The sequence below is a fragment of the Phaseolus vulgaris genome, chromosome 7 (genome assembly GCF_000499845.2).
Source record: "Phaseolus vulgaris cultivar G19833 chromosome 7, P. vulgaris v2.0, whole genome shotgun sequence".
Lineage (NCBI taxonomy): Eukaryota > Viridiplantae > Streptophyta > Magnoliopsida > Fabales > Fabaceae > Phaseolus > Phaseolus vulgaris.
This window is the reverse complement of record NC_023753.2, coordinates 12,148,593-12,204,760: the sequence shown is the minus strand read 5'-3', so window position 1 is coordinate 12,204,760 and position 56,168 is coordinate 12,148,593. Positions and strand designations below refer to the sequence as shown.

At 36.4% G+C, this 56,168-nt stretch overlaps 4 protein-coding genes across 7 annotated transcripts; 1 reads left to right on the top strand and 3 right to left on the bottom strand.

The window, feature by feature from the left end:
* Nucleotides 1-23,449: 23,449 nt before the first annotated feature.
* LOC137828121 (putative RING-H2 finger protein ATL50) lies at nucleotides 23,450-26,660 on the bottom strand. Its single transcript, XM_068634568.1, has 3 exons — nucleotides 25,990-26,660; nucleotides 25,389-25,486; nucleotides 23,450-24,313 (listed from the first exon to the last, which is right to left on the bottom strand). The coding sequence occupies exons 1-3, from the start codon at nucleotides 26,146-26,148 to the stop codon at nucleotides 23,887-23,889; spliced, it is 684 nt and encodes a 227-aa protein (XP_068490669.1). The 5' UTR covers nucleotides 26,149-26,660; the 3' UTR covers nucleotides 23,450-23,886.
* Nucleotides 26,661-29,720: 3,060 nt separating this feature from the next.
* LOC137827904 (uncharacterized) lies at nucleotides 29,721-37,862 on the bottom strand. 2 transcript variants are annotated; one of them, XM_068634278.1, is made up of 6 exons: nucleotides 37,553-37,831; nucleotides 35,223-35,340; nucleotides 34,141-34,261; nucleotides 33,475-33,911; nucleotides 32,640-32,958; nucleotides 29,721-30,947 (listed from the first exon to the last, which is right to left on the bottom strand). In XM_068634278.1, the coding sequence occupies exons 3-6, from the start codon at nucleotides 34,228-34,230 to the stop codon at nucleotides 29,901-29,903; spliced, it is 1,893 nt and encodes a 630-aa protein (XP_068490379.1). In that variant the 5' UTR covers nucleotides 34,231-34,261; nucleotides 35,223-35,340; nucleotides 37,553-37,831; the 3' UTR covers nucleotides 29,721-29,900. The 2 variants fall into 2 exon arrangements, with proteins under 2 accessions (XP_068490379.1, XP_068490378.1); XM_068634277.1 differs by lacking the exon at nucleotides 35,223-35,340 and having other exon boundaries at nucleotides 37,553-37,862.
* Nucleotides 37,863-40,753: 2,891 nt separating this feature from the next.
* LOC137827849 (protein GLUTELIN PRECURSOR ACCUMULATION 3) lies at nucleotides 40,754-52,182 on the top strand. Of its 2 annotated transcripts, none has more exons than XR_011083783.1 (16): nucleotides 40,754-40,992; nucleotides 41,083-41,180; nucleotides 41,384-41,522; nucleotides 41,601-41,629; nucleotides 41,744-41,840; nucleotides 41,936-41,991; nucleotides 42,073-42,180; nucleotides 42,892-42,948; nucleotides 44,377-44,468; nucleotides 45,368-45,452; nucleotides 47,797-47,949; nucleotides 48,304-48,401; nucleotides 50,154-50,292; nucleotides 50,413-50,525; nucleotides 51,501-51,582; nucleotides 52,013-52,182. XR_011083783.1 is itself a non-coding variant. In XM_068634203.1 (16 exons), the coding sequence occupies exons 1-16, from the start codon at nucleotides 40,931-40,933 to the stop codon at nucleotides 52,067-52,069; spliced, it is 1,491 nt and encodes a 496-aa protein (XP_068490304.1). In that variant the 5' UTR covers nucleotides 40,754-40,930; the 3' UTR covers nucleotides 52,070-52,182. The 2 variants fall into 2 exon arrangements, 1 of the variants encoding a protein (XP_068490304.1); XM_068634203.1 differs by having other exon boundaries at nucleotides 50,154-50,318.
* A 493-nt stretch (nucleotides 52,183-52,675) lies between these two features.
* LOC137827847 (uncharacterized) lies at nucleotides 52,676-54,553 on the bottom strand. Of its 2 annotated transcripts, XM_068634201.1 has the most exons (4): nucleotides 54,017-54,553; nucleotides 53,494-53,604; nucleotides 53,134-53,214; nucleotides 52,676-52,965 (listed from the first exon to the last, which is right to left on the bottom strand). In XM_068634201.1, exons 1-4 carry the CDS (start codon nucleotides 54,257-54,259, stop codon nucleotides 52,882-52,884), a joined length of 519 nt encoding a protein of 172 aa, XP_068490302.1. In that variant the 5' UTR covers nucleotides 54,260-54,553; the 3' UTR covers nucleotides 52,676-52,881. The 2 variants fall into 2 exon arrangements, with proteins under 2 accessions (XP_068490302.1, XP_068490303.1); XM_068634202.1 differs by lacking the exon at nucleotides 53,134-53,214.
* Between the last annotated feature and the right edge of the window lie 1,615 nt (nucleotides 54,554-56,168).

The following is a 56,168-nucleotide window of genomic DNA, read 5'->3' as shown; positions in this document are numbered from 1 at the left end:
AAATTGTTTCGAACTAGCTTCAAGTTTAAAGGTGAATTTTCAGAAGAGTAACATGGGGGGGAGGGGGGAAGTAGCCTAAATTTGTTACAATAATGTGACTATCTTGAATTGTGATATGATGAAGATGTCATTCAAGTATTTGTGGATGCTAGTAGGGGGTGTCACAAAAGAAGCAAGTTTTGGGAAGGGATGGTGGATAGAGTGAGGAACAGGTTAGGTAGATGGAAAGACAAGTTTATTTCAATGATTGGAAGACTCTGTTTGATAAAATTTGTGTTATCCTCTCTTCCCCTGTTCTATCTTTCTATGTATAAAATGTTGGTTATAGTGGTGAAGGAAGTAGTGAAGATATAGAGGAATTTCTTGTGGGGTTGGGGCTCAAATGGGAGGAAAATAGTGTGGGCTTCGTGGAAAAAGGTATGTGAGTCGAAGGAAGTGGGAGGGTTGGGAATGATAGAGATTAGGTGGTTCAATGTTGTTTTGCTGGGAAAGTGGATATGACGGTTGGGGTATGAGAAGAAGGGCATGTGGAAAGAAGTGTTGGATTCAAAATATGGAGGATGGAGGGACCTTAGGGATCAAAAGAAAAGTAACTTAGATTTTCTTTAATGGAGGGATTTGAAGGACGTGTAGGCGATTGAGAGTTGGAAAGGCAAGTTTGAGGATAATTGCATGTGGGAGGTTGGGATTGGGAGGCAAGTTTGAGGTTATGAACCTCAAGACCAAATTTCTGAGGCTTTTTTCAATCTTCTTGGATAAGGAATCTTTCCTTTGGCAAGGAGGGGAGTTGAACGAAAATCTAGAGTGGGTTTGGAAGATTGATTGGAGGAGGAATATGTTTGAGTGGGAGAAGAATCAGGAACAAGATTTGTTGCATCTTTTGGGAGAGAAGAGCGTAAACATGGATAACGAGGATACTTGGGTTTGGAAAGATGGCGAGACAATGGTGTTCACAATCAAATCTGCATATAAAATCCTTAAAGAAGATGTCCAAGGGGAAAAGGGGGAGTTATACGTGAGTTTTTGGAAGATTAAGGCTCAACCATCAGCTCTTGTTACTGCTTGGAGGGTTCTAGAAGACAAGATTTCGACTAGAGAGAATTTGGTAAGAAGAGGGATCAGGAAGGATAGTTGCATTTGTTTTCTGTGTGGGGAGGAAGAGGAAACTACGTCTCACCTCTTTTGCACGTGCAGAGTTGCCTAGCTAGTATGGTCCAAGTGTTATGAATGGATATGGGTGACTTCGACAGATCATTGGGAGTCAAAAATGCATTTTTTGAATTTCAGGATTAGTGGGGCGAATAAAAGTGTTAACCAAATATGGGGTTGTGTGTGGGTAGTTGTGGTAGTTGTGTTGTGGAATCGTAGAAATAGGAAGATCTTTAAAAGCGGCACGATAGACCATATTGAAATTTTCACAATGGTGCAACTTAAGGTATGGTCATTGATCCTGCCTGTTGACCAAAACGATGGAGCTTTGCCTCGTCAAACTTGGATCGACATATGCGCCGTGTTTGCCTCCGTCCTTCGCCGCGATCCACCTCAAGAACCTGCAAAAGAACAGAACGGCGCCGCTGCGGCCGATCGCACTCCAACGCCCAAGTCAACGACTGAACCACCAAATACTAAGAGTAACACTCAAGAACTCTCGAGGAACCGTGAACCAGTTCTCTCTCAGTATACTCTAGAACTCGCAAGCGTAAAGAAGACAATCTGAACGTGCGTACCTCAGAAGTTCGTTGGGAAACTCTTATATACCTGGACACTTTCTCTCTCCTGGCAGTTACACATCTGGACACGTGGCTCGCATCCAGCTGTACACGTGCCATCATCTGGAGCCTCCTTGACTTGGGCGCTGCTTCTGACTCTCTTTTGGCTAAGTTACTTATGCATGATACTACTCAGTGCATAGTTGCCTTGGAGCGCGATCTCTTCTGGATTGGCGAGTTCGGGTGCCTTCGTACACACCTTCCCTGTGGTCTCGCTGGCCGCCTTCATGATCTGCACCACCTGTTCCACCGTGTGTGATCGAGCAAGCTGTCCCCCGACCTCATCCTCTAGCCAGCTGGGAAATGTCTATCTGCCTTCATCTCCGGCGATGTGCTTGTCTCGGCGATCTCTAGTCACTTGGTCGCCTGGGTTTACATCTGGCGACCTCATCTTCAACCCGGTGACCACCGGTTCTGGTGTGCTGGAGATCGGAGCACGCCAACTTAACATCTGGCGACTACACGAGCCCCCCGACTTCCTTCCCTTCTGCCAGCCAGGCGTCCCATCAACACGCCTATACAATAGCTTGATGCCACGTCATCACTTCCGACTACCAGGGCGATACACAAGCCCCCCAGTCTTAAGCGAAGACTTGTCCAGCGAAAAGACTAAAGGAGTCACGTCAATACCGATCTACGTGGCGCTGGCGCAGAATTCCAAGCGGTTGTACTTTCTGCTTTCCTGACGCTCCACCAAACACTCCTCTAATCGCTCGACACGTGGCTTCATCAACGGTTACCTTTAATTGCCGTTTGCGTTTCCAAAACCCATTCGAAAAACCCTTAAACCCATTTCTCTTCTACTGTTCCATCACTTCTTCGTATTCTCAAACGCTTCAAGTTTCTTCTGCAAAAGCTCACGACGTTCTTCAACCCCTTGAATCATCAACTTCCTTCATCGTTCTTCCGATCATAAAAGGTACTTCCTTTACCTCTTCTGATGATTTTTCCTGCATTTTAACCGATTCGCATCATCCATTAACTGTCTGGTGCATACGCTGTGGGCTGTTTCTTCTATTTCTCCTTTCTCGTAACTTAGGGCTTCGTCTTCGTTACAACGAACCTTTGTTCGTTCGTTTTTCACCCTTCTTTCACGATCGAGCTAGCCTCTGCAAACCCTGATCACCTTTTCTTTTCTTCTTCCTTTGCAGTTTTCGCGATGGCTCGCTCAAAGATCACCCCAAATCCTCCTCCCTCGTCACGAAACCCTTCATCTCAAGCACACAACCCACCGCGAGCACCTGGTGCTTCTTCTTCCCAGGCTGAGAGGCCTGCACCCTCTCGTCCTAACTTGGCTCAGGCTACTCCACCTGTCGCCGGAGGAGCCTCTGTTCCTTCCCCAGACTTCAAAAAATTATACCCCTGGGCCACCCCGACCTTGCTGAAGGAAACCTCCTCAGTAAACTCTGCTGGGGCAGTTCTTCGATTGAAGAAAGGGGACGAGCCTCACCTGTCGTTCCACAAGGAGCACGACGACAAGATGATGGTGCTACCTTGCCTCCCCGACATGCCAGTGTGCGCCGACGACAAAGGGAACAATGGCGGGTTGTTTTGCTTCGTATACACCACTCTGTTCAAGAAGGTGAAACTTAGGTTTCCCTTCACTCGTTTTGAAAGAGAGCTACTTACCGAGCTCGACATCGCCGCCGCCCAGCTCCATCCCAACAGTTGGGCGTTCGTGCGGGCGTTCCAGATTATGTGCGACCACCTGGGGCTGCCAGCGTCAGTGGACGTCTTTCTCTTTCTTTTTGAAGCCAAGCACCCAGGAGATCGCCTGTGGGTGAGTCTTAACGGGATTGCTGGGAGGTCAATCCTCTCTATCTTCGAGCAATCTTACAAAGACTGGAAGGGCAAGTTTGTCCAGGTGCGCCCAAACGACAAGGACGCCTCACTGCTCGACGGCTTCCCCTTGTATTGGGTAAAGAAGGGGAATAAAGAGTCCAAAGGAAGCTTCAGGAGGCCAAGGAGTCCTGACAGCATGGGTGTTTTGGACAAGGATCTGTGCTTCTTCTGGAAAAGCGTGGCAGACGCCAATATTACCTTCCTCACCACCACGCTCATCTCCTTTGAGTTCTTCGAAGATCAACTCGAAGTTCGCATAGGTTAGAACTCACCTCAACGTCTAAGTCATTACACTTGTCGTTACTTCTGCTAACTGTTTCTGGGCGTCTTGTGTGTTGTGCACAAGACTTTGGTTTTATTTTCCGCACCACTTATCTGCTTTTGCTGCATACTTGACTTATGCATTTATCTTTCTCTCTGAGCTAACCCATGTATCTTTGCATTATGCAGATCGCATGTTGGGCCAAGGAAAACTTGCTGAACTGAGGGCGCTCGCCCGAGCCCACGGGTTGGCGTCGGGCTCTCAGACCGTGCCAAACTTAGTGGTGGAGATCGCCGCTGCACAGGGCAGGTCGCCACCCAAAGGCCCAACTCCTCCCAAGGCCCAGCCCGCCAATCAGCGCAAAAAGCTCGTCCTTAGGAAACCAAAGAGGAAAACCCCTCAAGTGGTTCATGAGGACGAAGTAGAAGACGACGAGGCGACTGAAGATGGCCTCATCACCAAGAGGAAGAGGGTGGCGCCTTCTTCACCATCTGCTCCACCTCCTCCTCCAACATCAACACCACCTTCCACACCAGCCCCACCTCCAACATTGCTTCCTGCACCAGCTCCCACTTCGCCAGTCCAAGCGGTTCCTCTGGCATCCGCACTTCCTGTGGTTGAGGCCGCCGAGCCCAACTTCATGGAGAACCCCCCGAGCGCCTCCACGCCTTATGTATCAGCTGGAGGGGGTCCTCCTTCAAACACCTCAACCGCAAATGCTGCACCAGTCGGGGATGAGGGTGCTCACAACTCACCTATCATCATCACCGAATCCCCGACGTCGCCACCACGCCAAGAAGCACTCATTGAACAACCAACTCAAGAAGGTGGCGGCGAGAACCAACAACAAGCCCCCCCGGTGCCTCCACAAGCAAACCTCTCTCTTGAGGTCAAAAGGGTGTGGGAGCCCTTCTCAGCAAAATTGAAGATGATGGCGGAGGATTTCCCCTCCATCATATCCAAAGCTGTGGAGAGTTCCACCAAGAAGCTCCAAGATGACATCTTCACACTCCGAGCGGAGAATCGCAGCATAAGGATCGAGGCGGAGAGGTTATCCTGCAACCTAACACTCGCCGAAATCAAACACTCCCGAGTGGAAGATGCTATGAGCACGGAGCTCCGGGTGGCACGCAAGGAGGCCACCGATCTACGCCATAAGGTCCAGCTCTTGGCTCAAGAGAAGATTGAGCTGGAGAGCAAGCTGGTACCATATCGCGTCAAAGTGGCTGACCTGGAGGAGTTGATCAAAGCAGACGCCGCCAGGGTAAAGAACCTCGAGAAAAGGTCAGCCGATCGGGAAGTCTTCTTGGGGAAGGTGGAAAAGGAGAGAGACGACACCGTGGCCAAGCTCGCCGAAGCCAACGAAGAAAACGGGAAGATCGCCACACAAAATGCCTAAGTGCAGGCAGAATCCAAGAAGGTTACTGAAGACCTTCTTCAAGCTCGGGAAACAATTGAAGAACTTAAGAAACAAGCTGAAGAGCTGAAGCAGCAGAACGAGGGGCTAAAGAAACAGATTGAAGAACTTGAGCTGAGCTCTGCCCAGATTCTTGCTGCTGGATTCGAGGCCGCCCGGGAACAGTTCGCCTGCCTGTACCCCGACTTGGATCTTACCATGGTGTCTCTCAACAACGAGGAGGTGGACGGGAAGGTTGTTCCTTCTAAAGATTGATTGCTTCCCTCCATCCACAATTCTTATGCTCTCTCCTTACACATAATTGTAATAGACTTTCCCCTTTTCTGTATATGTACCTTGAACTGATGTTTACTTTATGATAAAGCCTTTGTATTTCTTCTCACAACTTCTCTGTCTGCTTTATCTCTTCTCGCATAATTCACTTCAACGAAATTAACTTAGTAACTTCGTAAGCGCAATCATATACTTAACTGCTTCGAACCACCGATTTTCGAACAAAAACTCTCTAACAACTTGTAACCTCAAGGTAATGAACCTTAGCGTGAAATCACTCTTCAAATAACGAACTTTAACTTAACTAATGGCTTAAGACACCGCTCATCCGATCTGCCTTATCAAAACGGGCCTTGACTTTCTCGCTATTGCTTGAATCTTTTCTGGCCGCCAAAGACTCTTGGTGATATCAGCTTCCTCCTGCCTTCATAACTTGGCCATTGTTCCTTTATCTGGGGGTAGAGGCGCCTTTCGGATCCTTCTCTACCTCCCTGAGCTTCAGAACAAAAGACCGGGTGGCTAGGCGTTCTCTTCGAACCTACCCTAGCCACCCTCCAAACTTCTTCCACCCTTCACACTATACCTGAACTCGTTCAAGACGAGAAGGATTTTCTCTTGCCTGAACTCGCTCGTCGGCGAGAAGGTCTTTAACTCGCCTGAACTCGCTCATCGGCGAGAAGGTCTTTAACTCGCCTGAACTCGTTCGTCGGCGAGAAGGTCTTTAACTCGTGCCTCTACATTGCCCTAGGGGGTACATCTTCTCTCCCCCAGAAACACTGAGGACTTTTGCTGGTGCCTCTACATTGCCCCAGGGGTTACATCTCCTCTCCCCCAGAAACACTGAGGACTTTTCACTGGTGCCTCTACATTGCCCCAGGGGTTACATCTCCTCTCCCCTAGAAACACTGAGGACTTTTTACTCTTTCTCGCCGGCACTCGCTCGACGGCGAGGAGGTCTTTATCTTGCCTCAGGACGCGCGAGGGCGTTGAGGTCTTTTAACTGGTGCCTCCGATCGCCGAAAGACGATGAGGACTTTAACTTTAACTGATGCCGCCAATCGCCGAAAGACGATGGGGACTTAGAAACTTTTCAGAAAGCATGCAATATATCTTTAACTTGCCTTAAATCACATATAAGTGACAAGGTCTTTCTTCAAAACTTCCGAAAAACAACAAGCATGCAATCTAAAACAACTTTAAGCTTCGAAAACTCTTCTTTATTGGGTGGCCTCATTAAAAACCCTCCTTAGGGAAAAAAGAGTGCCCCCTTCAAACTGTTTTAACAGAAACATTGTAATATAACTTCGTGTTTGTCTTTACTTACAAAGTTCTTAACTGTAATATAACTTGAGGTGCGTGGCGTTCCAAGTGCGAGGAATCGCCCCTCCTTCCAATGTCTCTAAGCGGTAGGCGCCGTTCCCGAGCGCCTCGGTTATTCTGAATGGTCCCGTCCACTTAGGCGATAGCTTATTCTCCATCTCATACTGGTGGGCTTTCCTCATCACCAGGTCGCCCTCTCTTAACTGTCTTGGCATCACCTTCGAGTTATATCTTCGTTCAATCCTTCTCTTCACCGCCTCAGCTTTCAATCTCGCCTCTTCCCTGACTTCATCCAATAGGTCCAGGTTCAACCTTCTCTCCTCATTCGAGTCTTCCTCCACGAAGTTCTGGAATCTCGGCGAGCTCTCCTGGATCTCCACTGGAATCATTGCGTCGCACCCATAGACCAAGCTGAACGGGGTCTCATGGGTTCCTGACTGCTCGGTGGTGTGGTATGCCCAGACTACACGGGGTACCTCCTCAGCCCAACTTCCTTTGGCTTTCTCTAGCCTTCTCTTCAAACCTCTTAGCAACACCCGATTGGCTGACTCTACTTAGCCATTCGTCTGAGGGTGCTCGACGGATGCAAACACTTGTTGAATTCCCACCCCTTCGCATAGCTTCTTCAACAGGTGACTTGCAAACTGAGTCCCATTGTCCGACACCAGGCGCTTGGGCACACCAAACCGGCACACAATGTTCTTCAACAAGAAACCTTCGATTTTGTGTGCGGTGATCTGGGCCACTGGTTCTGCTTCGATCCACTTGGTGAAATATTCAATCGCCACCACCAAGTACCTCATCTGCCTGATCGCCAGCGGGAATGGTCCCAGGATGTCGATTCCCCATGTATGAAACGGCCAAGGGCTGTAAATCGACTTCAACTCCTCGGGAGGCGCCTTATGCCAATCGGCGTGCTGCTGGCATTGTTTGCAGCACTGTGCATACTTCTTGCAATCCTCTCTCATCGTTGGCCAGTAGTAACCTGCACGGAGAGTCCTCGCGGCCAGAGCTCGACCCCCGACGTGGCTTCCGCATATCCCTTCATGGAGTTCTGCCATAATTCTCGTACATTTCTCGCCATGCACACATTCCAGGAGTGGGTGAGTGAACCCAAACCTGTACAGCTCGCCATCAGTCATTGTGAACTTGCTAGAATTCTTCTTTATCTTTCTAGCTTCTGTCGGGTCCAGCGGGAGAAGGCCATCCGCCAAGCATCGTTTGTACTGCGTCACCCAGGTGTCTGGCTCATGGGTCGCGCAGATCTGCGTCATGTTCACCCTCTCCCCCCGACACGCTCTTATTCTCGGCGATCTCAAGGTTTCTTGAGTCAAAGACCTGTGACTCCTCGCCGCTTTTTCTGTCAACTTGCTTATCTGAAGAACCAGGTGATCTTCCACAAATGCTCTCGGTGTCTTCAGAGTTTCTTGAATCACCGTCCTCTGCCTACCCCCCTTGCCTGAACTGGCGAGCTTAGCTAGCAAGTCAGCTCGGGCATTCTGCTCTCTGGGCACATGCACCACTTCAAAGGAGGCAAAGGAACTCTTCAATTCCTGTACATACTCCAGGTAAGCCGCCATTTGTGGATCTTTAGCCTGGAACTCGCCTGTTACTTGCCCCGTGACTAGCAGCGAGTCACTCTTTGCCATCAGCACCCTAGCTCCCATCTCTTTGGCCAGCAAGATCCCGGTGATCAGCGCCTCATATTCTGCTTGATTATTGCTGGCCTTGAAGGCAAACCTCAAAGATTGTTCGATCAGCACGCCGTTGGGCCCCTCCAAGATGACTCCAGCACCGCTACCTTGCTGGTTCGACGATCCGTCCACTGAAAGCACCCAACGGAAATCATCCCCTTCAACTCGCGTCGCTTCAGACGAGAGCTCGACCACGAAGTCTGCAAAGATCTGCCCCTTGATCGGACCTCGGGGCTCGTACTTAATATCAAACTCCGACAGCTCCACTGCCCACTTTACCATCCTTCCCGCAACGTCGGGCTTCTTCAAGACCTTCTGGATGGGCAGGTCGGTCATTACCAGTATCGTGAAGCTATGGAAATAGTGGCGTAACCTCCTCGCCGAAAAGACTACTGCCAGTGCAGCCTTCTCTAGGGCCTGATACCTCGTTTCGGGCCCCTGCAGCACCTTACTAACAAAATAAATAGGCTTTTGAGCCTGATCTTGGTCTTGGGCGAGCACCGCACTCACCGCCCTCTCAGTTACAGCAAAATACAACCTGAGAGGGGTTCCTACCAGCGGTTTGCACAAAACCGGCGGGCTCGCCAGATATTCTTTCAGCTTGACGAAGGCTTCTTCACATTCCTTCGTCCAGGCAAACTTGTTATTCCGCCTTAAGCACTGAAAATAGGGATGGCCCTTCTCTCCGCTAGCCGACACGAAGCGAGACAGGGCGGCCATCCGACCTGTAAGCTGTTGTACTTCCTTCACGGTGGCGGGGCTCCTCATCGCCAAGATGGCGGCACACTTATCAAGGTTGGCTTCTATTCCTCTCTCAGTTAAGAGGAAACCCAAGAACTTTCCAGCCTCCACGCCAAAGATGCACTTCTCAGGATTCAGCTTCAACCTAAACTTGGCGATCGTAGTGAACAACTCCTCCAAGTCCGCAACGTGCTTGCTTTTCTCTGGCGAGGTCACGACCATGTCATCCACTTACGCTTGCACATTCCTTCCCAGCATAGGTGCAAGTACTCGATCCATCAACCTCTGGTACGTGGCCCCCGCGTTCTTCAGCCCAAAAGGCATCCCCTTGTAGCAGTAGCACGATCTCTCGGTCATGAAGGCAGTCTTCTCCTCATCCATGGGATGCATCTTGATCTGGTTATACCCCGAGAAGGCATCCAGGAAACTCAACAACTTACACCCTGCAGCACTATCCACCAGGGCGTCTATGCTTGGCAAAGGATACGAATCCTTTGGGCAAGCCTTATTCAGATCATTGAAATCGACGCACATGCGCCATTTTCCATTACTCTTCTTCACCAGCACGACATTTGCCAGCCATTCAGGGTACTGGACTTCCCTGATGTGGCCTGCAGCGAGGAGCTTCTGGGTTTCGTCCCTGATCGCCTGCCTCCTCTCTTCATTGAACTTCCTTCTCCTCTGTCGTACTGGTCTCACCAAGTTGTCCATCGCCAAATGATGGCACAAGAAGTCGGGATCGATCCCGGGCATGTCCGAAGCGGACCATGCAAACGCATCCAGATGCCGCTCTATCACCTTGGCGATCTGGTTCTGGAGTTCGACCTCCAGAGATCTTCCCAGCTTGAAGATCTTTCCTCCGATCTCTCTCTCGAGCCACTGCTCGACGGGTTTTGGCCTGGTTTCTCTGGCGATCACCGCCCTGGTGATTCCCAGCTCCCTCGCTTCCTCAGGGCGATTCCTCGCCTCTTCTTCCTCCAGACCGGCGTTCCCCTCCCCCAGCTCAGCGTCCACCATCACCACGTCTCTTCCGGCGGTCTCTTCTATCATCGTCGATCTGGGCTTCACACCAGTAGGCGGGGTGGTTGTCACGTAACTCACCGACCTCTTGTTTTTCAGGCTATTCTCATAGCACTTCTTCGCTTCTTTCTGGTCGGACTTGATGGTGATCACCACCCCCTCCATAGACGGCAACTTCACCTTCATGTGTCGGGTCGACGGTGTAGCGCCTATTCTGTTGAGCGTGGGTCTTCCCAGCAGAATGTTGCATGCTGAAGGAGCGTTCACGACAAGGTATTTGATTTTCTCTGTTCTCGAACCCGCCTCATCTGTAAACGTAGTCCTCAACTCTATGTACCCCCTGACCTCTACCTGGTCACCAGCAAAACCATACAAACACCCTCCATAGGGCCTCAGCTGGTCAAGGGGTAACTCCAACTACGTGAAAGTCGGCCAGAACATCACGTCTGCCGAGCTTCCTTGGTCCACCAGAACCCTGTGGACCTTCCTTCCTGCTGTGATCAACGAGATGACTATGGGATCGTTGTCATGAGGCACAACGTCCCGAAGATCTTGCTTGGTGAACGTAATGTCCACATCCGGCGAGTGGTCTTCAAACATATCCACCGTCATCACAGACCTCGCGTACCTCTTCCTCTGTGATGCGGTGCATCCACCACCCGAGAAACCTCCTGCAATGGTGTGGATTTCCCCGTGTGTAGGCATCTCGTGCTGCTGAGCCTCCCCACCTGCTGGTTGGGAGCTCGACGCGCCCCCTGTCCTTCTGTCCAGCAAGTAGTCGTTTAGGAACCCGCTCTTGACCAGATCGTCGAGCTGGTATCCTAAAGCCAAGCACGAATCCACGGTGTGGCCAAAGGCCTGGTGGAACTCACACCAGGCGTCTGGCTTTGGTCCCAGCACCTTGTCGCCCACCTTCTCGGGCGCTTTCAACTTAGCTGATATATTGGGAATGGCGATCAGGTCCGCCAATCCCATGACAAACTTGTGCTTAGGCGGGCAATTGTACTCCCGGCGTGCTGGTTGAGGGCGCCCTTGGCCCCTGCCCTTGTTCTTCCTCGGATCATAAGGATGGCGAGTCCTCTGATCCCTTCTAGCCGCCGCTGTATCCAGCACCTTCTGTGGCTGGATCCTGGTCTGGGCACGTGGCCTGGCGGGAGTCACGCTGCCCCTCTTCTCGGCGACTTCACTCTCATCGGCGATGTGGGCCACCGCAAGTCGCCTAACCTCAGCAAACGTGGCAGGGTGAGCCCTGATCAATGCCTCGCAGAATGGTCCCGGCAGCACGCCCTTCTTGAATGCGTAGACCAACATCTCTTCATCTTTGGCTGGCGAGCGGACCATCTGCGCCCCAAAACGATTCAGGTAGTCCCTGAGGGACTCTCCCTGATACTGCCTTATATCGAACAAATCATAAGACACCCTGGGCGGTGCCTTGTTCACGATGTACTGCTCGACGAAGATCTTTGAAAACTGCTGGAAATTGGTTATGTGACCTGTAGGCAGGCTCACAAACCATTCCAGCGCCGTTCCCTAGAGTGTGCTCACGAACATCTTGCAGTACACGGCGTCTGATCCTCCTGACAGCATCATCTGCGTATGGAACGTGGTGAGATGAGCTTCAGGATCCTCCACGCCGGTAAAAACAGCCTTCACAAGTACCACACTCGCAGGGATAGGCGTGTTGGTAATCGCTTGAGCGAAAGGCATAGGAAAAACGCGAGGCGGCGTTGACGGCGCGACCTCTTCAACGACTGGACGCCCTCGCTGCTCCTGAAGAACTTGACGCAGTTCTTCAGTCACTCTGCTAAGCTCATCATTCCTGGCCCGAGAGGCGACCAGGTCCTCGTGCATTCTCGCCTGCTCTATGCGCGAGGCTTCCACATTCGCCAGCAGCGAACGCATGATTTCCACCATCTGCGCCATAGTCATGGCGCCTTCAGCAGCAACGGGCGCAACTGGACTTGAACGGTTGCTTCTCATTTTTCTCATGAAAACTTGGCAAATCACAGAGTGCAATGAACAACACCTCCTTCAGCGACGATCGATTCAGCGATCAATCGGTCAGAACTTCGCGAAACTTCGAAAGAAACCTCAAGAACACAGAAAACCTCCACAGAAACTCACAACTCCACCGAAAACCAGCACTTCTTCCACGAAAATCCAAACAAGCCAAAGAACTCAAATCTCACCGAACAAATCTCGCGTAAGCAGCAGAAAACGTCACCTCACCGAAAGAAAACCCAAACGAACGGTGGAAAACGTGAAATTACCGAACAAATCCTAGATGAACAGCGGACAATGGTTGCACCAGCACATAACCACACAGGAAACTGCAAAAACCTCCAAGAACTCACACTGTGGATGGGAACAGGTTTTACACGTCCCCACGGTGGGCGCCTGATGATCCTGCCTGTTGACCAAAACGATGGAGCTTTGCCTCGTCAAACTTGGATCGACGTATGCGCCGTGTTTGCCTCCGTCCTTCGCCGCGATCCACCTCAAGAACCTGCAAAAGAACAGAACGGCGTCGCTGCGGCCGATCGCACTCCAACGCCCAAGTCAGTGACTGAACCACCAAATACTAAGAGTAACACTCAAGAACTCTCGAGGAACCGTGAACCAGTTCTCTCTCAGTATACTCTAGAACTCGCAAGCGTAAAGAAGACAATCTGAACGTGCGTACCTCAGAAGTTCGTTGGGAAACTCTTATATACCTGGACACTTTCTCTCTCCTGGCAGTTACACATCTGGACACGTGGCTCGCATCCAGCTGTACACGTGCCATCATCTGGAGCCTCCTTGACTTGGGCGCTGCTTCTGACTCTCTTTTGGCTAAGTTACTTATGCATGATACTACTCAGTGCATAGTTGCCTTGGAGCGCGATCTCTTCTGGATTGGCGAGTTCGGGTGCCTTCGTACACACCTTCCCTGTGGTCTCGCCGGCCGCCTTCATGATCTGCACCACCTGTTCCACCGTGTGTGATCGAGCAAGCTGTCCCCCGACCTCATCCTCTGGCCAGCTGGGAAATGTCTATCTGCCTTCATCTCCGGCGATGTGCTTGTCTCGGCGATCTCTAGTCACTTGGTCGCCTGGGTTTACATCTGGCGACCTCATCTTCAACCCGGTGACCGCCGGTTCTGGTGTGCTGGAGATCGGAGCACGCCAACTTAACATATGGCGACTACATGAGCCCCCCGACTTCCTTCCCTTCTGCCAGCCAGGCGTCCCATCAACACGCCTATACAATAGCTTGATGCCACGTCATCACTTCCGACTACCAGGGCGGTACAGTCATGGATGCTATCCAAAATTCGCAATGTAGGTTTTTCGTATTCCGATTGGTGTCTTAAGCCTCTGGTAAGCATGAGATCTATCATGAATGGCTAGGTGGTGTTTTTTACAGGGTGGGTTATATAAGGGGTTTGTTACGGGGTCAATTTTTATTGACTAGGTTGTATGTTTCTATTTGGGCATGGAGCTAAGACGTAAGATGTTTGTATAAGGGTTTAGGTATCCCTGAAATACCTCCATTTAATTAATTTATTTTTTAGTGATAAAAAAAAGGCTAGAATAGAAGAGATGGGTGAATTGAAGGAAGGGTCATGGAAGTGGAAATTAGAATGGAGAAAACAATGGTTCGAATGGGAGAAATGTCAATTAGCTACATTAATGGATGAGATGGAAAATTACACCCTATAAATAGGAAATGATAATGATTCGGATTGGAAGGATAGTGTCACTAACTCATATTCTTTGAAATCAACATATAATAAAATTAGAAATGCAAGAATGAGGAAAGATGATGATGTATTCGATGAACTTTAGAGCATTATAGCTTTACCATCTGCCTTACACTTTATATCGAAAGTGATGTTAAACAAAGTAACAACACAAGACAACTTAGTCTAAAGAGGGGTGGACATGATAAGTCGAGGGTGAGTCATGTATGTAAGAGGTGAGGAGTTCGCTTAATAATTTTTTTTAAAGCAAAACAACATGGAACATTTGGAGGTTATGTTATAAATGGGTTGGCATTATCACAACTCAACATAATAATGCAAAAAAAAAAAAAAAAACATGTTTCTTCAGTTTAGTTTGACATGGATATCTAAACAGGACAATAAAGTGTGGACATGTATGTGAGTTGCTATAATATGGTCTATTTGGACACATAGAAATACTATCATTTTTAGCAGTAAGGTAGAAGATTTTGACGAGGTTTTAACTTAGCTCAAGTAAATACTTGAATTTGGATTACAAATAAGGTTCTCAAGCGATGTTCACATATTCTAATTGGTGTATGGCCAATTTTATGTATAAAATCCCTTAGATGATAGAAAATTGAACTAGCAAAATGTAAGTACCTAGTCCAAGGAGAAGGGGGATCTTGAGGTAGGGTAGGCAAAAGAGTGAGGTGTACTATTGATACATGGGTTCAAACACCTTTATCAAGTACATTAAACAATGTGATTGTTTGAGGGGTACAAAGTTTAAGGGTTAGTTATAGAGGGTTCAAAGTGAATGAGAAGTCTAACAGGACTAAGATAAAAGTTTATTAATGTTTGATGGTCCGATGAGCTTAATGTAGGCAGTGTTAATTGACATGGGAGTCTGATTTTGTCTTGCTCATTTCTTGGGCATGCCTTTTGATCTTTTTATGCGAATTTATATTTAGTGTCTTCTTTGTACACATAAGCAATTCTCACATGTGTAGTTATGAAAACATGTAATCAATGATGCGTTTTATGATGAAAGGTAAGAAGATATAATGGAAATCATTGTGTTAGGATGGATTATTGTTCTTTTTAATATTTATTTTATTTCCAAGTATTTTGTCAACATAGACATGTAGCTCGAGATTAGTCTACAAGGTTAATCACATCAGAGGTTTCTTACTAACAAGTTTTTTCTTAGTTGGTTATATGATGACATAATTGTGTTTTTGCTTGTATAAGCCTGGATTGTAGACAATTAATTTTGTTAAGAGTATAAGTGGTCAAATATTCATACGGATAAAATACCATAATTAAAAGGAAAGTGAATGTGTGTTGTAAGAGATTTGTGCATTGGAAACAAATTAATTATTTTATTATTATTTTTGTTTTTATTTTATCTATAAGGGTTATAACAACCTAGTTACCTCATTATTTATAAAATTTGTTATTTATGATTAAAAAAAGACATCAAAGATTAAGTAATGTTACTTAATAAAAATTATTATTGTAATATACAAAAATGATTTGTTTTACCTGATAATGATTGCTTATATAAGCAGCTGTTATATTGTTTTTGTAATTAAATATATTAATTAAAAAAAATTAAGTATTAATACATCGATGTTAAAAAAATAAATTAAACACCTACATTATTAATATCAATATAAAGATAATTTTTTTACCGATAATTAAATAAATTGATAACATAAACTTCACACAAAAATTAGATGGTATTAGAAATTTAATATGTATGACTTGTTTGTAATTCAATTACATTAAACATAACTGAAATATAAACATGCGCCCTTAGTAGATGCGGAAGAGTTATCACCAAATCCTTATCATTAGTGTTGTTGGAAGAGCTATCAAGAGATTCCTTCAAACCAAAAAAACATAGTAAAGTAACAATTAAATTGAATAAAACTATTACAATATGTAATTATAACTTAGTAATTTTATTTAACAATAAACTTTTTAAACTTAACTCAACTTTATCAAATTGATTTATGAGATAAAAATGATATCCACTATTATTACCGTCAATAAAGATGAATATTTCTTGTTTGATGTGGTGTTTCAATGGATCGCACATAATCGCAATGGAAAAAGGGAAGTTCTGATGAACTCTAATTTTAAATGAAAAAAAGACAATGACTGTAAAATAGAGAAAAGCAGAGAAACGAAAATACAAAGAAAATTCTTATTTACTTGTCTTAGAGAGCAAAATACATGATGTATATATAAGAAAAAGACTAAGACCTACCTGAAACATAAAAAAAAAAGTTGAATTAAACAAACAAAACCTAATAACTTGAAAAAAAAAATTAAATATGTTAATAACTATAAAATATTAATTATTGAAAGAAAAACTTAAAACATAAAAACTAAATATGTTAACACTACTATAAAATGTTTTATATTTAGTTATTGAAAGGGAGTGAGTGACATAGGAGAGTCTTATGAAACTTAATTTATGAACAGTAAAGTTAGAAGTAAGGTTGAAAAAGGAAGTTGAGGTAGTGAATTTGGTGTATGAGTGTGGAAAGTGATGGGCATGTAGCAGAAGAATACCAAAATAGTGATACGATTTGGACATAGAAATAATAGGGAAAGCAATGGTTGAAGAAGACAACTAACTGCCATGTTAAACATTTTGCACTGAGATCTTATGTACCACTCACCTCATACCTACACATACTTAAAGCATATGTTTTCTGGTTGCAATTTATTAACCCATATTTTTCTTATTCAACCTTTTTAGCTCACTTTTTTATTTACAGCTTTTCGTTTTTAATATCATTCTAGCTAGTAAGAATGGAAAGAGAAACAAAATCAAACGAGTTGTTTGAAAAATACTCTTATATATATATATATATATATATATATATAATTGATAGGGTTGTTTGAAATTTAATTATTAATATGAATATAATCAATTTAAACGAGTAAAAAAGTGGTAATTATTATTATTATTAATATTAATAGTACACCTTAACATCATTATTTTATCATAATTTATTCAAAATAATTTACGAGTTCAACAGAAAAATTTGTAATTGAAATTACAAATAGGTAGATGAACTCAATTGATTATATTCATATTAATAGGTAACCAAATAAATTTTTCATATTGTATAACCTAAATACCTAATCTTTTTGGACTATGATATTTTGATACCCAATAAGTTTTTTACATTCAATATTTTATTATTTATCTTTTCTTTACAATACAAAAAAAAATTAATAATCATATTAACCTTAAAATGAGTTGTGAAGTGGTTAATGAAGTATTAAAAAAAATCTGAATTTTTTTCTCATCCTTCCAAATTAGTGAAAATACCTAATCCTAATCCAAGAATATGCGTATTCTTTAAAAATAGTAGTTCAGCTGATATAGACAGCATTAATCTCTGCAACTAAACTTTAAAATAAAAAAGTGGAAAGAATAGATGATTATATTACATTCCGAAAGTTTTGTGTAGTGAACAAACATACGAATGAATAATGAATGAATCCTTTAACCTTGTGGGGGTTAGAATGGTCCACACTCTCTTCCTACCATTCTAATTTTAGAGGTTGAGAACTAAGGACACAAGATCCACACCGTCCAACAAATTCCCAACCATTATCACACTCCTCCCTCAACCTAAGCATATCATATTCAACCAATTCTCATCCACTTTTATAATTTCAAATTTCATTATAATTTTAAATTTCAAATGAGTGCCCCAGTTTGTGGAGGTTACCATTAGACCCTTAAAGGTTCTAACCAAGTAGCACGCAAATCCCAAAAACGCATAGTTTCTCTGTCAAAAATAACTTCGTCAGTCGGGGAACGCATTAGATATTTACCTAAACTTGTAGGTTCTTGAGCATATCCTACATTAGCCCCAAGATGTTGGTCTCTAACTAAAAAAGTAAATGCTTGAGCTTGAGAAGCTTTTGGACCAGAACTCGTACCTGAAATTACATATTTATAAATGGTTTGATAACAGTCCGACAACAAGTGATATAATAAACTTAACAAATTTTTACTAGAATAGGCTTTTAAACGGTTCTAATACCATATATTAAGAAATTGACTTTAAGTCTAATTCAACCTTATAAAACCGGTTAATAAGGTGAGATTTGCATTCACTTATATACTATGAGATGTTCTAATTTATAATTTTTAGCTTATGTAGTATATCCAATAGATGTGATAAGAGTAACAAACTCTTATTAAGATGAACTCTGATACCATAAGAAATAAACTTAAAACTTAATCCAATCTTATAAAATTGACTTAAAAATTTACACTCATTTATATATTATAAAATATACTTTATATTATTCATAATAAATTTCCAACCATTTATAAGAAAAAATAAATTAAAACTTTGGAATCACATGTCCATCTCAATTGTAACTGAATACTTTCCTATATAACTTTTTAGGTGACTACTGATATAGATAATTTTTTTAATGAATTTATGTTTAATTAGATTTTACAACAAATTTATAAAATGTGTTATTAATATTTAATTTTGTTATTCTTATTACTAGTTATAGTTAAATATCATGGACAACTTTTTCTATTAAATACTATGGATTTTGTTATAACCTTAAAATAAATGATCACCATAAAAGTTTACTCTGATCAAATAAAAAATTATGTAAGATACATCTAATTAATGGTCAGAAAGTCGTGTCTTGATAGCGATTGATATTTCTAAACTAATTTTACATGAAAACTCTAATTCATTTATTTAATACATGTCGAAATGTTTTGATAAAGTCTACGAAACTCATAAATAACCCTCATGACATCACATGCTACAAGTGAATATATATATATATATATATATATATATATATATATATATATATATATAATAAAGAGGTCTATAGAATTATTGGATTGACTTTAAATCCTTAAAAAGTGTATTGTGAGAGTTGCATAAAAGCTGTTAAAAAATTGTTGAAGAGTAGCATAATTGCATCATTAAAAATGGTGAAAGTAATAGCAATAGTGTGGGTTGAGGAAGAAAGTGTTGTTGGTTGGAGTAGAAAAGGAAGTGTGAGGCATTTAGCAGTGATGAAATAAAGAAACTGTTGAGTGTGGACCACACTCTCCTAACTTTCCCGCCATTAACTCAAGCTGCTTTCTGCTTTCCACACTCATAAATACAAACTACTTTGCCATTTCTAATACACACCATAATATATTTCTATATAATAAATAACTTTCAAATACAAAATTTAAATTATAATTTAATTAGTATGGTGATTGTAATTTGTTATTGTTTAGATTGGTGTTCCTATTATTGTGATGGTAATTATTCCTGTTAGGGAGATGAGACCTAGAGAACTGTTGGTTGATTTTGTTGGTTGATTTCGTCTCCACCTCTTTTGTCGGGCAGTTGACTTGTTCCTGAGTCTCGTTCCTCCTCCTCTTCTCGTATTGCTTCTTCAGGTCTCTGGTGAATGCCGAATAGGGGTACCTGCAGAAGGTACTCCGACGTCCAAGTCAGCAAAAGGGGGTGTTCAGCACTTGAGAGTGTACAGTAATTAATGACGTACCTGCTTCTTGGAATATGTGCTATTTATATTACTGTAATTGACCAGGTTAAGGAGTAGGTATGTATTTAGGATTGTATTACCTAATTGCTAACCACATATTAGGTTTGTTGAGTCTGTTTAGGTGTGGTAAGGTTTATACCATCAGTCGGCCCACCGAGACTAGATCCTGGGTCGATTGGTTTGCTGGTAGGCTGAGACTCTGATTAGTCGCTCGGTCCATACCGATACAGTAATCAATAAATAAATGAATGTTTAAGTTAGTATTTTTAACATGGGTGGTGATACTTAGCACCATATACAATAAAACACATCAATTTCACACTCCAATAAATTATTATTTTAATTATATTATTTTATTTTTTAATTTAAATATTATTATATTATTATAATTAGTTCTCAAAAGTATGTTATTTACTATTTGGTGTTAAAAGAAACTTTTCCCTTTAAGTGATATATAAAGATTAACATTAATCAGTATACATGTTAGTTTGGCCCAATCTTCAACCTTTACTCATAATGGGTAAGGTGAGGCAAGAAAGTACACATAAAAAAGTTCACATAGTAAAAAAAAATACATAAGAAAATGTTTGATTGGTAATAGTGAACCATGACTTTGAAACAACTCATGAATCATGCTTTAAAGTAAAAAATCCTGTTTAAAAAAGAAAAGAAAAATTATTTAAAAGAATATGTATACACATACAACTTATTTACTTAATCCAAATTCAGGTTAATATTAGTCAAGTTGAGTTTAAGTCAAGTTAGATCATACTAAAATCATATTAAGTTGGTTGAGATAGACCCATGATAGGTCAAGTTGGATCGAGCCTAAGGCACACTAAGTCTAGTTTAGCTGAGTTATGTTAAATTCAAGTTGAGACAAGTTAAGTTAGGTTGAGACGGGTTCAGCTAAAGTCGAACTAGGTCAAGTCAGTTTTTAGTCAAATCTAGTCGGATCCAATTCAAGTAAGATTGAGTTGGATCAAGTCAAGTTAGGTTGTGTAGGGACGATATCAAGTTGGATCCATGTTGGACTGAACCAAAGTCAAGACGAGTCAAGGTCACGATGAGTCATGTTGAACCAAGGTTAGCACGAATCATCTTGGACTCATGTCAAGTTAGGTCCAAGTCATAAATGATCTAATTTGATTAGGTCCAAGTCAAACATGAGTTGAGTTTAGCCCACTCATTTGATAAATGGATCAATAAAAAAAAGATTTATTTTATGAGTAGACAATTTCTTCCTGCACCTTACCAATTGTGACATGCAGCTAATCCACTTTTAAAATTTCCAAAATTAGTCTTCATTTTGAATTTGAAAATTCATAATTCAAAAAATACTTTCCAAAATAAATTAATGTGTCCTGAAAATAAAATTTCATAATAAAAATCAAAAATCAAAATCTCATTATAGAAAAGCAAACCTAAAATGCAGAAAGTATGTTCCAGAAAAAAAAATTAAAAAACAAAATCTGAAAATACATTCCAAATAAGAATTTTCGAAATTCAAAAAAAAATCAAATCTAGAAACGTGTTCTAAAAAAAAGGTTTTGGAAATATTTTTGATCCACACTCACTCTTTTATTTGAGAGCATCTTTGTCATTTAACATATAAATTGGGTGTACGTTCAAAATTGAAAAGGTGCAGCAAGTAATTGCCTATGAGTAAGTTAGGGTTGATTCATAATTTATAGGTCAAATAGATAGCTCTACCAAAGATATATGATCAAACTCATAAAATTACCGTAGTATTTTTTTCCATCTTTAACTCAAAACCCTAAAATAATTATTTAATTTTTTTTCTATATATATTATTCAACTTTTCAATTTCTAATCAATCTTCACACACTTAAATTCCTAAGAAACTTAAACATCTATTTAATCTCATTATACATTTCCTCAAACTTATAGAGATTTAGACAAATATCTTTTTTAATCTAAAATTAACTTCTCTTAATTATTTATGCAACACACTCCTTATTAATGATTTTAAAAAAATTACCCTATATCTTTATAAAGAATGATAATATAAACATTAAAAAGATAAGAGATTGTACGCATTTAGAAAACACACACATAAGAGATACTAGTGTAATTACTCGTCTGTTAATAATAATAATAAGAACAACTATTATAATAATAATAATTAATAATAATAATAATAATAATAATAATAATAGTAGTAGTAGGTATAAAAAGTATCTCAACCCTCCAAAATGGAAAGCTTTCATGGTATCAAAGGAAGGATTGTTTTTTCATGCACCTCCATGCTTTCTTGTGGCACCCCATAAGTTTATGTATTTCAAAAATATCATTCTTTAATATTATATTCTTTATTATGTAATTCAGAAGTCTTATGTAATTAGCTTCTGAATTATGTGATTCAGAAGCTTTTTCTGATTAACTTTCAGATTACATAATTTGGAAGTCTTTTCTATGCATGAGATTAACTTCTAAATTGTGTAATCCGAAAGTCTTTTTTTTTAGATGCTTGATTAGTTTCCGAATTAGCTTCTAGATTATGTAATTCAGAAGCCTTTTGTGATTAACTTTCGGATTACATAATCTGGAAGTCTTTTCTATACATGAGATTAACCTCTAGATTATGTAATCCGAAAGTCTTTTTTTTAGATGCTTGATTAGCTTCCAAATTACATAATCCGAAATTCTTTTCTAGATTGAGATTAGTTTCCAAATTATGTAATTTAGAAGTCTTTTTTCAAATGCGTGATTAACTTCCGGATTACATAATCCATAGGCTTATCTCAAATTTAAAAAGGAATTCTAGATTTCATAAAACTAAAAAACACTTTTGGATAAAAAAAATCTTTTGAATTATATATGGGAATGACACAAAAGGAATATTGTTTTGAATATTGTTTTGAATTATATATTATATATGGGGGAAAAACACTTTCGGATAAAAAAAAACATCTTTTGAATTATATATTATATATGGAGATGACACAAAAAGAATATTGTTTTGAATTATATATTATTTTGAATTATATATTATATATGGAGATGACAAAAAAGGAATAAAAATTTGATATGGGGATGGCACAAGAAGGAAGGTGGGTGCAGGAAGAAGCAGTCCAATGGAAGACTTAAATTTCTCATCTGAGTTGTACAAAAGTGAAACAATAAAGGATCCAAAAAATAGGGTGAAAATTCTTGTAGGCTATTAACACTTATATTAAATCAGGTAAAAAAATTTATACTTGGGTTACAACTTTTATAAAAATCTACCTAGTTAAAAAAAAGTTTTAGACCATTTAAAAATATTTTTTTGGACATAACAAACTTCTCTGTGTAAATAAATATAAATATTAATTTGTTGGAATTATTGTATACATAGGAAGTGAAATCTATAAACTTGTTAAAATATAAATAAACATCCTATTTAAAAAATATTATTATAAATACACTTGGTTAGAGTTTAAACAAAAACTTTTGGACTAATTCTCCATGCACCATATCAATTCAAATCCATATTTAAAAAAAAATATTTTTCAAATATTCATATTCGTAAATCAAATCATAAAACTAATGTGTCCGATAACTAAAATGAAATACGAAATCTAGAGTATATAACAATCCCTTCCAAAATTCTACATCCAGAAGCAAAAATGAAATTGTCTTTTAAATTTTATGTTGGTGCATGTCTTAGATGATATGGTGCAGGAAGAAATTGCCAAACTTTTGCACCCGTACCTAAAAAAAAAAGTGAAGAGGGCCACAAAAAAGGTTTGTCATTCCTCCCTTAAAAACCGTCCCTCTAGATTGACCCTTTTGCCCAATCACAATTCACAAATACACAACTACCAAATATTTTTCACAAGAAACTAAGGACCATACTCATTGCATCTTCCTTCAAATATAAAGGTATCACCAAATGTTGAACATAAAGCCAAGATACATTAATTGAACAGTATGGCTTGCATTGATACAAAGGTTTGCTGGGGAAGAACACAGCCAAAGCTCCACCTGATCTTCAACTAATTCTAGCCTTAGGAAGGGAAAAGAGAGAGAGAGAGAATTCAAATGCTGTTTAGTATCGAGGATCAACAAAATAACAGAGGAGAAAACAGTAAAGGCCAGCCCGGGAGAGGGGGTGTTCTCTGCTATATATACAGTAAAAGATATTAACCATCCTTTCAGACTGCTAATGCCTTTCACATTTTCACTCCAGTTTTGAGACATTAACTTTTGTACTAAATGTATGATTTGAAAGTATCATATTGAAGCTTTGATTTCCATGAAAACGATCAATTCTGGAAGTTTGATGGACTCTCTACATGCTTCTTCGCCTCATCTTTAATGAAGTCACCCTCACTTAAACATGTGATATTGTCCATAGAAACTGCTCCCCCACCCTCAGCTGGAAAATTATCTTCTTCTATAGGATTCACCCCATGGTTGTCAGGGGTTCTTGCTGGTAATCCATTATCATCCATCATACAGTGATAATGACGCATATCAAAGGATTCTATGCCAGGTTGTAAAGCAGAGCTGAACAAGGGTTGCATTAACCATTTTCTATCTGGAAATTCACGCAACGATATCCGACACACGGGACACGTGGAATTCTGCTGCAGCCATAGGTCTATGCAGGTCACATGGAAAGAGTGTCCACAATAAGGGAGGATACGCAGCATATCCTCACCTTGGTATTCTGAGAGACAGACTGTGCATCTTCAAAAACAATGATATTGCATGTTCAAAACCAGGAAATAATTAACTGAATGAGAACTGTCATCAATAATCTCATATCTGAAACTTGTTAAAAACTTAAAGCACTCCCCTCAATTAAGTTCCTTACAACATGAACCACACACATAAGAACTTCATATCAGTTTGTATCGTTTGTAAGAATAACAACAGACCATTAGGCCCAACCACTACCAAAGCTGTATTTAAATTTCCAAATTCATGACATGATTAGATTGCACTGGCATGCCACAAGTTTTGCGAACATAACTACCTTTTTGTCATAATGTGTAGGAGGCTATAATGAAGGGAGTATGTGTGAAATATTAAAGGATCATCAGAATATGAAGAGAAAGAGGTAGTTAGTAGGCAAACCTTGTGGGAGGTCACTGCAAGTTATTCATATCATAAATAGTTTTTGTAAGAGTTGGTAATATGCCATGCTAAACTTTGTAAACATCTCTTTCCTAACAAATACTATTAGATAGTTCCCACCTGTTTCTATCGTCTACCAAGAAAGAGATGGACTTAAAATATGAATATGACCATGTCATGATAAAATTAGACTTGAGAGGATCCATTCCCATGGCATAATCGTATAGAACAAAGAAATTCACTCTAACATAAGCTTCTTTTGCAGGAAATCAACAAAAGAGATGGTGATAGGACAATCTAAGCAAGACCCAGATAAGAGTTAGTCCTAAGCCAATGGAAGATATCATCATCATATCACTTTCTCATGCGCGATACATACATTTTTAAATTAAAGAACATAGGAGCAGAGGTGGCATCAGAACCCACAGAAAAAATGGCTATAACCCCCTTACAAGGTGCAAAACCTCCTGTAGTTTAAATGCCTTTCAATATATGGGATTGACACCTTCATTACAAATTCCTGTCCATGCAATTCTTTTTAACTTAACTACTGAAATAGGCATAAAGTACCTTATATTATTTTCCCATAAGAGTATCATACAGTAAGAGATTATTAAATTAACATCATAGACAGGTTGGACAAAAATGAATGAACAAATAAATGAGAAACAGATATAAAACATACTGAGAATTTTCTGCTGCAGCAAAAAACTTGTCACTGTACTTCTTTGTTGGAAATTTGGCTACAGTCACGCGTTCGAGACCATGGCAACCCCGCTCCATCTGAACACGGAAAAAATGTCTAATTCATAATAAATCCAATTCAAATAAAATGACATCATATTTATTGGGAAAACAACACAAAGTATGTACTGCATCAAAAAGTTTAATTACTGTGTTCTATCAGTGTAAAGTGTAAAAAAAAATATGTGTGTGTATGTGTCATGATTAGTATCACTTTTAAGATAATTATTGTAAATTTAACAAATATATTTTGTAATTGGATGATAATGTAAAACCCTTTACATTATTGCCAGGTGCATGGTCGATTTGATCAATGGACTATTTAATCAAAAGTGAAAGAAAAAAATTTACTCTGTCAACCAACTGATAGAAATTATGCTAAATTTGTTGACTTGCACAGGAGTTACCATAAAAGTCATGACTTCTAATTATTTTCGAGTGTAGTTTTTTACACTAACAGTGGATACAACTTAAACTCCAAAAAACTAATGATCCTGTAACGAAAATTTTAATATTAACTTGAAAACGCAAAAAATGTGCACCATGCTGAGATTGGATCTGGAGACAATAGGAAAGGATCTCCTTGCAGCATTCAAGTGAATTCGAGCACATATGAGCCTGGTGCAGACGAAAACAATGAACATGGTGCTCACCGCGAACCCAATCACAGTCATCACCAAGTTAATCCCAGAAGAAATCATTTTTCACAATAAAAAAAAATCCCAAATTGATAAAGAACCCTCCAATTTCAGATTCTAGATGAAAAGGCCCCAGTTGAAAAGTGAACACTAACAGACACCGCCAGCATCTCCCTCCGTGGGTTTCAGAGGAGAATCTGAAGTGGGCTAGATGCGGTGGCACTAAAGATGCATGCTTTTCTCGGTGGGTATGGAGGTTAAGGGTGAATCAGAGAATGGGGGTATGAGAGGGTGAGAATTGGGACTGTTGTATTGTCCCAGTGAGACAGAGAAAGCAAACCCTAGAAGGCATAGTGGGTGAGTTGATGAGAGTGAGAGTGAGAAAGAGAAAAGGGTAATGATGGTTATGATCAAGATTTTTTAGATCTAAATCAAGTTTTGATTACTGTTCTTTAGCTATGAAACAAAGAAGATGAAGGATGATGACTCACTGCTGCTGGAGACTTTTTATTTGAATTTAGGCAAGAGTGTTGTGCTAACATAAATATTTTTATATTATCATCTAATATTTATCTGACCAAGGACAATCTCAATGAACTAAATTAATATACAACTTTAATTTAAGGTCTTTAATTTTATTTTTCCAACAAAATATTGGCTTAGGGAAGGAAAGATAAAAAAATAAATATAAAAGCAAATATATTAAAAAATATAAAATTAAAAAAAAATTGTGCTATTAAATTTTCATCACTATAATATATGTTATAATCAATGTGTATAATTACCTATATTCATAAATATTTAACTATTATTTATGTTTATATAATCAATTATATTTGTAATTGTAATTATTTTGATAACCATATTATTAATATACTTTATTATATAATAAATGAATAGTTAAAAAATAAAAACATTAAAATAATCAATAAAAATAATTTTATTGTTTTGTTAATATATGCGTTATTTTATAAAAAAGTATAATTAAAATAATAAATAAAATAATTAATTTGTTAAGAATTTATTTTAATATATTTTTATTCTAAATTATAATTTTTGTTTTATTAAATTTTTTATGATAAATTTTTACTTTAATTTAACATTTATGTTAACTTTAACTTACATTTTCAGAAGAAAAAAAATTACATTAAATTATTTTTAAATATTTATTTTCTAAATTATTTTATAAATATATTAATATATAACCAAATTTATTTTATCAAATACAACTTTTTCATTCATTTTTTTTATTTTTTCCTGTTTTTTCTTAATTAAACAATCTTAATGTTCCTTGTACTTTCTCTTTTTTTTTCTTCATTTTCTAGTCTCATCAATTCAACGAAAACTACAAGATCAGTGTTTTTAGTCTAAAGAAAAGTTTAGTGCCTATGATGTTGAGTCAAAATGATAATTTCCAATAAAGAATATGTGCTCTACTTTCTTTGCAAATTTTAAGAACAAAGGTAGTACTTTTAGTATATTATTGAAATTTTTTCTCCCTTCTTTTCGGATCACATCAGAAGGTTTTCTTCTCTCTTTTTTTTCTTCTCTTGATCCAATCAAGGAAGAGAATAGTGATTAAACAATTAACTAATAAACTAATAGAGTAGAAAGCGAATAATTGCTTGATTAATTAAACCAGAGAGTGGTTATAAAGTGAGAATCAAGTTTAAATTTAATAATTGAAAGATTCTTTATGAAATTATATGTGATAGTTACTTGTATCTCCTCCTTTTTCAATTTCACCAATTTTCACTCATCTATTTTTGTTTACAAATTTAGTCTATATGTTAACTTGAGATTAACAAATAAAAAATATAATAAAATCAATCATGTATATTTAACAAAATTTAAAATCAATCATAATTTCAAGTGTTATTATTTTACTTGGTAGTTATTCACATACTTTCATGTTATTTAAACACTGTTTTTTTTAGTAGTATTTTACTTTTGAAAAGAAAGGAACAGAACAAGTTTAATAAGTGTATTTTTCATAAAAGTGGAGTTGTACTTCTGTGATGTCACACCTTCCCATATTTTTCCATTTGGGTTCAGAATCATTTGGTCCAGTTTTTACTAAGTTTGACAAAAGGTTATTAAAATGACATTACACTAATCTCAATGAACCTTTCACAAATGTGACGATATATAATATAATTTAGTTTTTTTTGTTATTCAAATTATAAAAAAATACTATTTATCAGATAGAGATTGATGGAAACTGACTACTCTGCTTTGACTATTGAAAATCAACAATCTCACCTCCCCCCAAATCTCTTGCCATGGTTCTTGCTGCTACAAATCCATAACAATTTCACTTGGTTCTCTCTTGGTTTAAAAAAATTATAAATTTCTGAATAATTTGTTGTTACTCAAAACTAGATTTGTTATTTATTAATGTTAAATTTTTCAAATTATTTTGCAGATCAATCTTTTTATTTTCTTTGGTAGTCATAACTTTAGGTGTGAAGGGAAAAAAAGTGAGAAGTGAGTTAAACCCATCTTTTCGGTTGCTTTTGTCAGTATATCCGAAATCTTCAATTATGAGCTTGCTAGTGGGAAGCATGACATGATATGGAGGAAGTAAAGCTGAAAAGGGTGTTGAAATTTTCCAAGGCATTGATTGGGACTGAGGAGGAAGATCTCAAGGAGACAAAGAGGTGGGACAAGAGGCCTCAGAATGTTGCAGAAACAGGTTTTAGTTAACAAGGCTAGGTTTTTGTAATACTGTGCACTAATAATGAGATCAAAACCAGATAAATTTAATCACAAAACATGAGTTTGGATTGACTTCAGAGCCTTTAAAATGGATTGAAAGTTTTCTTCTGAAAAGTCTATCAAAATCAATTTCCTTTTACCTTAATACATATTCAATCTGTTTGAATATAAAACTATGAAACTTTGGAGAAATTCTCTGCTAGAAAGAATCTATATTTCTAGAAGAAAAAACTCTCGACCACTTGTACCTTTTATTCAACCAAACCCATAGTTTGGTCACTCATTAATTTAATCACATATCAAATGACATTCAATAATTTAAAGTCAGTTTATATTTTGTTTTCAACCTACCAAGAATATGTTTAATTCAACAAGAGAGAAGGGATGCCATTTTAAAGTAGGGATGGTAGTGAAAGGGAAAGGAGGGATGTTTTTTAATTGTGTGGTAGAAAGGAGAGAAATTTTAAAAGAAAAGAGGCAAAATAATCCTTTTCTTATTTGGTTCACAAGAAAAGAGGAAAAATTAACACAAATAATTTTCTTCCACACTTATAATTTTAGATATAAAAGATAAATAAAAATATTTTTATCAATATACTTTAAAATATTTTAACTAACCTCCTCTTTTCCTCCTGATCCTTCCAACCTCCTCTTTCCTCCTGATCCTTCCAATATTGAAGAGGAACAGAAAATAGAAGAGAAAAAAGAATTTTGTTCTCCTAAAAACTGAACTAAACAAAAAGGTTTAAAAAAATCCCCTCTCCTTCCCTACCCTCCCCTCCATTTTCTTCTATCACTGTGAGATTAACACACTGAAACATGTTTCACATTATCAAATTTAATCTCAGGTTCAAATTATCAAATCTAGAGATAAATCTGCGACAATCTTGATGACCAATAAATAGTTCAGTTCGGCATTTAAAGTAAAAACAGTTCAGATTAATGGAATAATTTAGAGTGTATTTTGTCATACAAAAATCTCTTCCCAACACAACTATAGAGAATACAGAGAATCACCTTAAAGTACATAACAAAGAAAAACCATTACTTTTACACCAAGCTTAGCTGCTAACCTAATGAAATTATATATACATGTTTCATCTTAAATGATCGTCATTAAATGAGAAACGATTTGCAAGAGGAACCCCAACTGTGCTATTTGAATAGGGCCTTGAAACTTCATCACCAAATGGCATCTGTGGTGTTGCATTTTGATAGGAGGGATTGATGGGAAACGTGGGATACGAGTATTTACTGGAAGATAGTGGACCTCCATTTGAGAAAGGATCAAAAGGAGACTGACTAGAACTAAATCTTGACCCATTTTCCAAGTATCGGGTGGCAAGAGCTTGATCATTAGCAGACGGGCTCATCAACATTTTGCCAGAGTGAGGAGGATTGGTGAAAAACTGACCAACAGAAGTTCTAGACATGGTTCCATTAAGATGATAGTTTGAACCAAATCCAGTAGTTGGATCACGGACATTGAATCTAGGAGTTGCTTCATCAGAAAAATCTGTTGGTAGTCTGAAGAGACCAGAAAACCCGAAAGGAATTTCAAATCTATCCTCATTTTTACTAACAGAAGGCAACGGTTTAGCAGTGTACCCACCCTCTACTACTGGCAACCTATTAAGTTCCTGTTGTAGGGATATTCTAGCTTGTTTAAGAGATTCAAGAACACCATCGAATTGGTGAGATTGTTCACGAGTAACTAATGCATAGAGATCCTTTTGGTTTTTTGAAGCATCATGTTGGTGCTGGACACCATGAATATCAGTTGGAAAGGAACTATGTCTACCTTGATCTAGATGGTTCATATCAGAAGACTGAGAGTGGCCATTTACCAATATCTCATTTTGATTTCCCTTCAGTGGGGAGTGTGAGTTTTCTTGACCAAGGAAATCAGAAGTGCTAAAAGTTGTGCTCTTCTGGTTTCTGTAAACATCTGTATCATCGTGTTTTTTTGGCATAATTTCTCTGCCCTCAGCTTTGAGTTTTTCTTCTGATAAGCAAACACCCCCGGGTTCTCCTTTACTCTCTTCAGCCTTTGAGGTAACCACCTTAGCAGCATATGGAATCTGAACCTTGCCTTCATCTTTATCCTCAGTCATATCTGAGTGATTGCCCGGGTCACATGAATCCTGGATAATTTAGGATCCAAAACTAAGTTTGAGACTTCAGGTGATTTACATGGAATGAGAAAGCATTAAATAACCTATTTTGAATCATAAAATCATCAGATGCACAAGGTTAATAGAAGAAAATAACATGAACTGTATTAACTGAACCATCAGGAGAATGAAATTATTACTTGTTTAATATAGTGGAAGCATAGATTAAAAAGCTGACATATAATACACAAAAAACACTCTACCTCAAACATTTTGATCAAACCGAGCTTCATACATGTGTTTCATTGAATTTGTTCACTACATCTACTTTTTCAAAGGTCTTCCATATTTTTGCATGTGAGCTTACTATAATCTTTGGATAAAAAACAGTTTTCCTATTTGTTACTTAATAAGTTACTTCACTACTTACTCTAATTCTAATGTTATGTTTGGTCGGAGAGGAGAGGAAATTAAGAGGTTGGATTTAAGTTAGTATGTTTGGTGAGAGAAGCAGCGAAGAGAAAATTAAAAAGGTGATCTAAGCAAACACTTTTCTACTCTATCTCTCACTCATTTTCACGCTTCTCTCTATCCCTCTCCTCATATGTTCTTTATTTCTCTTCAACCAAACACATTTAATTTTTTATTTTATTTCTAGTCATTAAATTTATTTCCACATACTCTATTTCTCCCCTCTCTACCAAACAGACCATAAATGACAACTACAAAATACATTGGTAAAAATAAGAGATATAAGACTAATCTTGAACCTTCAGCATTAACTTTCTTTAAAGCATCCATAGGAATATGCGTTCAAGAGCTTATTATAATAAACTACATTCTTCTAATTAAATTTGAATTTAGCACAAGGCAGATTAAACCTATACATTGTCCTCATTTTAATTTTATCAAATATATTCAACTGCAAACGCAAATGAAATTATAATAAAATTTGTACTTTTCAACAAATAACACTTCAAGCCTTTCAGGACCTGAAGGATTGTCCAATGCACCTATGTTTTGTGTTCAAGATGATATTTTTGTTACATCTATTTCCTGTATTAAATTTGCAAATTGCAATTACTCATGTCAAAATAAAGACAAGTAACTTTTACTCAACATTGACTAACAGTCTAACACTGTACAATTAGTATATTGCACGAGATCACTGTGCTCTCCTCCCTTAACCAAACTCTTGAAAGAAAAAATACAAACATTAAAATAAGACAATAAAAACCAATGAAGAAAAGCTAACAAATCCTTCGAGATTAAAGGAAAGGAAGAACATTTGCTTTACACCAAATAGAAGTCAATCACCTATGCTATATTTGGCATTACATTGAAAACATGGTGCCACCAAAAATTTTCGACCACACTAGAGAGTAGCGCTTTAAAGCTGCCATAGTTTTCAACGAGATCCACCATACTTCCAATTGTTAATATAACCCCGTCAGCTGATCCAATGAAATCTCCTTAAAGATACATGAGTTATGCTCCAACCAAATGTAGCAAAATTTAGAATAAATAGCACATTGCCACAAATTAAATGACATTCTCTACATAGAAACATTTATAAACTAAACTGGAGTCTCTAATTCTGATTTAATGTCAAACTATGCCTAAAATCATTTGAACCTTCCTGCAATTGTCATAAATGCAACAACCAAACACCAAGTTTCAAGAAAAAACACTTAGAATATGGTAAGTCTAGCTGAATCATACCGGTGTTGTGCTGTTATTCTCTCTAAACTTCTCCTCCCATTCTCTTTGAGCCTTCTCCATTGCTTCATATTGGTCAATAAGTTCGGCTTGGTGTTCAAGAGCCTTTTCCATTTCATTCTCTCTTCCATATCCATCTATGTGATGATTTTTGCTAAGTAGGTTTGCCTCTGATCCATCCTCTTCTTGAATTTTAGATTCTATTTTCAGGATGTTAGATCCACCATCTCGGAAATTTGGAAATCCTTCAGAAGAGGATACAAGTTCATTTACTTGGCAGTTAACATGAACAAACTTGCCTCTAGACTCCTCCATTACTGACCTGGGAAAATACAAAACATACTTATCAACTTCACAAGCAATCAGGAAGACAAGTGTTACAAGAGAAAAAAAAAATGCAAATTACATTCAGGGGTTATTCATATATGAATTTGGAGCATAGAGGACAAGACTATAAAAAGTAATATAATAAACACTCTCAGGCAGAAAAACTAATTTATTAGTACTTTTAGCATTACCAATTTTCTGAGACACTTCCTCAAAAGGTATGTAAAAAATGAGGGATCAAGAATTTATCAAAAGAAAAACCAAATTTATAGGCACAGTTATTTTAAAATCAGATTTGATTGCAAAACAGTAACTGAGCAACCAGAGGTATAACATAACCCTGGTAATTGAAAGGCCCTAAGCCTATTAGTTGGAACCAAGTCTAAACTAGAAAAAAGCATATTTTTTGTTAATTGAAGAACAAGCAGGAAAATATCAGTGTTCTCTGTGGAAACTAGTCACATAATGGGGATAAAAAACTTGATCAGAAAGAAAAAAGGTTACGACTTACCTGGGTTGCCTATGTCTTATCTTGCGACATGACTTTCCAAGGCGATGCTTTGGTGAAGAACTAAAAGATGAAAAACTGCTTTGCCTCCTCACATTAGTACTCTTGGTCTTGTACTTTTCAAGAGAATGGGACAAATCATGGCGTCCTTTCCAGGACAAACTTTTACTGGATACTAGTGAAGAATCTTCATTGGAACCAGACATTTCATCTGACCCATGTTGTCTTCCTTTTGATTTCATAGGCCCCTCATCCTCTTTTGCACACTCATTACTCATACTAGAATCAAAAGGATTTTCAAGGTCTGAGCCTGAATCAAATTCATCAGATACACCACTTATCCCTTGACTCTCCAAAATGGCAAGAACATCAGCAGTGGCCTTCTCAGCCATCTTCCTCTGAAGAATCACCATCCTTAGTTGTTCCTCCAATTCCATGACCTGATTAAAATAATGGAGAAAACATTTAGTGTCAATAAGGGAGCATTAAAGGCCATTTTGGGTACAAAGTGAGAGGAGCTTTTCAGAGCTTCTCTACTGAAAAAAAAAAAAACTCTATATTTCTAGTAGAGAAGTTCTCAAAAAACTCTTCTGACCAGTATCCAAACAGTCCCTAAAACGGATCAGGCATGTTTTACTCCATAATACAGGAAACTTAAACTTAACATACCTTTTCTGCCAGTTCATCGGCTCTCTGTCTAGCACTTTTTGAGATGGACCTTTCAGAAAGCAATCTTGCCCGCAGGAATTCAATAGTCATTGCAGTTGAATCCTCCGTGCTGGAAGCAATCCTAAGCAACACACATTTAATTAATATAGTTCAAAAAATATCTGATAGGGAAGAAAAATAAAAGAAAACTGATTGTAATGCTAAGTCGGTAGTGAAAATCCTAAACAACTATTCTTTAATTTATGCTGACTAAATTTGGAGGGAGGAAGGACCTTCATGGCGACTTGTTATATCCTTCCTTCCTTTTCTTTCCTCTCAGTGACTTACCTTGCCCCAGTCCCTCTCTCCAGCCAAAGATAAATAACAATGAAGTTCAATAACAAAATAAAAATAGAGGAGTTCATACACATTAAATAGAAAGTAAAAAAAGCCCTTCTCTCCTGCCAAAGAAAATGTTCACTTATTTTAAGAGTGTTTTACTTAAGGAAAATGTCCTAAATTATGCTATACCCAGCAGTGAGCAAACAAAAAAAGCTGAATGTGGTACTTAAGTCATAAGACTCTCCCACCCAATAAGCTAACATTTTGGGGGATGAGCTCCCTTCATGGACTTGTAATGCAAGAGCATAAGAAAAGTAAATATCTATTAGCAGAGTTATGTTAAAAATTTAAAAGCTGGACTAGTTATTGAACTAGTAAAAATATATTGTCATGTTAGATGGTTCAGGCTGTGGAACTATGGTTGAACAGTGTCTCATGTGTGTTATTCAGACAGAAGATGGATATATCTGTATCTATCTATTTATCTATATATATATATAGAAAGAGAAAAAGATACTTTTTCCACTTCGCATATGGGCTTTATATTCTCCATGGCATCAACCATAAGTTTGCATCCAGTTTGAGCTGGCAAGTAAACTAGGTTTTGCTATTCCTTATTGAGCTTCTATTTCATTCCTGAGATTCGGGAAAAGATGAAATAGGAAGATGTGTTTCCAGAACAAACAAGATACGGGTTGAGAGGGGGAAGTTAGCAAAGTTAGACAACATTGAAATGGGCATAAGAGAATGCATTGATGTACCAGATCAGCTAATGCTCCCAGGTTAATGGAATGTATTCCATCAGTTGAATGAAGACTTGATTATTGGTATAATGATTGGTCCAGCACGGATTGAAATAGGAGACGATTCCACAGAAAGCTTTTGAAAACGCAGTGCACCAATGCAAAACAGAAATGAGAAGAATACAGAGATGAAACGAGCATCTCACTCCCAAAAGGTGCCCCAAATAGGTCTTCTACATATATATATATATATATATGCATGCATCAGCTATAGGTAACTACTGGATTAGTGATCAAATTAGTCATAACTAAACATCAGGAAAGAAGTTCAATTTCCTTGTGGCCAATTTTAAGTTTTTTTTTCAGAATAAGTTTTGTTAGAATGACAACTGTCAGATATATTTGTGATTCTTCTAACAGTCTCTGACAGTTGCAACTAGCTGATTTATGTAGGGTTACATTTGAGACTGTTGAAAGAGAAAAAAATAAATGTGAGAGATTATCAGAACTGTCTATGGATTACACAACAGAATCCATTTTATATAAGCTGATGACTATAAATATAAATAATTATAGGATATTCTATTCCTATATACATGATATGACATACCTATAAATCACCTTCCAATAAATCTAATTCCAATCAGATATTCCTATAATTATAAAGATCGTAACTAACTAAGAAAATAAATCAAAATATAAAAGAATAAATCCTAAGTGATCATCTAAGATGCTCTAAAATATTCTAAGACAATATCATTATATTTCTAACAGAGAATTTAAGCTCTCATCATTCAGAGACACTAGTTTCAAATTTCTAATCAGAAAGCTTCTACTGCAAGATTTGGATATCTCTTCCCATCTCCTTCACTTTCTTACATTTCTCTGTTTCTTTCTCGCACAGTTTATAATGAGTTGGATCAACCAGACAGGTTTTTGAACTACTGGTCTAAAGTTATTTTAGGGCCTGTTAGTGTGCTTTTAAAATAAAAGGTGTTTTGAAATTAAAAGACATATTTATAGAATTTATATTACTTATAGAAGTTTTTCATGTTTTATTAAGCTTAAACAAACAAGCCCATCAATATTGGTAGCTTCAAGTAAATGATAATGGGTAGAATTTAGATCATATTTATTTTGATTTTATACTTTACGTCCAAGGATTCCTAATGTGTTTGGATTAGAAGTAAGATTAAAAGGATTACATTTTGCCATTGGTAATGAGTAAGAGTTAGGCTTGAAAGCATGTAACCTAGAAGGGCTTAGGTTGCACTATAAAAGCAAAACCTCGACAGTTGTACGGCAGACCTTTTCCTTGAATCATAAATCCATAATTATAAATAACTTTCTTTTCCTGGTTTGTTACAGAAGAAACAGCCCATTCATTGGCTATGTTTAACTGATCGTCTCTCAATCCTTGAATCCTTGCCCTATCTAGAAGCCTTGTACTACATCAGCTTGTGAGCCATGAAAGCTAGTGCCTTTGCTGAGACCAGAGAGTTGGGCAAAGTGGGAGAGGCATCTTATAAAGGAGCGACCAGGGGAAGGACTATTCTGAGTGTGTAGCTGCAGTTGACCGCTGTGTATCCCAAATTTGGAAGGGAAATGTAACTTTATGTCCAAAACAAGGAGGCATAACATGGTATTTAAGCAATGAGATACCGCAGGCTAGTCTTCTAAGATTGGCTTTCCTTGTGAATTTGAATATAATCTAATAGACGTGTCCAGAAAATTGGGTTCAAACTTGAATTCCGAGGATAGATGAAGTCAATTAGTCCTAGAGTTCCAAACTAACATGAGGAATGAATATCCAAGGGAAGAGGGCATTCTCACCCATGTGTCAGTAACAATTACTACTCGCCGAACCAACACAAGTGGAACCCAACTAAGTCCTAGGTCCAGAATTAGAAAAGTATAATTCTCAAGAACAGACCCAATACGTCTCTCTAGAGCGACCTCACAGTTAGATTCACAAATTTCAATTAGATAGATCTTAAACTTTCTCTGGATTACTTCGAATAGTAAAAACATGTCCGAAGAACGAAGCCAAAAACTAAAATCCAACCAAATCACACACAAAACAAAAATTCCTCACGCACCAAATACCAATTATGGAAAACAATAAATCACACAACAAAGGCACCAAACCACAACCAATAAACTAAAAACTCGAAACCACTACGAAAATAGGAACACCATCAAACTCTTTCCATGAAGTAGACGAGAAGAAAGCAAGCTAGAAAAACTTCAAAAGCATCAAACACCCTCACAGCCGAAAACCAAAAACAGAAAGTACGAGGCGAAGCAGCATAATAAAGAGGGGAAAGACGCGGGAAAATCGAAAATACCTCTGATCTTGCGGATCGTGCACGGAGTTTTGCATGATCTTGGGCAAAGTAGGAAATCCAGCTGGTGGAGCAAAACCCCAGAAATATGATTTACAGTAAGATTGTTAATATGGTGAAATTGCGAGTGATGGAAGAGAAAGTAGTTGTGAAGAGAGAGAAAAAGAAGTTGTGGTGAGAATTGAGGAAGTGAAGAGAAGAGAAAAAATGGTGGGAACCATGGAAGGAAGGATCTTTGTCTCGGTCGCTTCTCTTTCCTCTCTCACCTTTTTCTTTTCATTCTTCTTAATTATTGTTATTTCTATTTCTATATTGCGAAATTTTTATTGTAGCTTTTTAAATTGTTTTCCCAAGTTCTTACCACGTCAAAAGAATTCTATGTTTATTTTTATTTAATAAATTATAATAAATAAATAATAGTTTTAACTTTTAAATTGCATTTTTAATTATAATGCATCATTGCTAAAGGTGGTTAAAAGAGTATATTCCCTTGCATAATGATATTTTAAAATAAAACTATTATATATTTATTTTCAAGTGGAAAGATTTTTCAATTACTAATTTGTATTGATATTAAATAAATTTTTTATTCAGTAAAAATAAAATAATTTAATATAAAAATAATGTAAAATTCAGCAATATTTTAATAATAGAATTAGAAATGAATTAGATAAGAAGTTTGTAGATAAAAGTTAAATGTTTGTTTTAAGTTTATTTTTAAAAAATCCATTTTATAAAAGTTCTCTTTATGCATTTTCTCTAACTAAATAATATTTGTTGTCAAATTTAGACCATGCAAATCTAGTGCAATACCTATTAGTTTAGAACAATTGAATCTTGGTTTTGGTAATTAATTTATCTTTGAAATTTTTAAGTGGATTTTAAAGATGATGTATTATGTAGGGTGGAGTTTTGAAAACTTGTTTTATTGTTTGAATTTCTAAATGACTCTCGAGTATTTGTTGAATAAAAGGCTATTTTGATCGAAATAAAATAATTTAATAATTTTTTTATATATAAAGTGTTGTTGTTTGTTGTATTGATTATATGAAAGATAATGTTAAATGAAATGTGCGATGAGAATTATGAGTTCAATGCACAAAGTTCAATTACTAGTGAGTTATATGGATTTTTGTATGAGATTATAAAGATAATATTGTTATAGTTCTTGTCATGATATCATTTTGGTTTAGTTATTGAGTTTATGAGGTTGTGATTTATTGATGATGGAAAAAACTTTGAAAAATGTTTGTGTTTGGATTGTTGAAGTTGCTCTCGAGTTGAATATTGCTCGATAACTCAAGTTGATAAGGTGAAACCTAATCGATATGTATTAATTATAGTAACTATATTATGTTGCTTCAATGATAGGTTGGTTGTTGAAGCGATGTGATGTATGAATTAAGTATTGACTTGTAGCTTGAGCAAAAGAAATGTTAAAATTATTATATCTCCTTCGGAGCCATATATAATGCTCAAGCGATATGACTAATAATTTAACCTTTATGTCTAAACAGTTGAGCAAGAAGTAAGGAGTTGTACACATGTTGTACACTGGTTGGACGCTCAGGTTCTTATGATGGTGAAAAAAGTTTATGGAAATTGCAAAAGTACTTCCAACAAGTGGTCATCACTAAAGTGTTGGTGGTAACACTCAAGCTACCAACATTCAAGCAATGAGATAGTTGTAGGAGCGATGAGAGACTTAGGATGGTGTTGCTCTCATGTTGTATTTTGCTCAAATAGAGGTGTGTCACTCAAGCAAAAATGAGTGTTATCTAGTTGTAAATGATGAGATCGCTCAAGTAAGAGGATGTCACTCAAGTGAAAATATGTTGAGATGGTGATGATTTGATTTTTGTTTGACGTATTTATGTATGATTTGATGTACAAAAGGTGAACTTAATTATATATTATACAGATAAATATATAATTGATGTTGAGATGTATGTCGTGTTTTGTGCATGACTTGTTCTTTTTAGATGACCTTTCATGGATGATAAATTATGAAGTAATGTCTACATATATAAAAGGTGCTCCTGATTTGGTAATTGGACATCCATACTAGGTAGGTGATGTAAGGATATTCATGGTTATCTAATCATGTCATAACATATGACTACATGCGACTTTAATGCTTTAATGCATTTATCCGTATAAAGATGATATTATGTATTTACTTTATATTAAGATTCACTCTCTACATGCTTATGTGTTATTGGTGTTATAGGTATTTACATGGTAGTAGACTCTTAAAGATTGTGGTAAAAAATATATACTAACAGTAAATTATGTAATATATAATTATAGTTTTATCGAATTAATATGTTAATTATAGTTTACTCCGATAAAGATTTGTGGTAATGAAAATATATAAATATTATATTAGATTATGTGATATATAATTATAGTTTCATCCTATTAATTAGCATGTGAGTTATAATTTTGGAGTAACATTACAAATAACACAAAAAAAATAAAAAATTATAAAAATATTTCTTTTTCATACTGTACTAAAGGAAAATAACAACTTTGTGTCACTATATGTTGTTAAAAAATTAAAATTAATAATAATGGTTTTAGTTAAAATAATAATGGTTTTAATATTTGCATAATTTATTTTTTATTTTAATATATTTTATAATGTGCAAAATATGTAATAAATGTAAAATATGTAAATCAAAGAATGTCTTTTACATATTGTTATATTTTTTTAAGTTTCAAAATATAATTAAAGACAAAATAACAATACAAAAAGTATGTATACCAAATGAAGAATATATTTTTATCATTAATTATATATATATATATATATATATTTGTATATTATTACCAGAGGAAATATATTGGTAATAGTCTTGAGTGCATCTTTTTACGATATTTTATAAATAAACATGTATTATTTTATTTATTAATTGTCATAAAAATAATTAAATATATAATTGATTGTATATGGTAGTAAAAATATGTTATGATAAGAAGTTTAATTAATCAAACATTCAAAACACTTATAATTTTATTTTAATTAAAAATATGAGCATATATATTTTTTTTCACTATTTTGTTAGTTTTTTCCTATTTTCTTTTTTCCTCCACTATGCTTTACTATTTTTTTTTTCAAATTATATAATTTATTATGACTTTTATATTATTACCCAGAAATATTAATGGAGATAAAATTGGAAAACCACTTAGATACAATTTGTTTTTATTTATCTAATCTATCATTTTTTGTTAATTACTTCACTTCAGACCCTGTTTCAGAGGGATTTGTAAAAGAAGCACAGTGCAGCGGTGGAAGCAGGGTTGATCGTGATTTGAATTGCTACATCACAAACCTTTGATTCGAACAGAAGGAATTACAAAATAAACAAAAGAAAAATGTATTATTGGGTAAGTGCTAATTCTTCCGATTTCGCCGGAACCCCTCCCCAACGTCGCAGGTAATGAACTGATTCCTCATGTCTCTTATTCTCTTTGATGTTGCTTTCTTTTTTCATAATCTCAGTTCGTTTCATTCGTATCACTGGCAGTGGTCACTCCGCTGTTAATATAGGCAAATCTAAGGTTGTCGTGTTCGGAGGCCTTTTCGACAAGAAGTTTCTCAGTGATATCGCTGTCTATGATACTGGTAATGCAATCCCTTTTCTTATTTTCGTTGTTTTTCATTAAAATTGAAGTGTTTAATTTGATGCAAAGTTATTAGCATAACAATTTTACACTCTCCATCTGTGAGAAATTATAGTTGACTTGACTTTGACTTTATAGTGATTGTGATTGTGGTTCGATGCATATACACAAAATCGAACTCTTTATTCATTTAACATATTTTAGAGGCCAAGCAATGGTTTCAGCCTGAGTGCACTGGAAGTGGTTCAGATGGGCATGTAGGTCCCAGCCCTCGGGCTTTCCATGTTGCCGTTGCCATTGATTGTCACATGTTCATTTTTGGTGGTCGTTTTGGGAGTCAAAGGTTTGTGGTGCATCTCGGTGTTTTATTTCTTTCATAACTATAATGTGTGGTATAATTCGTGGTGTTTAAATTTTACAGGTTGGGGGACTTTTGGGTTTTGGATACTGGTATGTATTTTGTGTGGTCATTGTTGAGTTCATGCTGTGAGGGAACTTTCTGACATTTTTAGGACTGACATTGTTTTGGCGTGCTGGGACTTGGAATGAATGATGCTGTTCCAGACATATGGCAATGGTCTGAACTAACTGGCTTTGGAGACTTACCATCACCACGAGATTTTGCTGCAGCTTCGGCTGTTGGAAACCGGAAAATTGTTATGTGAGATAGTGTTTAATTTGAACTTTTTTTTATGCTAATTAGACTGTGTTGGAGTAAATCAAAACATGTAATGAGGTGGATTCTGTGTGATGCAGGTATGGTGGATGGGACGGAAAAAAGTGGTTAACTGATGTTTTTATCTTAGACACTAGTATTATTTTTATCTCCTACAGTGTAATTACCTCCTTATCCAGTTGTAACCAAGTATAACATAATTTTCTTCTTCTCTTAGTTTCTCTTGAGTGGATGGAGCTCTCAGTTTCTGGAACATTGCCACAACCTAGATGTGGGCATACTGCCACTATGGTTGAAAAACGGTTGCTTGTTTACGGTGGAAGAGGTGAAGTGACACAGTTCTCCTTGTTTGGATGTTGATCTGTTTTTGAGATTATAGTCCTTCTATTAAATAAAAAGAATACATTCTGTGTCACTAGGCAATTTTCGTGTGTCAAAGAGTATTTTATCAGGGGAATATTTATTCTTTTCCCAGTTGTTGTTTCTATTTATGTTTTTGTGGGTTTCAATGTTAAATAGAAGTGCGGGTCTTAATTTCTCAAACAATGATCAATTTGTGCCATTTGGTGAATTTCCTCACTTTCACTATCATTTCAGTTTTAAGAAGTAGTTTTAGTATAATAGTTTGGGAGCAAGGTTTAGCTCTTCCTTTTTGGTTTAAACTTAGGGGCAAAAATGGTGAAATTTTAGATTAGCACGATGGTCATGAAGCAATACTGAAGATACTCAAATTTTTTAGTGAAACTAATAAATTTCAACTCGTTCAAATGTTGATTAATTTTTTCTATATTCAAAGATGCACCGTTGTTGGATTGCTAAACATCATAAAACTTATCCAAAAACCCATTCTGTAGTCTATTTCTTTCTCTGACACATTATGTTAGACTTAGTTTTGAATGTGCAACTTTTCTTCTTCTCTAACTTGTATGTAAATAAATAACTGCTCTGAATTGATGAAGGGGGCGTACAAATTGATTGCTGTAATGCCAATTTGAATTTATTAGTTGAAATGAGTGCTATATCCTGACTTTAACAGGAGGAGGCGGACCTATTATGGGTGATTTATGGGCATTGAAGGGCCTCATTGAAGAAGGTATGCATATTTTACCATCTTTATAATTGAATTACACAAGGAAGACTATGTGATAGGTCTTATAAATACAAGTTTTATGGTTACATAATATCTTAGAAAACACAACTACATTGGTAACATTATTTCTATCAATTTCTGAGATATTAAACTATCTCCTATAAGAACATAATATCCTAAAGAAGAATGTCTATTTCTAGTGTAGTTTGCATTTGTAAAACAAGTTACTTGCGCATGTCTTCTATCTACAATTTTTGCATGGAAGTCCTTGGCTTAGTTCACAAATAATAATGCCCAAGTATGACTACTGCTGAATCTTTTAGAATTTGTTAATCACACTTACAGCTGCTAAAAGGATACATGTTCAATACTTAGTTTTATGACAAGTATTCAATCTGGTTAGGTTTGGTAATACTCCCTTGTTACAGATAAAAGCTTCACATTTGACTCCATGTTCTTTCTCTAAGTTGGCTGTATGACTTTCCAAGGTGTTCCAAAATATATAAGGTGCATTTCCTCTTAGAGATTACAACATTGGTAGAAAGAGCACCTGATATTTCCATTTCATTCAACATAGCATGTGTCAATGCCCGAGATAAATACAGCAGAGCATAGAAGTGACAGAAAAAAATGCAAGGAATGACAGAAAGTGCTGGTTTAAAATGCATAAATGGGTTTGTATTATGAAGTGAACATGTAGTAGGAATGGAACCTGGAGAATTGGCAGCAAGAGACCTCCATTTTCTAATATGTCTTCAGTAGCAAACGATGGGCTATCATTTGTTTTAATTTAAGTGTCCATTTCAAGGGATTTTATATGGAATTGGAACATTTTCAATGCTTATTGGTTCTATGTTTTCTTATATTTTCTTTGGAGAAAGTCTTTTGATCTGTCTACTTCTTACTCACATCTTTAATACAATTTCTTATTATACTAAGAAATATTTATTTCTTGGTAGTGTTAGGAATCAACACTATTTTAATAGAAAACAAAGAAAGTAAATCTGAATTTCTCTAATTTCACCAATCATACAACAAAAGATACAAAGTGAACTCTCCTTTCCACTGGATTAATCCAGTTACAAAACTCAATTGTCTGAAAAACTCCCCCCTAAACTTCCCCCCATAAAAAGGGGTCCTAATTTCTAGCAAACACTACGCTGTAAAAACTACCTTACAACTGTATTCTTAGTTATTTTTTTAAACCTCCTCCTATAATAAACCTGCAATCCTGTCTTATTGTCAACATGTTGTATTTGCTTCTGTCTATCAGGTAGCTTCTTAATAAGATGGGTTATGTACTTATAATGTACTTATACTTCTTTCTCTCGTCTTTAGTACAATTTCTTATGCTAAGAAGTATTTATTTCTTGGTAGCTTCTAAATAAGAGGGGTTATGTACTAACAATGTGTATTTGTTATGGAGGAAAGAGAATGAAGCACCTGGATGGACTCAATTAAAGCTTCCAGGTCAAGCACCCTCTCCCCGATGCGGCCATACAGTTACATCTGGAGGACATTATGTAATCTCATTTGCAAAATTCTTTTCTTTCTAGTTTTTGATAATTTTGTAGATTGCTTTCTTTTTTTTACTGCCAAACATGGATTTCTATACTGTTCCCACCTTATCCCGTAATAGAATAATCTACATTTAAATATCATTATCATTATTCTTTTTTATGGTGGGTTGGGGGTTGAATAGATTGGCTATTCTGTGTATTTGAGAGCTGAAGACTAGCAGCTTCCTTTTGAAATTAATGTTATATAAAGGGAGGTATTTCATGAACATGAAGGAGATTGTGGACTAACTGTTTAGTGCTAGGAGTTTAGAATTGTCTCAACTCAACTACTTCTTCTAGTTATGGGTATACTGGAAATGTGATTGTTTCCTAGTGTTCTCTACCATACCTCTGTAGTTTAAGGTGGAATGTTCACTAGAAGGGGCTTTGATTGCTCAATAGCCCTGGTGACCAGTGAACACGTTGATTGCTGGTGAAGGTTATTTAAGTTTAAAGAGCTGCATGAACTTGTTTCCAAGGGATGTAGAATTTCGTTTGTGTGGTACTAGGAAGTTGGTTATCTTTGCTCTCCTTTTATAGTTTTCCTTAGTGATAAATTCTCTGCCTTACTTGTCTTATGACTTTCTCTTAGATTCTTACGTGTGCTCTTGTTCAAGAGATATCAAATGTTCACTTTTAATGAAGTTTTACCAATCAGAAAGAAGTTTATATTTATCAAGTTGAATTATAAGATAGATTATGGTTGATGTCATCAAATAATTTTTTATGCTGTTGTGATTCCCCTTTCCCCTCTAGATTCTTTAATACTTAATCCCCAGTCAGAATTGTATAAATTTACTGCTTTAACCTGAAATCCTGTCATTTATTTATTCCTTTCATTTTTTTTGGAGAGGATTTTACAGTTGTTGATGTTTGGAGGCCACGGAACTGGTGGATGGTTGAGTCGTTATGATATCTATTACAATGACTGCATTATATTAGACAGAGGTGAGAACTTTCACTATACCTATCAGTGTATGTATCTGTTAGGAACCAAGAATTATAAAGAGAATAAAAGAAAGGTTTTTATTGAATAGACAGAAAAGAACAAGAAATAGGAGAGCACTCTCTCCTTCAAGGGCTTCCCCTTCACAAAGAACTAAAGCTCAATCTACAAAAATATTACACACTGCCCCTCCCCCTCTCCTTCTTTCTTATTTATATCTAACTAGCAAATCAAATAACATTCTCATGACTATTTTAATTCTAACTTACTCCTCCTCTATGTGTAACCTAACAATACACTCTTCCAAAAAACAACCTTGTCCTCAAGGTTGGAACAGTGGAACCTTGACTTCGTGGCTCATCTTCAACACCATGATCTTTATCTACTCTCCTGAAAGTATTGTGATATTGTCTATCATAGGGAGGGAACCCATTGGCTACTGCATGCAAATTCAGGTCTGGAGGCTTAGGTGGTGGTGGGAATGAGTGGGGGTTTTGTATAAAAGTCTCTGCACCAGTAAGTTGAAATTCCAAGATTCTGATGTCATTGATGTTCTAGCCACCTTCATTATCAAATCTTGATCTCACAATGATTTCTTATGCATATGAAGTAAATCTGAATTTGGGAAAAAATGATGCTTGGTTGCACCTCCACCTTCAACTTTCTTACTGGTTAGCTCTATAATTGGCCTATCAAGAAAAAGATCATTACAACACATAGTCTTCACTTTCTTTATTGATGCATCCCCTTCTGCCCTTATCATTTCAGTTTCTCTTGCAAATCTCACTTCATTGTTGGTTTTTTCTTTGCTGCAGAGGGTGTGATTCTTCATATCTGAACCTTCTCCCACATCTTGGGTCTTCTTCTCTTCATCATTAACATATTTCTCTCCTCCCTCCGACATTCTGTCTCTTTTCTTGATGTCCCGACGCAATTCTTTAATTTCTTTCAAGTCCAGAAGGCTTTCCTTCAAGAACTTGGTGTCCCTTCTAACAGATTTCTCTCCTCCCTCAGACATTCTGTCCCCTTTCTTGATGTCCTGCAGCATTTCTTTTATCTCTTTCAGGTCCAGCATGCTTTCCTTCAACCCCAGAATTTCCGCTCTCATTTCCGAATTCCATCTCCCCTGTTCGCTGATAAACTTCTCTACTGCCGCCATTCTCTGTTCCATCTTTTCTTCCTCACTTTCTGTTTTTCAGATCCGGCAGGTCGGACCAATTAACCAAGAATTATAAAGAGAAGAAAAGAGAAAGGTTTTAATTGAATAGAAAGAAAAAAACAAGAAATAGGAGAGCACTCTCTCCTTCAAGGGCTTCCCCTTCACAAAGAGCTAAAGCTCAATCTACAAAAAAATTACACACTGCCCCTCCCCCTCTCCTTCTTTCTTATTTATATCTAACTAGCAAATCAAGTAACTAACTCATGACTATTCTAATTCTAACTAACTCCTCCTCTATGTGTAACCTAACAATCACAATTGTTGTATTATTTATTAACTGTTATAAGTTATAACTGTTGTCTCTGTGTCAATTTACTTTGTTAAAGCCAACTTGTTAATGGTCTCTGGCATCCTTGCACATACATTTCTCACATACAGAATACGGTTGGGGATTTGACTAAATGTTTTGAGGGATAAAAACAGATGATGTATGTTAGTTGCATGAGGGAGTCTAATATTTTCATTTGTGTCAATGGAAATCTGAGATTCTGGTTCCTGTTCAGAAGTCGAATTTTATGAAGTTACCTGTAGTATCCAAGGAAAATTAGCTGCAGTTTTGTTGCTCTTTTTTTATTTATACTTTTTTTTATTATCACTTTGTAAGCATTAAAACTAAAATTTATCAAATAAATATTTGGCTCTCTTCTCAATATCCAGCATCCGATATTTTTTTGTACTCTATAATAGATTAAAACTTCTCACACAACTGACATTTTTCTTTATGATGTGAGCTTCATGAATCTTCATGAGTTGGAGAGTTACAAACCTATCCTTTATTGCTGTTGGAACCTTAATGATACTCCATGAAACATTTTACATTTTTGTTCAAAGAGTAGTTTTTATTTTGAGGTTTTGGATGAGTTACCTTATTTTTTAAAAAGAAGCAATAGGTTAATGATGCACAATAATGTCCTTGAAATTCATGGTATGATACATGTTGCTTTAATTTTTGCTGAAGAGGCTTGTCTGTAAACTATGATATTCAAATGCATGATTTTTTAGACAAATCATACATGGCACCTTTCTGTTCTATTTAAATTATGACAAAGTCCTGCACAAAATCAAAGTTTTTACTGGAAAAGTGGCCTATTCTAACTTCAATTACTTGGTCTGTTCGGTTGCAACAGTTTCAGCACAGTGGAAGCGTCTCTCTATAGGCAGTGAACCCCCTCCTGCTAGAGCATACCACTCTATATCAGTTGTCGGTTCACGATATCTGCTAATTGGCGGTTTTGATGGGAAAACGACTTATGGTGATCCATGGTGGTTAGTCCCTCAAGGTATTCATTGTTCTATCATGGTCTACAAAGCAATTGCTTTTGTTGTCAAATACACTTTTTTCAATTCTAGATATTTTCACTGAAAAACTGTGCAAATAGAGGTAAATAATTTTTTTTGTTTGACAATGAGTTCTTTCTCGGAGTACTGTTTTTGAGTTGAATGGAAGGAATATTCTATTCCTTGAACTTTTCTTCTTGTACTGTAATTTAAATACTCAATCCAGAATCTTCCTCTCCAGAAATGCTTTTTTAGTGGAGAATTTTCATTAAAAAGAATAAAAAAAATAAAAAAATAAATTCAGAAGCTAAAAGTGGCATTCTTAATTCCTCTCATTTCTTTTGCATGTTTCACAGATGACCCAATTGCAAATAGATTAACTGCATCTCCACCCAGAAATATTCCTGAAAGTAAGGAATTTGCTTTTAACGATGATTTTCAACCTCAACTAAAGGTATTGGTTAATCTTGTTTTGCTTGCACTCATCCCATATTTGTCTTAATCTTAAGTTTTATTTTTAAAAAATGAATTTAATATAGAAAAAAAATGTCTTAACTCCTTGGTGCTTCTGTTTCTCCTTAATGTTTCTTATAATTTAAAGAGAATGTTCATAATTTGGGTTAAATAAGAAAATTAGTAAATATAGTACTAAGTATTTCTGTCGATTTATAGTGGAGCATTGTCACTTCTCTAGGTTATTAAATGCTTAATTTTGCTACTGTGCTATCTAAGTGTTAACACTTTTGAGTTCCTATCTGTTGTTTTTAATCTTTAAAGTGGCTTTCATTTAACATAGTTTTTCAAATCACAATCTTTTCTCATTTTGATTTTGTTTAAGGAACAAATAACTTAGGAAAGAATAGAATCAGGAATTCTCCTACAATGAAAAAATAGATGGAATAAAGACACCGGCAAATTTAAATGAGTCAACTCAAAGAGCAACCCAGTCTTGACAAATATGAATTGGAAACACCCTTAAAAAAAATCCATGAGCAGGAACACATAATGAGGCTAAGGCAAGCCAATCCATTTTCCAATAAAAGTTATGGAGGAGAACATTAATGCTAAAGGATCCAGGAATTATGTTTCAACCACACTTTTATTGACAGAGCACAATGTGTGAAAAATGGTTAAGTGCTTCTTTCAAGCTGAGGTATTGTCCTTCAAGGAACTGTATGCCTCTAGTACTTTAGCCATGACTTTGTCATTTAGACAAGTTACTCACCTCTAATTCTTTATTGAAATATATTATAAATTCAATTTTAAGTATTCATATCTGTACTAAACCAAAAAAACAGCCTACTAATCTCTTATGTGATGCTAAAAGGATGGAAACAGTAATGATAAATTGATAACGAAATAATTACATACTTAGATTTGGATCTTGGACTCTTGGTGGTCAAGGGTTTTTGTGAAAATTAAATTTTAAAAAATGGGGAGATAGTGGAGGCCAATGAAGATGAATATGAAAGCATATGTTGATAAAGACAAAGCTATCTTTGATGACGTTGGAAAGGGAAGCTTGCAGTTGGTGTTAGTAAAGCAAGTAAAAATAATACTAGGAGCCAAACCTCAGGATAATAAGCAGAGTCATCATCAAAAGGCACTGGCTGCATTGTAGAGCTTAATTTGGATGAAATCAAATGGTGTTGATTATTGAAAATGACTGGAAATCAAGTGGAGATGAAATGGATGTGTTGACAGCTGCGGATGTGAATCTAATGATGAGTTCGTGGATGTACTCTAGGATTGATTTCTGTTGTTGTGATGGTATTAGCGACCAAGGGTTCCCTAACCTATGTTGTTTATGTCTTTTTGTTGAGCTTTTTCTTTGGCTAAGACATTTATGTTTTTTATTGTGATGTTCTAATTTATATCTTATTATCATGTTCATCAATTTATCACTTTAATGTTTATAATATTTTATCGTGTAGCTAATTTTATAATGAAAAATTAATTTAAAATGCTCAAATACTTTTTTCTTCTGTTTATTGTGCCCTTTTTATGGTGAGGTGTGTTTTTTTGGGCACTCCAAAGGCAGTATCCCCTCCTCCCAAGCACAGTTTTTGCCTTTTTATTATTTGCCAATTCTCTTTTTTGGTCACGTCCTTTTAGTGGCACTGGCTTGGCAATCTTGGATTTCATTTGTTAATTCTAAGTAACACATTATACTCCTGGATTAGTTTTCTGCTGACACCTTTGTCAGGAAAGCCAAACAGAGAAATTTCCTTTCTCTGAATTACAAAGACGATTGCAAATATCAGTTTTGGCATCCAATTCCAGCCTTGAGATTGTAAATGAGTTTGAAGATAAAGAGCTTCTTGAAGTAGCATCAAGATTAGCAGGTGAAAACGTTTCTACTAATTCAATGGTAATATTCCATTATTCTTTTACTTGCATGAAAATTTTCTATAAGTCCATATCATCGTAATTTTAATTGAAATAGTAATTCATGTTTTAACAAGGCGATTGAAACAATTCGTAAACACTGGAGAAAGTCTGAACCAAATATGGTTAAACTCAAAGAGATTGGACCATTGCTTCGGGATTACCAACGTCTTATATACAGGCACTATCTGTAAGAACTATATCTTTCATCCAATTCTTTCTGTACTGTTTTTGCATTTGTGTTTTGGAAAACTTGACGAGCCTCCTATTTTCGGCAAAGTTTAGGGCAGATTTTGGCTTGCATGCTTATTTATTACTTCTTTTTTTTCGGTATTCGTATGCAATTGATCACACACCATCTATTGTCAACTTCGTACTGGCCTAATCTGCTACCTTCTATGTTCGCAATGAAGTTGCTAGGTTGAATTTTCTAAAATTTATTGATCTACTGACAATCTTTGTTATCTTGCTTGAGCAAATCCTTGAAGAGTGGATCTTGGAGATCTTAGCATAAGGTTTAGAGAACCCTCTAGTAATTAGTTATTGAGGAGAGTGTTTATTTTTTAATGCCAAAATTGGAGAGGTCTGAAAGAAATTGAGAGAATTGTTTTGATTGAAAAAGAAAAAGAATCTTCAAGCACGTGACGCAAATCGAGTATTTACACTACAAGAAAATCATTAAATAATAACCAAATTTAGAGACAAAAAATAATTTGTCACTATATTAACTAAATTAGATACTAATTTAGAGACTAAAAAATTATTCATATCTAAAGTAGTTTCTAAATTTGTATCTAAATTAGCTACCTAAGTTTTAGCGACTAATATTTTAGATTCTAAATTAGTCTTTAAAAGGACTAATAGAGACTAATTAGAATATAAAGTAGTAAGTAGCTAAAACATTGGTATCTAATGGTTAGATACTAATTTAAAAACCATTTTATAATTTTTTATTAATAATAGAAACTACTTTAGATACTAATAATTATTTTAGTTTATAAAATGGTCTCTAATTTAATCAAATAGTAACTAATTATTTTTGTATTTAAAATTAGTTTCTATTTAATGATTTTCTTGTAGTGATATTTGTTTATGGATTATCCCTTTTCTTTAATTGAGTGGTGAATAGTTTGGCTTATGTTGCTTGTTTGTCTAACCTCTTTAGAGAAAGGAGTGCATCTGCCCAGTTACCTGGATTTAGTGAACAAGTGATGCATCAATTTTACCATGTCAAAAATGCTACTCAGGTATATTTTTGTGTTAATGGATAGTCCCTTTTACCTGTGCTTTTGTTTCTCCTTGGATATGCCTTTTTACTTAAAATTATTCTGCAAATATAGTTTGATATTCTCCTTGGATATAGTGATACCAAAATCATAGATATTCTTCTTGGCTATATTTCAGTAGTAATCTTCTGAGTACCTATACAAATATTATCAAATATGCCAGTGGCACTACTTTGAAAATTGAAACTAACGGTACATCAGGTTGTCTGGTATTGCTTTTTTGGTACACATTGTTGCAGAGACTTTATTTAAATTTGGTTGAAGTCTGTGATTAATTACATTAAATACGAAAGTTACCCTTTTAAACCATTATATAATTTCTGTCATTTTTTTTATGTTTAACTACACTACTTTTTTATTTTCTCATTGTCTCCTGTTATTCCTATCGCAGTTGCGCATGGACGATATTCCAAAACTTTTGGCAGAGTACAAACAGTTACCTATATGAAGAATACTTGTATGAACAGTTTCTAATTTATACCGAACCCAAAGCATGGATCCCAAATAATACATTATTCAATGTACATTGACCTCGTTTAATATATATTTTCAACATTTCAATATTCTTTTTCATACTTTGGCACATTCATCCTCTAAACTTAGCTAACTGAAAATTATGTATATTTACTTTCACACTTATTTTGAGAATACATAATATATTACATTTGTGAGAGGTAATGTCTGTAGTAATTTATATAATTGCTTTGCTACACTACACACGAACATATCTAATAATCTAGGAGTTCAAGTGATCCAGATTATGTCAAATTTGGTCTAATTTTAACTTAATTTAAGGTTACAATTTTGAAACTCTTGCATACTACTTGTTATCTTGATATAGACAAATTTTAATCAAAATGCTTAAAAATGTTTATCCTAAAATAATATTTCATTTGTTAAGGTAATAATATAGACATTTTAATCAAAATATTTAATTATAATGTACCTTATCAAACATATGAATTGTAACACTGAACTTTTTTTTCAGTCATTTTAAAACCTTGCAAGATTATCTCATCCAAGCATTTGTAGATTCATGTGCATAACTCATTGATTCTATATGTTTTGTCTGCAAATTGCCCTTTTTCATTCATTCAATCCAGTGTGAAGAAACCATTCAATTATTTTTCCCTTTTATTCTCGTTGTTCCGTCCACAAGGCATTTTGAATTTTGAATAATAAGAATGCAATGACATTTAAAAACAAGCCACTGAAAATTAAATATACCAAGCAAATAAACACAACACATCCACGCATAGGTTATGGTTTCAGAGACAGAGACTCTATTATCTTGCATAGCTCGTCCAGTTTCTTCATCCTCATTCTTTCACTCTCAGTCAGCATCTATATAAAGAAGTGCAAATAAGGCAACAGATACATGGTTACCAGAACAGTTAAAAAAAGATGACAAGAAGCAACGTGAGAACTTGTATAAATTAGTTTGTACTTATGGAAAACTCATTTAAAAATCTTTTTGAAAAAGCTCATTTAAAGATATTGTATGCAATATACCTCAACTAGTGTAGCTACTAGATGAGCCTTCTCTTTGTTTTTTTCATTTAAGGCTTCCAAGGCTTCTTTACACTCTTTCTCCTATCAGAAACATACCAAAGATTAGTTTTCACTCTTGCCATATAGCATACATTAAATACAAAACCACCCCATTTTTAACACTGTTCATGATTTTTTTTCCCTTCAAAACAACGAGTTTAATTGTCAGAAATGGTAGTAAGTATGATTTAACAAGTCTATAAATTTATTATACATATCAGTTTGTGATTAGATAATAATGTAAACAAAATTGCAATGTGTTTAGGAAGGAATAAAATGTTCATGTGTAAACTCAGCTTTTAACCAGTGAGCAAAATATACCTTTTTCTGGTAGTTAAGTCCCAGTGGCTTTAAATCTCTGTTAGCCAAGTCAATCTTCTTGCGTACCATTGCAACTTCCTTCCTCAAGGGATCGTCAAGCACTTCAAGCTCCTAGTAGAGAGTATCACAAGAACAACTACTGACATATTAGCATAGCTTGGATTTAACTTCAAGAACTGAAATATCTTCATCAAATTGTATGTATTAATTAACACTTTTGAGGACTAACTAATCTCTGAAAGACTAAAATATGATCAAGTTAACACATATTCAGGACCAAATTGTATATGCCAACACTTCCAAGATTTAAAGATAAACAAGATGTCAATTTCAGGACCAAACTCTGAGATGTAACACTAATCATGCTCAAGAATTTTTACTCCACCACGCTACTTTGAGGATTGTTTGGTCTTGGTATTGAATCCACTAACAACACTTTCCCTTCACTTTTTCGAAAAATGTTTATATGTCTGCTTATGAAGTTAAAAGAAGAAAATGATGTTGTCCATGTCATGAAACTTACTTCCCAAATGTGTGCCAAGCGCCTAGTCTCTTCTTCAGCACGACCAAGTTGGAGTTCAACTTTCTCTCTGACCTCCATTTTCTTCCTCTCAATTTCTTCTTCCTTAGATTGAAATGTGGAGATTGCCAGCTTTGAAATCTCCTCATCCTCATACTCTTCTGCTGATAGCCTCCCACTGCTTCCAATGCTGCCAAGGTTCTTCATTTTCTGCATTTCCTCTCCGTTGCTGCAAACTAAGCCCATCTGCTTCCCCACAAACTTGGTCGTCCAATTATTTTGCTGTTGGTTTATTTCAACAAGAGGCCTTTGTTGCTTTCACTTCAATACTCTTTCTTCACATTTCAACAACTTCTTCTCTCTTGACTTCTAAATGCAGTAAAGAGACTCCCAGGAGCTCTTTGTGAGAAAAAAGTTTGTTTCTTTAACAAGTATTTGATGCATTCCTGGAATATAATTGATCCTGGAGATTTCTTAAGAGGGAAACTGATAATGGCACTCAAGAGTTTGTAGCAAAACTAAAAGTAATATGATATTACATCCACAATAAACACCTACCTGATGATGGACTATGATGTGGTCTTGCATTGTTTGTTAACAGATTTGCCTTAGAATCTTTGCTTTTCTCAAAAGGCATTTGCAAAGTTGCAATCTTAAATTCAAAGTCAGATAATGGGAAGGAAGAGACTGAATAGGGAAGCAATGTACGTGTTTGGGGTGCTAACTTAAGTTCCTTCATTCATAAGATACATTTGGGAACACTACCAGATTACAAATAGTAAGAGAAATAATTTTTTTATTGAAATATGTGGAACCTATTGAAGGATGAACATTTTTAAAATTACATTGTAACATGTTCTTACAACAGGGACCAAGAACACTCGAAATAGATTAACAAGATTAATTCTTTATGCAAATCCTTCAATCTTGGGCTGGACACTCGGTTTCTCTTCACGACAGGTGTTCTCGGCTTCTCCTCACGGCAAGGGCTCTCGGCTTCTCCTCACGGCAAGGGCTCTCGGCTTCTCCTCACAGCAAGTGCTCTCGGCTTCTCCTCACAGCAGGGGTACCTGCAAGTCGCTCCGATGCCAAAGTCAGAAATAGTTTAATGTTCATAAAATAAAATCACTCTTACCTTTTTCTTACTCTGAACTCCTATTTATTGGGTTTCTTTAATGGGCTTTCCCCTTTACTTTTGGGCTTTCTTTCTATACCTTTTTATTATTTTCACACCCCTCATGTAAGTTTTATCTTAATTGGGCTTTTATTTTTATAATAATATTTATATTTTGTTTTATTCTTTTATGTATGTCTTTTTCGCTTTCGGTCTAAACCTCTCGGTTTTAGCCTAACACCTCTTGGTTGTTCAATATGTAGTTCTCGGCCTAAACCTCTCGATTTTAGTACATAACACATTACACTTATAAACTGATGTCTTCTGATGTCTTTTCCTCCCCAATTTTCAAAGCAACATTTTTCTTAACCCTTACCAGGTAAATTTTGTGAATCAGTTCTCATCTTGGTGAAGTAAATTTAACCTTAGAAATCACAATCTATGAGACTCGAACACTTCTCTTAAATGATGTATCCGTGTCGGACACACGTATCGGTGTTGACACTTGTAGGACACTTGTCGGTGAAATGTTCAATTTAAAAAATATTTGTTGAATTTTTGAAAATTTTAACACGGTTCTAACACAATTTTAAAATGTATAAATACTATAATTTTTTCAAAAACTCAAATTTATTGTATAAATTTTTATTATGATTATAAAAATAAGAAACAAATTCTTTTAAACCAGTCATGAAAAATATCTTCCTGCTTTCAAAATAATCTGAAACATACTTTTGCATATAAATATTTATTTTCAATTTATATAATTCAAAATTATATAATATATAGATCAATATCCCCGTGTCCTACATTTTAGAGATTATACGCATCTCCGTGTCCGTGTCGTGTCAGTGTTGATATCCGTATCTGTGCTACATAGATCACAATCATAATTAACACTTTTCAGTAATACGTTTTTGACTGAATGAGTTAAGATAATGACTCGATTAGTTAAGATAACTCTACGTCAAACTTCTATTATTTTTTATTTATATTTTGTTTTCTTACTTCTATGTTTGTTTAGAAATAATCTCCTACTTT

Excerpts from the sequence above, each read along its gene's own strand:
- LOC137827847 (XM_068634201.1), bottom strand. The coding sequence starts at position 54,259 with ATGGGCTTAGTTTGCAGCAACGGAGAGGAAATGCAGAAAATGAAGAAC. Across the intron at positions 53,605-54,016 it reads GCTTGGCACACATTTGGGAA|GAGCTTGAAGTGCTTGACGA; the intron begins GTAAGTTTCATG and ends ACTCTCTACTAG. Across the intron at positions 52,966-53,133 it reads TAGTAGCTACACTAGTTGAG|ATGCTGACTGAGAGTGAAAG; the intron begins GTATATTGCATA and ends TTCTTTATATAG.
- LOC137827849 (XM_068634203.1), top strand. The coding sequence starts at position 40,931 with ATGTATTATTGGGTAAGTGCTAATTCTTCCGATTTCGCCGGAACCCCT. Across the intron at positions 41,523-41,600 it reads GGTCGTTTTGGGAGTCAAAG|GTTGGGGGACTTTTGGGTTT; the intron begins GTTTGTGGTGCA and ends TAAATTTTACAG. Across the intron at positions 42,181-42,891 it reads GCTTGTTTACGGTGGAAGAG|GAGGAGGCGGACCTATTATG; the intron begins GTGAAGTGACAC and ends TGACTTTAACAG.
- LOC137827904 (XM_068634277.1), bottom strand. The coding sequence starts at position 37,587 with ATGCAAAACTCCGTGCACGATCCGCAAGATCAGAG. Across the intron at positions 34,262-37,552 it reads CACGATCCGCAAGATCAGAG|GATTGCTTCCAGCACGGAGG; the intron begins GTATTTTCGATT and ends TGTGTTGCTTAG. Across the intron at positions 33,912-34,140 it reads CCGATGAACTGGCAGAAAAG|GTCATGGAATTGGAGGAACA; the intron begins GTATGTTAAGTT and ends TATTTTAATCAG.
- LOC137828121 (XM_068634568.1), bottom strand. The coding sequence starts at position 26,148 with ATGATTTCTTCTGGGATTAACTTGGTGATGACTGTGATTGGGTTCGCG. Across the intron at positions 25,487-25,989 it reads CCAGATCCAATCTCAGCATG|ATGGAGCGGGGTTGCCATGG; the intron begins GTGCACATTTTT and ends TTCCGTGTTCAG. Across the intron at positions 24,314-25,388 it reads GCTGCAGCAGAAAATTCTCA|ATGCACAGTCTGTCTCTCAG; the intron begins GTATGTTTTATA and ends TTGTTTTTGAAG.